Here is a 68,170-nt window from a genome sequence, read left to right as displayed (position 1 = left end):
AGTCATGGCCGCTGAGCCTGCGCGTCTGGAGCCTGCGCTCCGCAACGGGAGAGGCCACAACAGTGAGAGGCCCGAGTACCACAAAAAAAAAAAAAAAAGGAACTTTGGGCCCTGAGCTCTCCCCCCAAGAACCATGAAACTCAGGGGCCAGGAGTCACCTTGGCCACTATTGACACTTACTCCCCAAGAAATCATAAGAACCAGGTCATGGGGAGTTCCCTGGCGGTCCAGTGGTTAGGACTCTGTGCTTTCACTGCCATGGCCAGGGTTCAGTCCCTTGTCCAGGAATTAAGATCCCACAAGCCGTGCAGCGTGGCAAAAACAAAACAAAACAAAACAAAAAACGCGTCATGAATTAAACACCAGCTCCATAAGGAGAGTCCCTGAGTGGGAAGAAACATGATGGTTAAGATAAGCATTTGAATTTCACCTCCACTACCTACTAGCTGTGTGGCCTTGGGCAAATCACTTACCCTCTCTGAAACTCGGCTTCTTCAAATAAAATACATCGATAACAGGATTAAATGTATGACATAAAGCACTTAGCACAGTACCTAACACACTCTAAGTGCTATGCAACCTCCTCCCATCTATGGCCCTCAGTGCTGCCATTCCAACTGCTAAAGCAAACTTCCAGAAAGCTGCGTGGCTCAGCCCTTCCCCTCCATCTCAAACCTCAAATGTCACCTTATCAGGGAGCCTTCCCTTACCCCTTAAATAAAATAAAATACCACTCCCCTCTCTCATACACACACCCTGCATCTCCGCTTCATTTTACTCCACAGCACAAAACACTACCTGACCTATTACACAAACACACACACACTCACACACACAGTTTGAACAACATGGGTTTGAGCTGTGCAGGTCCATTTATATGTGAATATTTTCAGGAAATATAGCACCTGTATTTTCGTTTTACAGATCTTTAAGTGTGGGGAAAAGTTTGTGTTCTATTAGAGATCACAATATATGGAATTCAAAGAACATGTTGAGCGTTTGAGTCTTGATTCTATCCAAACTCTTTCAGCTTCCTGCCCTTAGATGAGTCATTTATCGAATCCTTTGTTTTTGAGGCAGAGATAGTAGTATGTGGATTTTCAACTGAGCGGGGGTCGGATATCCTAACCCCTGGGTAAAGGGTCAAACATATATATATATATTTTTAATTTACATAAATAAATATATATGTATTTTTTGTTTCCGTCACCTAAAAGATAAACTCCAAGAAGGCAGAGCTTTTGTTTTGTTGACTGCTGTATCTCCAGCACCTACAACAGAGGCGCCTGGCATAGAGTGGGTATTTAATAAATGTTAGCTGAATGAATAAACAAACTATTTTTCTGATGACGATGACTAGAAGGGTCATCAGAGACCACAGAGGCCCGAGTTCTTCACAGGCTAGGAAACTGAAGCCGAGAGACATTAGATGACCTGCCTCTGGTTCCTGCTTGCCTAGAACTGCATGGCCATGGAGGCTGGGGACCCCTCACTCCTGGTGTCTTGCCCTGCCTCAAGGCAGCCGGCTCAGACCAACAACTCAGCATATTGGTACCCAGTGCTCCTCATCTGAGGACTGGAAACAATTAAGCAGATGGCTCTCCCTCCCAAGTGCTCCGGACCCGGATGCCTCAGTGACTGGCAATCTATAAAAGCAAAAAGGACAGGTGGAGATACCGCAGCCGCTCTGGAACTCCATCAACAAATGTGCTCAGTGCTGAGGAACTGCAGACAGCTGCAGCGCAAAGGAGCCAAAGGCCACTGCACTCCTCTCTCAAAATTCACCAGCATCGAGGACCCTCTTGGCTTTCCACACCGACTGAAGGGAAGCGCTGAAGCCCTGTTTCTGGGGTGCCTGGATGGCTCCCTCTTACACAGACACGGGGACCCTGTGGGGAAAGAATGGAAACCCCCACTCCACCATTCCTAAGGGCACAGCCTCCCTGGAAACCAACTTTTCATCTCTTAGGATCCTTCTTAGGATCAAATGAGAAAGCCCAGATACAGCACATGGCACAGCGCAGGGTACACAGCAGACATGCGATGCCACTGACTGTTCTACAGGATGCTGATGCTAGCCAGAGGCAACACAACCCCTCCCCACCCCCATCCACATCCACCTCACCAGCTCTGAGCTTAGAATCCAGGGTCTTGAAATGAAAGGGGCTATTTGGCCTTAGGAATTCAGCACCAAGTCAATGTTTTTCAAAGATCCTATTTTTCCCATTCAAATAGAGCAGAAAGAACTTATACTCCACACCAGGTGCCCCTCTTCCTCCAAGCCACTCAGGACCTCATACAGCCCCAAAAGGGAAGATTCTACCCTGAGAGTATCAGCCGCTCAGGTTCTTTTTTCCCAGAAAGTGGGATCTGGCCCAGAGCTCCCTGGAGGGTGGGGTGACAAAACACCCAACGAAAATTCCCTGCGTCCTTTTACTACCAGTCCCCCTAACCAAATAATCAGATTTAAAGTACCAAAGAGGGACACCACCAGTAACCAAAGAGTGGTGACTGAATGAGTCTCACCGCTGGCACCTTACTCTGTGTGAGCTGGTCAGGTTCCTCACCTCTCTGAACCTCAATTTCCTCATCTGTATAAACAGAATAGCAATGCCAACCTCATGAGACTATAGTAAGGATGGAATGAGAGAACGCACTAACCACCGCGCGTGGGACATTAGCTGGTGCTTTGAACATTCAAGCCAAGAAGCCCAGTGCAGCCAGTGCCGGAGTCACAAGCATTAATGCTCCCGAAGAACACTCTGTTCAGCAGAGGCAGCCCTTCCCTAGACCACAGACCAGACTCGACCACTCCACCATGGGCCGCCGGTTGGGAGCAAACTTGAACTCCACCAGAGGCTTCTAGAAATCTTATCAAGCAATTGGTGGGGGGGGGGTACAGGTCAGGGTGCAGAAAGTCACGGGTAACTGAGGCCCAAGCAGCTCCTGAAACGGGTGTCCGGCTGTAAATGGTGGGATGCGCCTCATGAAATAACCTGGTCTGATGTAACTATTACATTGGACTTCCCACTGGAAACTGCTACCTTTGATGGTTTGGGACTTCTGGGATGTTCCGGGAGCTGTGTGGCTGCGGGGTTACAAACATAAGCTTGGGGTGTCCCAAACCTAGGTGGGGTGTCCCAAGAGTCCCCAGGGGGTTCCAGGAGCTGATGACTTTCAGCTATCACTTAACTTCCCCGGGCCTTAGTTCCTCCCCGCCTCCCGGCCCTGGGGAGCTATTGACCACTGCCTGTGCAAGGAGTTGTGAGGCTCAACGGGGCGCGGGAGCGCTCAGGCCCTTCCTGGGCAGGGCCCGGGGCTACAGCGCGGGTCTCCTCCGTTCAAGAAGGAAAATGCGGAGGAGGGAAGGGCGGCGCGCGCGGCTGCACACGAGCTGAGGCCCTTTCTCTGCGGCAGCTGCTGAAAAAATAATCAAAAGAAAGCAACTGGAACGCGAGCAGGGGCCGCGGGGGGGCGGGGGCTCCTCCCGCAGGCGCCCCGGAGCCGGCCCGGGCCTGTGGCCTGGCCTGGGAGGCCGGGAGGCCAGGGCGCGGGTGCCCCGCTGGAGCGCCGAGGCCCCGCTGCGCTCGGCCGGGCGGGGGCGGCGGAGGCGGAAGCGGGGGCGGCCGGAGCGCGGTGGGGATGTTTAAAGGAAATTTACAATCATTTCCTCTCTGTGGTTTGGTGACAAATCAACAACATCCTGTTCTTTTGTGAGGCTCCGGGCGCCTGCGAGGCGGGGGCAGCGCTCGGGCTCTTAAAGGGACACACACGGGCCCCCCTCCCTCCCACCCACCGCTCCCCTGCGGCTCCAAAAAAAAAAAAAAATTACAGCCTCCCCAAGGCGCCACCTCCCGGGGCGCGCGCTCAGCCGGAATGCGGGGGCTGCTGCCCGAGCAGCCCCCGGGCCACATACCCTCCCCCGCCGCGGCGGCGTTCTCCCCCCCCCCACGCCATCCCGGGGCTGTAGGAGAAGTTTGCAGCTGCGCACCCCTCTGATAGATGTCGCAGCCCGGGGACACCCGCCGAGGCGACACAGAGGGGGCGGAGGGGCGCCCGCCCGACGGTTCCCCTCTTCTCCCCCAACCCTGGGGCAGCGCCGCCCCTGCTTCAGACCTCCGGGTAGTTTTTATCCACCTCCTCCAATCCCCTGGCCTCGAATTTTTCCACCCCTAAACTCTGGATTTATGGTTAAAATGTCGACGTACACACACGAGGTTTATAAACGCCAAAGCACAGAGAGGTTTCCCAAGCTGTAGGAGTAATGAGAATCAGATGGCTAGGACTAGAAAAATAAAATATACTCAACTGCCCTCCTGGGATTTCTTTCGTTAAGTCATTTAATGAGTATTTTTCACTAAGCGCTGGTCACCATTCTAGGCTCTGTTCAGCAGGAACAAGACAGAATCAGCCCCTGCCCCCAGGGGGCTTAGATTTTTGAATGAATGAATGAACGAACGAACAAATGACTGAACAGGATTATTTCACACGCTCTAAGTGCTATGATTAAAGCGTCATATTCTTGAACAGCAGCTTTTAATCCAGAGAACTCTTTGAGCAGGTGACCATCAGACTGGGACCACAGGGTGAAAAAGCACCATTCCTGGGAAGAATTAGTTGAGGGATCCATACAGTATTCTCAGGAAAGAGACTGAAAGTTGGGGCAGCACCTGAAGGGCACCCAGAGGACAGGTTTCCTGCATAAGGACAAGTCTTGGAGGTTGGCATCCAGGATAAGAGAGACCTGGTCCTTCTGGTCAGGGCTCTATAACCAGGGCAAGTCCTTCCCCACTCTAGGCCTCACCGTTTCCTCATCTGGAAAATGAGATCACTGGACTAGACTCAGTAGTTCTCAACCATGGTACAAATTAGAATTCCCCAGGGAGATTTTCAAAAACACTGACCCCTCTCCCTGATCCCACCTCAGACCAGGCTGGGCACTGGGCACTGGCTTTTTTTTAAAGCTCCCCAGGTAAATTTAGTGTGCAGCCAGGGTTAAGAACCAGTGATCAAGATGATCTCTAAAGTCTGGGTTTAAAGCACAGTGAGAACTATTCGGACTCAGGGTATAATCATTCCCATCATTGAGTGCTTAGCATCTACTATATAATACACCAAATATGCTATGTATATATCAATATTTAAGTTACCAAAAAAAAAAAAGCTGTACCAAATTAGATATCCCCATTCCACAGGTGAGGAAACTGAGATACAGGAACATATGAAATTTGATCAAGAGCACATAGCTAATAAGTGGTCTCACCTGAATCCTTTAAGCTAGAGTGCCTTTCCAGGGAAAAGGAGCAGCACATTTCTAACTAATGGAGTTGTTAATCACACAAAGTAGCTACCAAGAGATAAGCTTTAATCAAGGGGCCGCTCATCCATCTTGGACAGAGGCAGGAGACTGGCCTGGATGATCTCTGGTCATCCTGACAGCCCCAAGGTGTGCATGCCCAGAATGGGGGTCCCAAATGATAGAGTGTGACAGTCTAAGAAGACAGTCTTTTATGTTTCTCTGAAATGATCCTCTTGATCCTTTCAAAGATGATTCCCATAAAACGTGCAGCTTTGTCTTAGCCAGACAGAAGAACCATTTGGCAGGGCGAGGAAGAGAGAAGAACTTCCTGTGTACCCCAGCAGGGCAACGATAGACTACACTCATTCTACAGTCTCCCATATGGGGCCCACCACTGCCCCTTTTAACCTCTTGACCACCTTCCCATTGGTGCAGTTTCCTGAGGCAGAAGCCAGATGAGGGCATGGTAGGTGGAAGCTGAGAGAGGTTCCCAGGAGAGTAAAAGATCTGTTAGAGCAGAGATTAGAAAAAAAAAGGAAGTTGATCCATCCTTACAGTGGAATACTGTGCTGCCGTCAAAAAGGAGAAGAGAGCTGTATGGATAGACTAGAAATATGCCTGTGATGTACAAGGTACAGAATAGGATCTTCTCACTGATAATTATGTAAACACCACACACAGGAAACCAGCAGAACCTTCTGGAAGGACAGACATCAAACTGTCATTAGTGATGCCAGGGCAGATGCATGGTGGGGCGGGGGGCGGGGTCAGGGGAGGGCAGTGGGGGGGTGTGTCCTATTAATGGTATACTTGTACTTTCTCTGTATTAATCTCCACATTATTTAAATTGTTGACAACAATCATGTATTAATTTTTCTAAGATAAAGATACTTCTATTTACATATAATAAAGATAAATATTAAAGAGGGAGCGTAAAAGCCCACCCTGGGCCTTGGGAATTCCATCCAGGGTACACCCCCAGCAATGCCATCTTTGCAGAGCTTTCCAGCTGGTGTTAATGATACCATTGCTCTTCCACAGTTGCTTTGTCCTCAGTGTGTCATGTCAGTAGCAGTCTCTCACCTGGTCAGCTGCCTCCCCTCCAGTCAGGGAGGGTCCCACAGCATTTCTGGGTTACAGAAGATGGATTTGAGAGCTGCCAGCTCCAAGTGATGTAAGAGATGACAAAGCTCATTTGAGAGGGAAAAATTAGCACAGGTGCTACTTGGCAGTGGAGGTAGGGGAAGTGAGTGGCACTGGTGTTCAAAGGCTCTGATCTCTCTGTGTGTCTGTGTGTTGTTTTGGAAGCTGAGAAATGAAATCTGACAGACCAAGACCTGAGAAAGATTTGCAGTCAGAACCTTATTCCAGAAATCTGAAAGGCCAGGGACAGGGATCCGCTTATAACATTACATGCAGAACTGTCCCCTCCAGTGATAACTCAGCAAATTCAAGGCCTAGGTGACCAACTGTTATGCTCTAGGGAGGAACTGTACGGCCACTCGATGCTTCCTCTTATTTATGTTTTCTTAGATCTTTGTACTTTATAAACAGAAAAATGTCGAGGTTAAGAGCATGAGCTAGAAAGACAGAGAAACCAGGTGGGAGTCTCAGCTCTACCACCCTCACTAAGCCTCAGTTTCCTCTTCTTTAAAATGGAAATAATAATAGTACTTACCTCATAGAGTTATTCAGTGAGAATTAAATGAGATAATACAGGAAGTGTCCTCAGCCCTATACCTGGCACACACAGTCAATGATAATTATTGGTTTTATAACTGACAGTAACAAGATCCAAGGCAGTTATTAACTGTATCTTTAAATATGATACAATGAGAATAAGGAAGGTGACTGACCTTAGTGGCTCAATGATGTTCACACATTTACTAGCTTACACAGCTCAAATATAAGTCCGAATCTTGGCCTCCAGAATTAGAAGTCTTCCAGAAGACCTGTGTCCACTAAAATCCCACATGGTTAAGCTATTATTGCTGCATTCAAAAATTATCACCTTCATCCAAAGTTATTCAATAAGGCCCTATTTACGTATGCCCTTGTGTTGGCTGCTGTACAGATAGGTCAAGACAAATGAAATTCCTTCCTTCCATTCATCCGGGCCTGGCCATCTTTGAATCTTCCCAAAGCCCTTAAAAATAGGGATTCTTTTCCTTCTTTCCTCCTTTCTGCTTTTCCTTCCTTCCTTCCATCCTTCCTAATTCTGCTTCCTCCTTCCTCAGTCTAGTTATGAGAAAGAAGTTTCTGGGGGTAGGAGGTTTAAACTGATGGGCCATTAACAGCAGAACAAAGCAAAAGGAATTTTCCTGGTCACCAGCCAACAACTTTAGAGTGGTGTTTAAAATTCACTTGCTTAGGGGCAGGGAGAGAGGCTGACCAGGAGACGGTGGGAAAGGATTTCTCCCAGCTGATGGGGAACTGGGGAACACCCTTTGTTATGGCCAGTAAAACCAGCAAACACCATAGCATGCTGCTTGGTTTCTGCGCTAATCTTTTATCATCCAAACTTGAAATGCGGATATGAGAAAGAAAACAAACGTCTGTCTGCTGAATCCATAAATAAAATGTTCTCCTTGGCTTCAGATTTAGGGAACACCTGGATCCCTGCTCTGGCTTTGACCATGATTTGCTAAAATATAACATAGCCATAAATTTCTTCTGAGCCCGCAGACACACATGCATTCTCTCTCTCTCTCTGTCTCTCAACCATACCCTGCCTCAGTCCAGCTGTGGCAAAGTTCAGCAGGAAAGGAGCTTTGGTCATGCAGTGTTTCCCCTACCCCGTGTTTGCATTTTTTAATTTTATTTCTTGGCAGTCTGAAAGTCACTGGGGAACGCAGCTTCAGCACTGAATTTGTAAGCAGATCTGTTCTAGTAGAAATGTTCTTCTAGGGATCTCCTCTGCTGCAGAAGGCTGACCAGTGAAGGGTCCTATTGGAATTTGGAGGCTGGCCCTTATCACCTCCCTATACCACTCTCCCCTCTCCCACAATGCACTGCTCCAGGAACTTTCATAGCCCTATGGCCACCTACCTAGGCCTTAAAATTTCTACAACCTCTTGGGGCTTCCCTGGTAGCACAGTGGTTAAGAGTCCACCTGCCAATGCAGGGGACATGGGTTCGAGCCCTGGTCCAGGAAGATCTCACATGCCGCAGAGCAACTAAGTCCACGCACCACAACTACTGAGCCTGCCCTCTAGAGCCCGCAAGCCACAACTAATGAGCCCGCGCTCCACAACCAGAGAAGCCACCCAATGAGAAGCCCGTGCACCACAAGGAAGAGTAGCCCTGCTCACTGCAACTAGAGAAAGCCCATGCGCGGCAATGAAGACCCAACGCAGCCAAAAATAAATAAATTTATAAAAAATAAATAAATAAAATAAAATAAAATTTCTACAACCTCTTGACCCTGGGAGTTTCTGGGGGCCCTGCCAAATTGCCCAAGACTGCTTAAGAAGTAGTTACACACATGTTTAGGTTTTCCTAGTACAATGACTTCCAAATTCTTTACAACTCAGCAGAATTCTTTTCAAAGGAACACAAAATATGAAAAACAGATTAAAACTATGGTTCCTGGTTGAAGCCAATCACAATGTTGCTTAAAATGGTCCCTAGAATTCAAAGTTTGGGGGAAGAAAAGCACTATTTTAGAATATCATTCTATTTTTTTTTTTTTTTTTTTTTTTTTTTTTAGTTTTTATTTTTTGGCCAGACCACGTGGCAAACAGGATCTTAGTTCCCTGACCAGGGATTGAACCCGCACCCCCTGCAATGGAAGTGCAGATTCTTAACCACTGGACTGCCAGGGAAGTCCCTCATTCTATTATTACTTTAAGTAATTTTGTCATTATAATGAAGTCCAAACTCCTCACTATGCCTATAGAACCCTTTTTATCCAGTCTCTGCCTACCTGAGCTCCATGCAGTTATTTCCATGGTGTCTACTCTCTTGATTTAAGCCTTGGTTTTGTTGGTGCAGGTCCTCCTCTAGCTTCCTGGGAAAAGACACACGGGAGATAAATTTTTTGACACCTTACATATCCGATCATGCCGTTCCTTTCATTCTTTCTTCACATTTTGATTGGTAGTTTTGCTAGGTATAAAATTCTAGGTTGTAAATCATTCCCCACCAAGTCTAGGCCTCTCCAGTGTCCAGGTCTTTGAACTAGACGTTACTTTTGCATGGAACACATACCCTCACCCTCACCCCATGCCCTTGTGTAGCTAACATCTCATTATTCTTGTCAGGGAAAATTCCCTGCCCAGGCAGCTGCCCCCCGCCAAGGCCACATAAATCCCCCTCCTAGGTGCTCCCACAACACCTGGCATTTACCCCCTCACTACACTTACTACACCATATTATAATTACCTGTTTACTTGTTTATGTCCTCCACTAGTTTGTGAGCATAAGGGCTAAAAATACAGAGCCACAGTGCCACTCAATAAGTATTTGTAGAGCAAAGGAATAAATGAATGGTTGCAATGTTTTTTCTTTATTATGAGATACAATCTATAATAAGGTGTTTAACAAATGCCCTTACCAGTTGATACATCCTCCAGATTTTGCGGGTATAGAACAGAATTGGTCTGGGGGAAGAAATGCCACCTTGATATTAGGAGCACAGAAAGAACCCTTATAATTTCTTGTTCAATATCTATCTTCCATGAGGACAGGGACCAGGTCTGCTCTGCTCACTGCTGTGTTCCCAACAACCAGATCATAACACAGCTTAATAAACAGCTGTTGAATGAATGAACCAGTCCAGACAAAGGAAGTCCTATGCATTATACCACCAAGAAAATGAAGCGAAAAAAAGTCTGTAAGCTGTCTTACAGTCTTGGGGGAAAAAAAGAGGTTTGGAATGAAAACACAATTCATCATCTCCTCCCACCACACCTCCAATAGCAAACCAAAACCCTCTCCCAATTCCTTTTTCCAGATATAGGTGTTCCCTTCCTTGGACATCTGGATTTGAAGCCCTGGAATTATTAGGCTCAGACTTGCTCCTTCATAGTCTGTTTCTTTTCAATCATCAAGTGCCGTTGCCTCCTCTCCCTTTACGAGCAGCTTTCACACCGGCCCTCCTGTTTCATTCCTCTTGCTGGTACCCCCTTCAAGGCCCCCATCACCCCACACCTAGGTTTTCACATGGCCCCCTCTTTCACTCTGTCACTTTGACATCTCTATGGGATTAACCTCTCTGAAGCATCACTTTTCATAGTGTCTCTTCACTGTCTAAAACGCCTTCGGAGGCTCTTAGTTTCTTTCCACATTAAGTCATGACTCCTCTCCCAGTTTCCAACCTTCAGAATGACTTCTAATGCTCTGTTTTCCCTCGCTACGCACACCAGCTCGCTTATCACACATATACAACTTTTACTCTGATTAGGCAAGATGCTTCACTGTCTCAGAAACAACAGAGCAGGCTTCTGCACAATTTGCACATTCTTTTCTCTGGAATGTTCTCCTTGCCCCTCTCTTAATTCCATCCATCCTTCCAGACCTGATGTACATCTTTCCTCCTCCAAGATGCCTTCATCGACAACTTCAGGTCTCACTGATCTCTCCAACTTTAAAATCCAAAAAGTGCTTATTGTCTTTGCAGCACAATTAAATCCGGATGGATGCCTTATATAAATCACTACACAGGGCTTCCCTGGTGGCGCAGTGGTTCAGAATCCGCCTGCCAATGCAGGGGACATGGGTTCAAGCCCTGGTCTGGGAAGATCCCACATGCCGCAGAGCAACTAAGCCCGTGCGCCACACTACTGAGCCTGCGAGCCACAACTACTGAGCCCACGTCCCACAACCACTGAAGCCTGCGCACCTAGAGCCCGTGGTCTGCAACAAGAGAACCCACCACAATGAGAAGCCTGCGCACCTCAACGAAGAGTAGCCCCCGCTCACCGCAACTAGAGGAAGCCCACATGCAGCAACGAATATCCAATGCAGCCAAAAATAAAAATAAATAAATAAATTTAAATAAATAAATAAATAAATCACTATAGTCTACATAGGTTAGTGCGGCCTTCTCCACCTAGCCCAGCTGCTCCTTGATGGCAAAGATGTAAGGATGTACCCAAGGGCCCCTTAGAGTTCAACACATAGTAGTATTCAGGAGGTGATAAGAGAGGTGCCCTCTGCAACAGACAGACCTGGGTTAATCCCAGCCTAACCAATTACTGACTCCGTGTATTTGGGCAAGTAATTTGGACCCTCTGAGCCTCAGTATCCTCATCTGTAAAATTGGGATAATAACAGTGCTAACTCATAGCATTGTTAGGAAGATAAATTAGATAACACTAAGTAAAGCAATTTGTACATTGCTTTGAAACATGGTAAATACTAAATATATGTTAACCAGGGTTATAAGAGACTCCAATCCCTGTTCTTGAAGTTGAACTTTGGCCTTGATTTTATTTTAGACTTTCTATCACTGAGTCAGCCTTGCAAACAGGGATTTCCTGCCAGTCCCTACCTCTGTATCCACCCTTGGCTGGTCAAAGCATATCCCTGCAGACGGTGGCTAGAGGCAAGTTCCATCATGCAAGGTCATCTCAGGCCCCACTTTGTTTTCCTTCCGGCCCTCAGCACTCCTGTAGTCAGAGCTGAAATTTTTTAGGTGTCTTTGGCTTGTGAACCTTCTTATGCCTTTCTTTATTCTACTTTTTTTCTCATTCTCATTGTATTATAAAAGCAATACATGCTCATTGTAAAAAAAAAAAAATCTTTTCAAAGTATATAAGAGTGTAAAGTGAAAAGCAAATGTCTTGCCTCCCATCCAAAGCTCCATTCCTACTCTTCGGAATTAACCAATTGGCAGTTTCTCACGAGTATTTCTAGAAATCATCCATGGCTATTGAAACATATACACACACATACACCGTTCTGTGGCTTCCTTTACTCACTTACGAGTCTATAGCCACACTTGATAGGTACAGCACACACTATTTTATGGTAACTTAGATTTCTTTTGTAGAGAGCAACCTTCATTGATTTCATGAGTCCTTTACAGATGGGCTGGTGGGTTGCTACTACTAAAACATTGTGATGAATATATATGTGTGTGTGTGTGTGTGTGTGTGTGTGTATATATATATATATACATAAATATAAAAAATATATATATACATATATATATTCTTTTGTAGAGAGCAACCTTCATTGATTTCATGAGTCCTTTACAGATGGGCTGGTGGGTTGCTACTACTAAAACATTGTGATGAATATATATGTGTGTGTGTGTGTGTGTGTATATATAAATACATAAATATATAAATTATATATATACACATACATATGTATATATTTTATACATATATATATAAAATCTGTGGACTCCTTACGTCTTTAAGGCCTCTGATTGCCAGATTAGAGCAGACTGGGGGTGATTCTTCACCTTTGGTCCTACCTCCTGAGTTCTCCACTCACACCTAGCATTCAGTCCCGAGACCCAAGGACTCACTGGTCAGCAGCAGGACCACCTTCCTCCCCACCTCAGAATAGAAGAAAGAGGTCATTAGACTGTTTCCTCAGGATCTCACGCAATACGAGTCACAGAACCCGTTTCTCCCTCTCTCTGGGACCACAGGGGAAATCCCTGGCAATGAGGAATAGGATTTCAGAATCTGGCTGCGTTCTCTGGTAGCTCTGAGGAAGTTCCAGAGAAGGAAGGAAACACGTTTTTGGTTCGTGAGACACAATCCCAGCTGTTGTCAGTGGGGCCGGGAGGGATGTGAGTGTGACAACAAAGACAGTGGCTGAGCCGGGCTTTAGGTTGTAGCTGGGAGGAGGGGAATACACAGGGCTTTCATCGGCAGTGACTCGGCATTATTATCCTAGCCCGCATCCGTCCCTTTCCGCCACCTCCTTTCTCAGGCCAAGGACAGGATAGAACGGCAGGAACTGGGACTGCTTATCCCCAGCTTGGCCTGATTCATGCAGGACCCTAAGCCAGCCACTCACTGTACCCTGATAGAAGCCCCAGGGGCCTGGGAGAAGTTAGGGCTGGAAAAAGTGCCCCTGGGCTGGGTCTAAGTTGCTTACTTGTATGTCTGTGACCCACACTGGGTTACCAAACCATCCTAAGCTTCAGTTAGGCCATTCCCCTACCTGTAAAAAAAGCCAAAGCAACATCAACAGTCCCTGTCTTATACCGCCCTTGAGAGCAGGAAGTACACCAAGCACTTAACACAGGGCCTGGCATTACATAAGCAGTCAATGAATCTCTGATACTTGCTTCTCTGATACTTGTCCCCCTTGCCTAGCACAGTGCCCAGTCCAGAGCAGGTGATTAAGACATTTTTTTTCAATCAATGAATGAATAACCTCTTCATTTCTGATGGGCAGATAAGAAAATTGCAAAGGGACTCCCAAGGTCTCTCCAACCTCTCACATCACTCCATTCTCACTTCTTTCTCTCCCTCTATTTCTAGGAGAAAAGATGTCCTATTCTCTCTGGCTTGACCACAAGACCCAGCCAAATAAAAAGAATGAGCTTAAGGCCAAGGTCCTGGAACGCAGCCTCATTTCAATTTCTAAAGAGAAACTGCATCCCAGGACCATGGAGTATCAGAGGAAGGAGGAAAGGAAATTCACTCATTCATTCAATAAATACATATAAGGCGCATCTACTGTATCTGGAAGTGAAACCAAAAGTGTCCTTCTTGGCCCTGCCTGCTCCACTCTCTTCCCATACTAGCATCCACCTCACCCCCTCAAAGCTGCCCCCACCTCTCTACTGAATGTCTTCCTTGTAGGTAGTCCTCAGGAGACCCCACTGTTAATCCAGGCACCCCTTCCTCCACTCTTTCTTTTTCTTAAATAAATTTATTTATTTATTTGTTTAGTTTTGGTTGTGTTGTCTTCGTTGCTGCACGCGGGCTTTCTCTGGTTGCGGCGAGATGGGGCTACTCTTTTCCGTTACGGTGCGTGGGCTTCTCGTTGCAGTGGCTTCTCTTGTTGCACAGCACGGCCTCTAGGCGCGTGGGCTTCAGTAGTTGTGGCGCGCGGGCTCAGTAGTTGTGGTGCACAGGCTTAGTTGCTCTGCGGCATGTGGGATCTTCCCAGACCAGGGCTCGAGCCCGTGTCCCCTGCATTGGCAGGCGGATTCTTAACAACTGCGCCACCAGGGAAGTCCCCCTTCCTCCACTCTTGCTCCTCACTACCTCTCTCTGAGCACCTTTCTCCTCCCTGGGTTTCTCTGGGAGAATATATTCTTCTGTTAACCTCCAGTCTCTCTTCTCAGTGCCTGATTCTTGCCTTCTGTCATGAGCTGAATTGTGTCCCCTCCCCCTTCCCCCCAATCCATATGTTGAAGTCCTAACCCCCTGTACCTCAGAATATGACGATATTTAGAGAAAGGATCTTTAAAAAGTAATTGATGAGGTCATTAGGATGGACCCTAATTCAATTTGACTGGTATCCTTATAAGAGGAAATTAGGACACAGGCAGAGGGCAGACCATATGAAGATAGGAAGATGATAGCCATCTATAAGTGACAAGAGAGAGGTCTCAGAAGAAACCAACCCTATTGACATTTTGCTCTCAAACTTCTCCAGAATTGTGAGAAAATTAATTTCTGTTGTGTAAGCCACCCAGTCTGTGGTCCTTTGTTATTGCAGCCCTAGCAAATACACTCCCTGTATTATAGGACGGTTATTACCCACAAAGATCCCATCCTCCTCTATTAATCCACCTCCATGGCTTCAGTTATCATCCCTACTCTCCCCGGTTTCCCACTCAAGTCAACACGTCCACACATGGAGACCTGGACTTCATTCCAGCTCTGAATTCCAACTGCCTGCCAGACAATTCCTCCTGATTTTTTTTCCCAATCCTTAAACTTCAAGAGGTCTAGAACTACAGAATCCTTAAAGGTCAGCCCAACCACCTTGCTTTACAGTTGAGGAAACTGAGGCACTAAAGAAAACAAACAAATGAAAAACGAACAGCTTTCTTCCTCACTTCCCTGTTCCCAAAAGCACCATCCATGTGGTGGTCATCACTCAAAAATGTCAAGTCATCTTTTATTCCTTCCTGTCTTTCATCTCATAGCCAAGCAAGGAACTTCCAGTGGATTCCAAAATCACGGTGTATTTTGTCCAGAGCTTTATTTAGTTTTATCTTGATTTCCCCTAACAGATTAAATATTTCAGTGAATTTATATTTAGATAAGTATTGAATGTTTAGGCCTCATTAGTCTATTCTGTTAGAAAGGTTGAGGGTAAGACCACAAGCTCTAGTTTTTCACATGGTTTTGGTTCCTTGTTTCATTGTATGGCCTTAGGCAGGTTTGTGACCTATAAACTGGAGATTACAATAGTACCTACATCATAGGGTTCTTACAGGAATTAAATGAGAATTTGAACCCAGTATAGTCTGATATCAAAACTCTTTGTACTACACCATATTACCTCTTTCTCTGGGAATGTAAAAAAAATTCATTCAGTTTCTTACAGTATCATGACCAAAGTACCCTGGGTGACCTTCTCAATAAAAACAATTCCAAACATTTAATAAAATGTATAATTTTTCCAAAAATTCACTGAATTGGCAAAAAAGTAAGAAATAGGCAAAGGCCAAAAAATAAATAAAAAGGGAACTCTGGAACCTAAGTGAGCGCCCGAGACAGATTTAGGCTAAAGGTATCTGCCAAAACCTGGTGACTTGAAGCTTCCATTTTGATGAATACAAGGGATGAGGAAGACAGGAGATAAAGCTTAAACCTGTGGGCAAGAAGTCTAATAGAACCCCTCAAAAGGGTACACAAAGAGTTACAACCTCTGTTTAGGGTCAGTGACAAATAAATCCATGGCACAGAAGGGACTGCAAGGAAATTTGTTTGACCAACATTGATATTGGATGACTGAAGAAAAAATCTCCCTGAAAATTCATAACTACAAACCAGCCTTCATATAGTTTATAAACTAAATTCATATTACCTGTACTCTATATCAAGGGTCTCCAACCCCCGGGCCAAGGACTGGTACAGGTCCGAGGCCTGTTAGGAACTGGGCTGCACAGCAGGAGGTGAGTGGTGGGCAAGTGAGCAAAGCTTCATCTGCCACTCCCCATCGCTCGCATTACCACCTGAACCATTCCCACCTCCAGGTCCGTGGAAAAACTGTCTTCCATGAAACCGGTCCCTGGTGCCGAAAAGGTTGAAGACCGCTGCCCTATATAATCTGAAAAACGTCAAGCATAAAATTTAATTTAAGGAGCTTTCAGGTGGGAACTGAATCCTAGTAACAGGTAAGAGCAAATACAAATCCTCTCTGAAGGACTACAATTTCAACTCATGCCTCAAAGAATGCCCACGAAATTCTAATAAATTGTGCCTAAAGTTAAAACTCACAAAACATACAAGGAAACAAGGTCCCATAAAGAAAACCAGCAGAAACAAAAAACAACTAATTAGACTCACTAAAATTTGAGATATAGAAATTATCGAGTACAATAAATGTGAGCCTTAAATATATGAGCCAGGAACAAAAGACTAAAAGACTATAAAAAGTAATGAAGCCGGGCTTCCCTGGTGGCGCAGTGGTTGAGAATCCGCCTGCCGACGCAGGGGACACGGGTTCGTGCCCCGGTCCGGGAAGATCCCACGTGCCGTGAAAGAGATAAAGAATAAAAGAACTACATATGTGACATCGGACGACAGAATAAGATGGTCTAATATATATTTAATTGTCTTTACAGAAGAAAATAAGAAGAAAGAATAAGGAAGAAGAGGTACTTGTAGAGTCAACACCAGGACTAGTGTGAGGTGAGTGAGGGGCCTAGGGCCTAAAATTTATTTTAGACAATCACTCTCAGAGCCAATCCTGCATTCGCACAAACTCAAGAATGAGCATCTTTTTAAATCTGATGTCCTCACTGGCTATACACTAGTGCTGGCCCTGCTGAGAATTTTTCCAAATTGTTGTAAGACACCAAACTCTGGATTCAGAAATCCCAAGAAGAATAAAGAAAAATATATTCATGTGTACTTACATCATAGTGAAAGTGCAGAGGGCTTGGGACAAATACAAATCAATAACAAGGAAACTACAATTAGACAGACCACAGACTTCTCAGCAGCCACAGTGGAAGTCAGGACAGTATCTTCAATGTGCTAAGATAAAATAACTGGTGATTGAGAATTTCATCCAAGAATTTAAATATGATAGTGAAAGAAAGTCATTTTTAAACTCACAAAAACCAAGAGAATTTACTACCAACAGACTGTCACTGAAGGAAATACTACAGGATGAATTTCAGGCAGAGAGAAGCCAATCTCAGATGGATAGTCTCATAAAAAGGAACCGTGAACAGAGAGATTGGTAATTCTGTAAGCCACCAATGAACAACATCTAATTGTGTAAAGAAACAATGATGTCTCATCTGTCCTGAAAAAAAAAAAAGAGTGAAAAAACTGGACTACAACAGGAAATAAATGGTGGGGGGAGTTTAAGTTAAAGTAGTTTAAAGTCACTTATTGTTTTGTTTAAGAGGGTAAAAATTGTGATTAAATTTTACTTATTTTTAAAAAAATATTAATTTATTTGGCTGTGCCAGGTCTTAGTAGCAGCACACAGGATCTTCCTTGCGGCATGCGGGATCTTTTTTAGTTGCAACATGTGGGATCTAGTTCCCTGACCAGGGATTGAACCCGGGCCCCCTGCATTTGGAATGCAGAGTCTTAGCTACTGGACCACCAGGGAAGTCCCTGTGATTAAATTTTAAATATCCAGAGGACCCACTAAAAGAATAAATAGACAGAGAGACTGTACCTTCCAAGGCAATCAATGGGGAAAAAATGGGGTGATTAAAAAATTCAATCCATAAGAAGATAAAGTGGAAGGAAAAAATTAAAAAAACCAGGACATAGGGGAAGTTATGTGTGGGTGCAGGGGGTACATGGGAACTCTCTGTACCTTCCTTTCCATTTTGTTATAAACCTAACACTGCTCTAAAAAAATTATGTCTTAAAAACAAACAAACAAAAAAACACACCCAGGACAAACAGCACAAAATAAGATAAAGAGAAACCTGACTAATTCAGTAATTTCTAGCTCTTATGTAAATACACTCTAACTGAAATGTTTTGCTCTGCATTGAGAAGACAAAGCTTGTCAGAATGGCTAGAAAACAAAATCCAGTAATAGGGGCTTATTACAAGTAAAGTAAAAGAGCTAGGTTAAGGAGCTGCTAAAGTTTTCTCCTGCTTTGTCCGTATGTGACTTTTCCATAAAGTCAACCAGAACAAATTTGGTCATGTGACGAGAGTCTGATAAAGGAACCATTTGCAAACATGTGGGCAGAGTGTAAGGAAACCACAGGGAAAGCACAACACCGTGGAACTGGGAAAAACAGGCCTCTGTTACCACCCCTAGCACTGAAAGGCCAAGGAGGGCTGGGCAGTTACGAGAACCCATTCTGGCTCCTTCCAATCCATTTTCCACACTGTGGCTAGAATGACACACTCCCTAACACACACACTCACTCATACACATCTACAGCTTCAAGTCTTTTAAGAGCATCCCATAGTCCTGAGATGGCTAAAAGTGCCTCAACATAGCCTCCAAAGCCTTTTGTGACCTGTCTTTGCCATATCGCCAGCTTTTACTGGGACCAGAGTCCACCTCATTTTCAGCCTTTTAGTCACTGTGGCCTTCTCTTATATTCTTGGATTCACCATGCATGTTCCTTCCCACCTCAGGACCTTGGCATATGCTGTTCTCTGGCTAGACTACTTCTCACTCTACCCTCTAAACCCTCTTATCCCCACTCATCTTTGTGGGCTGAGCTCAAGTGTCACTTACTAGAGGAACTTTCCCAAAGCCCCACCTTCATTATATACCTTCAGGACATTAATACATCTCCTGCAGAGCACTTACCACTATTGTCATTCTCTATTCATATTTGTACAATTATTTGATGAAGGTGTGTCCCACTAGACTGGAAGCTCCATGAGGGCAAGAATGGCACCCTTTTTGCTCACTGCTGTACACTGCCTGGCACCTGGCATCTACCAAAGGCTCAATACATATTGATGAATGAAGGAATGAAAACATCCTTACTAAGAGAAGGACACTTTGCCCAGAAACGAGTGTTATATACCCTAAGAAGCTCTGCCCAGTTTCGTTACACAATTTGCATTCATTCATTCACAGATTATTTACTTGCCATTTCTCTGTGTCAGAGATAACAAAGGGCAGCTTCCTTCAAAAGCCTTTTATGAACATATGGCAAGAACGTGGTGGGAGAGCCTCCAAGCCAGGGCAGTGGATGGCATCTCAGTAAACCTGGTGGGCACTCAAGGTGGAGAACAGGGAGTGCCTCCCCATTCTTGGCCCATCAGACCCAGAGCAAAGGCAGATGGATTGAACAATCAACCGTGAGCCTTTCCCAGGGCCCTAACTGGTGGCCAGGACCACAGTCAATGGCACTCAAGTGATGGAACTCTGGCCATTTTGGCAAAGTGGAGCTGAAGGAGCTGCATTTGGTTGGCTCCAGATAATTGCTAACCACAGCGAAAAATCCTCTGCCTCAAAATTCCCATTTGGGAAAGGGACCAAAAGCATTTCCTTTGATTATTAAAATCTACATCCTGTTCTCTGATTTGACTGACTTTACACATGGATGGTAATGGGTCTATGCCTTGGCTTCCTCATCCTCAATAAGGATGAAAGTTTTCAGGTTGTTTAAGAGCATCAATAAATAATAATAGCAGTAGCAGTAACTAACATTTACTGAACATCACTCTATGCCCGACTCTGAGCTAAGTTCTTTATACATACATAAATACATACATATATATAGTATCTCAATCTTCATGTCAATTAGCTCATGTTGGTCCCCTGCTTAAAATTCTCCAATGACTCCCCTTGATATTAAAATAAAATGTAAACTCCTTACCTCCGCAGTCAAGGCCCTACAGGAATATGATTTCTGCTGTCTTATCTAAAACGGCCTTTCCCCTCAGTCAGCTCCAGCAGCATCAACCTTCTTTCTGCAACTCACTGACACCAAGCTTGTTCCTACCTCATGGCCTTTGTACGAGCTAGCCCTTCTGCCTGAAGTGCTCATCCCTCAGATCCACACATGGCTGCCTCCTGCTGGTCACGTGGGTCTCAGCTCAGTCACTACCTCCCTGACTCCCCTACCCCGCTCACCCTATTACTCCATCACCGCACCCTGTTTTACTGCTGCCATAGCATGTATCGCTATCTTAAATTATCTTAATTTTTTGTTAGCTCCACTATTATCTGTCTCCCTTAACTAGAACATACATTCCATGAGAGCAAAGTCCCATCTATCCTGTTCACTCTTGAATTCTCAGTGCCCAGAACAGAGCCCAGTACACTTCAGGCTTTCCCAAACATTTCTCAAGTTAAAAAAATGGGTGACAGACCCTGTGCAATAAGAGCTACTATACTTACGCCACTTTGTAGATGAAGGACCTGAGGTCTAGTGACATTGGGTGACATGCCCAAGGTCACAGAGGCAGAGGGTAAATAGAGGAGAAGAGTAACAATCGTAACCAGGGCTACCTGCTCCAGGACTTGTGCTCTTAATCACTACACAAACTGAGATTCAGCCCATGACTCCTGTCATGTATCCTCCCCACTACTACCCCCATATTCATTCTTTTTTTTTTTTCAAAGAAATGCTAAATTAAAAAATTTTTTTAATTAATTAATTTATTTATTAAAAAATTTTTTTTTTTTGCGGTACGCGGGCCTCTCACTGTTGTGGCCTCTCCCGTTGCGGAGCACAGGCTCCAGATGCGCAGGCTCAGCGGCCATGGCTCACGGGCCCGGCTACTCCGCGGCATGTGGGATCCTCCCAGACCGGGGCACGAACCCGTGTCCCCTGCATCGGCGGGCGGAGTCTCAACCACCGCGCCACCAGGGAAGTCCTAATTTATTTATTTTTGGCTGTGTTGGGCCTTCCATGCTGCGCGCGGGCTTTCTCTAGTTGCGGCGAGCGGGGGCTACTCTTCGTTGCGGTGCACTGGCCTTTCATTGCGGTGGCCTCTCCTGTTGCAGAACACGGGCTCTAGGCACGTGGGCTTCAGTAGTTGTAGCACGCGGGCCTCAGCAGTTGCGGCTTGCAGGTTCTAGAGTGCAGGCTCAGTAGTTGCGGCGCATGGGCCTAGTTGCTCCACGGCATGTGGGATCTTCCCGGACCAGGGCTCGAACCCGTGTCCTCTGCATTGGCAGGTGGACTCTTAACCACTCACTGTGCCACCAGGGAAGCCCCCCATATTCATTCTTTACATTGAACCTGGCCCAAGAGCTAGGCAGCAAGGAGGCATTGAATAAAGCAGTGCAGCGAGTATGAACTGGTACAACCGCTTTGGATAACTGTTTGGAAATACTAACACTGACCCAGTCTTCAGTTTATATCCACAGATATATTAATATGTGTTCAACCAAAAGCCATGTACAAGAATGTTCACAGAAGCAGCATTCTTCAAACCAAATGCTTGGAACAATCTAAATGTCCATCGAGCAGAATGAATAAGCACATTGTAGGGACTTCCCTGGTGGTCCAGTGGTTAAGACTCCACACTTCCAATGCAGGGGGCGTAGGTTTGATCCCTGGTTGGGGAACTAAGATTCCACATGTTGGATGGCACGGCCAAAACATTTTAAAAAATTAAAAAATAAACACATTGTAGTATAGTCATAAAATGGAATATTATACAGCAACAAAAAAGAAAGTACAACTACATGCAACAACATGGCTGAATCTCACCAGGAGAAAAAGTATCTACTGTATAATTCCCTTTAAAGAAAGATTTTTTTAAAATAGACTATGTTAATCTATGTTGCTAAAAGTCAAAATAGTGACTACCCTTGTGGGTGGAGGTGGGGCATGGTGGTGGTATGGGATGACAAGAGCATGAGTGGGGCTTCCCGAATTGGGTAATGTTTTGTTTCTTGACCTGGACACTAGTTCTACAGTTGTGTTCAGTTCATGAAAATTCATTCAGTTATACACTTCTAATTTGTATACTTTTATGTTATAAAACAATATATTTATGTTGAATCATATGAAATGCCACTTTGTCCATGAAAAGTCACTGCATATTAGCAACTTCACATGGCCCAACTGTTATACTTCAATGAAAGGATTACTTAAGAAAAAAATAAATCCTGCCCAGTTGAATTGCTTCGTATTATACGTGGCTCTGAAAAACCTAGTTATGAGAAAGAGCCTGTGCCTTCCAAGCGCTCTTTGGCAGGTGGTAAACCGGCCCAGGATGGTTGTAAATTCTTCCCCAGGGCCTGAGGCTGGTGCACTTGGTCGTGTACCCCAGAGTCTGGAGTCCAGCCAGCCCTGGTGTAGTGCAAGTCAGCTAGAGGAGGCCCGAATGTCCTCGAGCAGAGTTGAGCCTCTCCAGCCTCAGGCCCAAGGTGTCAGTGGTCCTGGAACACACCAGGTCACACCTGCCCTGCTCTTTGCACTCACTGTGGCCTCCTTCCTGGACATTTGCAAGGTTCCCATTCCTCAGCCTTCAGACTTCCTAGAGAGGCTTTTCCTGACCTCCCTAAAGATCATTCCCCAATCACTGTCACATCCCTTTACTATCCCCTTCATGGATTTGACCAACTTCTGAATTTGTGTTATCATTTGGGTGTTTACTTTTTATTATTTGCTTCCCTCATTGGACTAAGGTATAGGAGAGCAGGAGATTCCTATAACTTGCTCACTGTTGTACCCTCGGGGCCTGGGATGGTGCCTAGTACCTAGAAGCTGCTTAAATATTGGCTGAATGAATCAACAAATGAATGACTGACCAAATGAAATGGCATGAATGGAGGCCAGGGGAGGGGTGGCCCAAATCACAAGTCAAGTCAGAAAGAAGCGCGCAACCCCCATCCCTCTCATGGAACGTGAAAGCCAAGTTCAGCCTCCAGAAAACTGCTGACCCCTCCAGAATCCACATATCCCTTCCTTATCCCTGTGCTTCTCTCAGGGTCCCCATTCTGTTGTATGAAGGACACAGACACTTGTGAGGTATTTACTGAACCACCCTATGGAGTAGAATTATCATGCCCATTAAATATATAATATCGAGAGTCTAAAGGATCAGTAACCCACCTGAGATCCATCAACAATTAAGTGGCAGTCTTTGGGCAAAGTCTAAATACGTCCATTCCCAAAGTCATAGCTCACCCATCACTGCATCAGCTGAGTTTTCAAGATTACCAGGGAATTTCTGTGATTTGCAAGCAAGGGCCAAAAGAGCTCCTCTTGATCTTTGTTTTTTTTCTCCTTCTTCTCTTCCTACTGCTCTCAGTGGTTGCTCTGGATTTAGCTCCCACATCTGAAATAAGCAGTGTGCTTCATTTTATGTGAACTAGTGCACACTTGAACTGTGCCATGTAAATATATTCATTAAAATCTTGATTCAGTAGCCAAAACTGAAACAATGCAAATCTGACTTTATAGTCACACCTATGAGGAAACCACTCTGGACTATGTGAGGTCTTCAGGAAAGCTTCTTTTACATAACATTCCACGGCCCTGTTCAGCAAAGAGTGAAAACCAAGGGTCTTGGAGGAAGAATGGGGAAGAGGAAGCTAGTGACCTGTATTATTGTAACCAAACTAAAATCTTCAAAATTTCCCTATTACACAGAGCAATTAGAGGGACCTCAAAACTAGCTGTGCACTTGGCTCTGAGCTAGATTACTTGAAAATATATCTTGCCCTTTAGGGCTCATGATAATCCCCTGAAGCAGATACTATGACTATCCCCCTTTTTACAATAGAGATCTGAAGAGATTAAGAATTAGGTAAAGTCACCAAGTGTTTAACAACCGCCCCTCCCAATACTGATACAAGAGAATCACCATTCCCAGCTTTATATCACACTATCTGCTACCACTGAAATCCAAGCATCTAAAATCAACTCTTTGGTGAACTATTTAAGATACCCAGCCACACCGTTAAAAAATATAACTTTTGTCCTGCAAAAACTGTACTAGTTAAAGCATCAATGACAGCACAGTATGATTATCTGAACTATTTCCTGATAAAGAAAACTTTGGTTCCATTTGAGAGTGTTTTTCATTTTTCACTTTCTGAAGTTTTGACGCACACAGATAAATAGGCTTCTCTTAAAATTCTATCTTATTCCCATTCATCAAAATGGCTGGGTACGTTGAATCATCATCGAAACGTGTATTCAGCACCTAGACGCTGTTCCAAGGGCTTTATGTGCATTATTCCATTCAAGGTCCACTCAGCCCTTTTTGGTAAGTACTACTATTCGTTTTCATATGACAGAGAAGGAAACTGAGGCACATTAAGTTTGGATAACTTGTCCAAGGCTGTGGAGCTTGTAAAGGTGAGATTGAACCCCAGCAGTCTGTGGTCAGTGTTTGTACATCTGTCTTTCAAGTTCTCCAGGCTCCAAAGCTGAAACACCTGAACACAATGAGCCAGAAAGCCTAGGGGCTACTGCCAGAACAGAGCTCTAACCTCGGGTCTGACACATGGCCCTGGCTATCTTCGCTTGCACTAGCACTCCCCAAGGTTCCTTCTGCCACCCCGTGCCTGGCTGAGTCTGCATTCTGCAGATACGGAATGCAGGGAAACTTCTGCAGGGCCCCCAGGCTGTGGCCCCTCCTTTGCTCTCCTGTACTCTCTAACGCACCACTGATGTTAACTGTAATTAAATCATTCTTTGAAACAAATAAATCATTATTTGTTTAACATCTCTCTCCCCTCCTGACTATATAAACAGTAGCAGTTCCAGAGTTTCCATATAGGTAGGGGCAGGTCATCTACTTGTATTGGGGGGGCTTGGTTCCAGTGCTTCCTATTTGATAGAAGGGTGAGAAAGGTCAATTGAATACAGAAATAAATGAGGTTGCTAATGACGATTATACGTGACACCATGGTGTCACCGCTGACTGTAAGCTCTATACGGACAAAAATAGCATCTATCACCGTAAAGCCAGTACCTGGCACTGTGCCTGATGCATAGGAGGTGTATAATAATGTTTTGTGGAATTAGTAAATAATTAAAACAGAGCCTGTGACTTCTTATCTGAAAAGGAGGGAAGATAAGACCCAGAGCACAGCTTTTTAAAGCTACATGACGTATGAAAACAGGCCGAGCACAGGAATGGCACACAGTAAGTGCTCCATAAATGTCTGCCATTGAATTAGAATTCCTACCTCTCCTCACTCCCACTGCACTCAGCTCCCAGCTTGATAAGAGGGCAAGTCCCAGAATTGAAGCCACTGGACTCCCCTTGTACACGATCTGGTAGGGGTGAAGATGGGGTTAGGGTGAAACGACTATAATTAGCATGGGCAGGAATTCAGGGCTGTTAGGGTCCACCTCCAGCAGAAGAGTTATACCTGGGGAAGAGACAGGGCAGCTTTGGAATGAACAAAGTCACAGGAAGTAGAAAAAAAAAAAAAATGCAGCACAGGCCTACCAGCCACTCAATCCAAAGAATGAAGGTGGTACCGTTAAACTGTGAGGGCACAAATGCTTTGCATTCCCCACCATCTTTCACTCTGTCCCCTCTCCCCCAACCTCTGGCCCCTGGGCTGCAGAAAGGGTTAAAACACAAAAGGGAGTGTGTCGGCCACAGAGTGGCCTCCCCACAGGCACCTTCACATCAGTCTTTCCTCATGCAGACACCTCCCCACCTGTCTCCTCATCCTCCCTCAGGTCACGCCTTCCCAGTCTCCAAGTCTCAACTCATAACCACAGCCCCCCGTCAGAAAGAGACCCCCTGATGCCCAAATTAAAATCAGGTCCTTCGCAGCTCTCCCCATACCCTCAGATCCTGCTTACATCTCCCTCCTAGCACTTATCAAATTGCATAGTCTCTCTTCCCCCCAAATTGTGAGCTTCACTAGGGCAGGGAGGGCTGTCTGTCTCTCACCACCAAGGCCTCAGAGTCAGGGCAGGCCCCACGGCAGAATATATGAATGACTGACTGGATGGATGGATGGATTTCTCCTAACAGTTACCCCCAAACCTCTCCTCTCTTTAGGTTCCAAGGAAGAGTGGAATATGGTCCCCAGTGCCCTCCCAGACACCAAGTCACAGTCTGCTCAGGCATCAGAGACTCCTCCCAGCTCAGGACTGGGGGCTCCTTCATGGTCCCACCATCCCACCAGAGCTGGGGTCTCCTCACTTCTCCTTCAGGAAAGCTGAGAACAGACCAGGAATGGAAGGAACACTGTCTCTTGGCTAATTCCTCTAATGAAGGACACAGGACAGCCACCCCCTACCTCATCTTGACTTTCTTCCATAGTTTAGAAAGGATTTCCTTATTCCCATCCTTTTACTAGTTCCAGCAAGGCCCGTGAGCAACCACTGGCTGGAAAATCACTGCTCCAACTTTCCTTGTTTAACATGCTTAAGTGACTTGCAAGAAACAGGTTTTTAGGCTTGTGATATGAAGATGGGGTGGTAGCAAAGTAGAAAGACCCGGGTTGCAAAGATCTAGAAAATCAGCACCACCATTTATTAGATCTTTCATTTATCAGGTGCAGGACCCTTGGCCTCAATTTCTACATCTGACAAATAGGAATAATGATATTGAGCTGGGATGCCTCTAAAGGGAAGACCTGAACAACTGTAAAATACTCTATTGTCCTAGTAAAGAGTTTTTCTCTTGGCATTAAGTAACATCTTGGCCGTGAAAGGAAGACTGAGCTTTCGTAGGGGCAGAGCCTGCTCTGCCCCCAGGAGCTGAGTAAGGAAATCACACTGCAAAGGTGCGTTTGAGTAGCGAGAAGCCATTTTAGCCTGGACTCGGTGACCTTGGGTTCTGGTCTGGATTTGCAAAATGTCTCTCCCTCTGGCCGTCTCTAGAGCCCCAGCCCCAGCCCCAGATCCAGCCCAAGGCCAGACCTCTGGCCTGGGCTGGAACCTTTCATCGGCTACCTTGACAACAGCCAAGCGCAGATCTGTGGTGGCGTAGGAAGAAAAAACCTGCCTCACAACCTCCCCGTGAAGCGAAAACACCATCAAGACAAACCTTACAGGGGATTCAGACCCTGGCCCGGCTCTTATCCCCGCATCAAAGCCACCCCCTACCCCGGACTCCCCGGAGGCTACAGCCTCCTCCGTTCCTGGGCGGAGCTGGGCCTGCTGCGAGGGCTCCCCGCCTTCCCGGAGTCAGGCCTAATGGCGGGGGCTTTTCTTTTCACCGCCCAGGGCTGAGGCGCTCCCCCCCGCCCCCGCCGCCCCATCATTAACTGCAAAGAAAAGATCCCGGCCATTTCCATTTCCTCTGCGGCTCAAGAGCTCTGTTGTTATTTAATCCCGTGGCCACCCCGGCAGCATCCTCGGCGCGGACGGCTCCACCCATCCACCTGGCCAATTCTCGGCCGCTCCCGCTTCCCCGGAGGGGCGCAAGTAGGGGTGGCTGGGGAGAGGCGCCTACAGCAGCAAAAGGCTGTGGCCTTCGGAGGACACAGGGTCCTCAGGCCCGTGTCCCGTGAGGGCTGGGAAACGCACGGAGAGGGGAGCACTAGCCAGGGCAGCTAAGGGCGGGCGGACGCCGGGGCACTGCGGACGTTACCCTGGAGTTGGGGGGGAAGGGGGGCGCTGCCAGGCGAGAGCCAGGTCTCTAGCTGAGTAGCCAGTATCACCCTGGGGGGTACTAGAGCCGGAAGAGGCCTCGGCCCAGTCGCTGTCCACACCCAAGAAATGGGGGGAGGGGTGGTCCGCGCTTACTCAAGGGAGACTCAACCTCAGGAAAGGAACCAGATTCACTCAGCAATCCCCACTCCGCGCTTCTTTGATATGGACGTTTGACATTTTCTTAATTTTTGGTAAACACAGCTTCAAGACCCCTCGCCTCCCGACGCCCCTAGTCTAGAGAAAGAGAAGGCCCTCAGCAGGGGTCTTCCCGTTCCCCGGCCCTCCCGACTGCCTGCGGCGGGTAGAAATCCCTAGATCTAGGTGTGTCCTCCCCAACCCAGCTCTCAGCCCAGGATCCTGAGGCCGCAGTGCCCCCCCGCCCCCCAGCAACACTGACGGTTCCAGCCCAGGCCCGCAGTGGCGTGAAGGTGGCCTTTACCTCCTCTCGCAGGCTGGGAGGGGGTACAGCCCGCGCAGCTGAGCCAGCTGCAGCAGTCGCCGCCGCCCTCCATTCATAAAGGAAAAAAAAAAAAAAAAGGCAACAACAACCTCCACCCCTCTTTGTAAAAGAACGACGGCCCCTGGAGGAGCGAGAGCCAGCCCCAGCAATCACGGGTTAAGTTCTTTTCCGGCCCCCCATTCATAAAAAAAGGAGCGCGGCGCATGCGCGCGCGGGGTCTCTTGTGCCCACCCATTCATAGAATCGCGAACTGCGCGCGTGCGCACAGGATCTCCCTTCCCTCCCATTCATAAAAAAGCCATTTTCCCAGGCAGTGGTTGCAACATCGCCGCGGAGGCAGCGAGAGGGGCTGACAGCGCGGTGCTGGCGCTGAGGAGCGCAGGGAGCAGTGCCGGTTTCTCCGGCCGGCGTCTGCGAGGACAGCGGCGTCCGACCCACTCGGGTTCGGGAATTCACACAGACGTGGAGCAATGCTTGTGACTCTGCGGCTCCTCAAAGTAAGTCCCCGACCGGCTTCGGGATGTGAAGCTGCCCCTCTCTGAGTCGCGACGCGACTCCCCCTCGGGCTGGGGCAAATGGTGCGCTATTTCTAGGCGCGCCTCAGTGTTCCTTCCCTCTCTCTGCGCCTCCTGGAGCCGCTGCGGTGCGCCGCAGCTCCCTGACGCCCTCGGCTGGGCCGGCAAGGCGCCGGGGGTGTTCACAGCTTGGCACCGGCGTTCCCGACCCCCGGGCACTGCCAAGCACGGCTTCCCCACTCTCTACGACTCGGAAGCTCCGTGCGTGTCCCGGGAGTTTGCTTCTGGCCTGGCCTTTTTTCTCCTGCCACCGGCCTCGGGTGCTGGAACAGGCGGCTCTAGGCTCCGTCAGGAGCCACCTCTTGGGTCCGGCGGGCGCCCTCGCCCTGGGCGGCTCGCCCACCCCGGGCTCGCTGCCCACGGTGCCAGCTCTGCCGTAGATCTCCCCAGCCCGCCGCAGCGGCCTATGTTCGACGTAGGTTTTTCTTTCTCCTTCGGAGCCGTGAGGGACTGGGTTTTCTTCCCTTCTGCCTCCCCCTCGATGGTCAGCGCGGGGCTGGCCGGGACTGGGCATTTCTGCTCTCTCTCTCTTTGGCGAGGCGGTTCTTCACCGTCTGACCTTTGCTCTGCTGCCGCATTTTATGCTGTGCAGCTGCCTTGCAGTTGCCTTTTCCTTCCCCGGCCTCTGCAGGGCCCGAGGCTCCTCGGCCTCCTCGTGCCTCCCTATCCCCGGGCCTCCCTATCCCCGGGCACCGAGCTGTGCCAGGCCCCGGGGCCCCCGGGCCGCGCTGGGGCTGTGGTAGGGGCTGAAGGTGCGTTTCCATAACGCCGGGCGTGTGGGAGCTGGAGGAAGAGGCTGCGTGCGTAGAAGAGATAAGGCTCTCGCTTTCTCTCCTTCCTTCTTGGTGGTACCAGGCTTGACATCACCAAGAAGAGAGGAGGATAGAGACGGTACGTTCTGAAAATTCTGAATCGCCAAGCCTACGGGGGCAATGAAGGGGGGTGAGGGCAAATTTGGCCAGCCAGGACAGCTGGAGCTTGGCTCCATCACTGGGACCAGGGCTTTGCCCAGTTTCCCCTCCATACAGACGATCAAAAAGCATTTAGACAGTAGCTGCTCTTGTGCAAGAAGACGGTTTCTCAATTTTCTTTGATTGGGTGCTGGGGGTTGTGGGCAGAGGAGGCAGGAGAGGCGGAAAATGGTTGCATGGCTTGATGGGCTGAGCGATGGACTGAAGAAGCGAACTGGGCTGGAGGGGCTGGATGGGGTCAGAAGGAAGAGCTGCTGGCTGCCTCATGCACCAGCTGCTGGGTGGGTATCCATATTGCCAGGCCTGGGTGAGGGCAGAAGGCTGCCTTCTGGCCCATCGAGGCTCAGAGACCACTTCCCCCCCCCCCCAACCCCAGCATGATTCGCGATGAAAGGAAGGTTGTGGGTTCGGTGGGGTGCCCAGACGCAGTGTGAACCCCCTCTTTCCTGCTTCCAAACCAGTGGCCTGATTCTCTCCAGTTTGGGAAGGGGTGAGAGCAAGTGCATGTCTGTCTGGTTAGCTGACCAAGGCTCTCCAGTCTCTCTGAGCCTCTTGGGGGATACAAAGCTGGCAGGTGAAGGCCCAGAGCATTTAGGAAATGTGGGTTTATCAATCTTTTAATAAGCTCGGTCAGGCCTGAGGCCCTACCCAATATTACACTGGTGATTTCACAATGTTTAGAGTTCCCCCGGATCTTCATACGAATGGAGCATAAACATCTGAAAGTTTCAGTTTTTCCCTTAGTGTGTGGGTGTGGGGAAGACTAGGAAAGGGAGGGCAGCCATTGACAATGCCCCCCACACCTACCTCTCTACCCGCTACCGCAGCCCTCTCTCTCTCTCTCTCTCTCTCCCTCTCCCTCTCTCTCCCTCTCTCTTTCTCTGTCTCCTTCTCTCTCAGCAGAAGGGTGGGAAAGAAGTTGTAGTTGTGTCCAGTGTGAAATCAAATTTTCTCTCTTTCCTAGCCCTTGGGAGGGTCCTCACCTGCCAGAAGGCTCCAGACGAATTCTAATATGAGCAGTGCACATCCTGACCAACTGAGCTGCGTGGCCAGTACTGGGTAGGGGGCATTTTGGTGGCAGATTTCTAAAATCTCCTTGATGGACAAATGTTGGTCAGCTTGATGAGGAAGACTTTAAAGACGTCTCTGGGTTATCTTCCTTTTTAGGTTCTGAACTCTGGAGTAAGTGCTCTCCTGCTCATTGCCATGACTTTTACCAAATTATCCTCTGAAATGGCAACATCTCCTTAAAGCTTTGGTAGGGTGAGGTGGAAAGAGACTGATCACATGGAATAGTATGTTTCCTGGTTAAAGCAGGGTAGAGGCTGGGGGCATTTGGAGCTCGCAGATGTCATTTTTGTTTTCATCCTTCCAGAATAGGTGGAGAGAGGGGCTCTTTGGAACTCCACCTCCCCACTCTGGTAAACCTGACACTGCCTCTGCCCAGAGGTTTGGCTGACTTGAAAAACAAATGAAGGCAGCCTTTCATTGCAGAGTTTGAAAGTCAGTGATTTTAAAACTAAGGGAGGAAAAAACACTCATAAACACCTCCAGAAATGACCGTTGAGGTGTGTTGCTCTGGGGTTTAATACTTTGGGATCACCAAAGTACAAATACTTTGGGTGGGATTCTCTTCCAATTTCTGATGTTACTAGTCCCTTCATGTGACATCTTCCGGCCCCCACGAGCATTTTTCTTTCCCCGGGCCATCATCCTCTTGGGTAGGGCCTGGGTGATGGTACCAGGAGGCTTAGAAAGGAGTCCCTTCTCTTCAGAGAAGAAGGTCAGTGTTCTTAGAAAGTTACGGCATTCAATGTGGTTCTGCATCCAGAGTTGTCTGTCATCTAGGCCCTACTGAGGTGGAAGTTTCCTTGTGAGGAAAACCTCTGGATCTAGGGATAGAATGAAAAATTTTGGATTTAGGATGTCAGCATGGCAAGAGTGGAGAAGGTTCCGTCTCATGGTCAACTTGGATCTACCTGACAGAAGGGAAAGCAATGACTCATTGGAATATATTTTTACTCTCTCAAAAGAGCCAAAGGAAGAAGGTGATGAAGGGCAACATAACCGAAGACTGTATTACCTCTTCCAGACCAAGGTAGGGGCTGGGTCAAAGCAGATGAGGGGCTAGGAAATGTGCTAAGCTTGGGCCTTAGTCTCCCCATCTGCAGAGTGGGACAAAGAAACTCCTCCCGAGGGGCCAGGGCCAGCTGAGCAGCTAGCAAGTGTGCAGGGCTGGGGCTGTGCCCCTTGTTACTACTGGGTGCCTAGTAAGGAGGTCTTGGTTGTAAGGGAGCCCCTTCCTCCACAGGAGCTGTGGGGTGCTGTGTGATGTAAGAGGCGGAGGATGCTTAGCTCTCGAGGGGGCCTGGGGCCACCCTGCAGATCCGGACAGCTGACGAGGCTGGGGATGTATCCGGGACATGTGGCTGGGTTTAAGAGGCTCCACCGTTCAGCTGTGATCACGATTGTTCTTTCCAAGGACAGTTGGTGGAGGAAGCAAGGGCACCGGGGAGGGAGCACAGATGTGCTGGATCTCACGGAGGAGGGAAGGGGCCCTTCTGGGGCAGGTGGTCATTTGCAGAAAAGTGGTTTCCCTTGTCTCTTTCTGGTTGGCGGGGGGAAGGGGGAGTCATTTCCTGCCCCATCCCAGGAGTAAGCTAACATCTATTATTGGAAGTCCAATTCTTAGTGGAGGGTGGTGAGACGAATAAAATGATCTTGGTGTCAGTGAGAGAGGGGGGGTCCTCCCCTGGGGTTTAGATTTCTGGTCCCCCACCCCCAAACTTTGATGTGGGCCAGTGGTTCCCCGACTGTACCAGTAGTTAACAGACTTCTTCTAGCCCCATTCTTTTCTCACTCTTGACTTCTAATCCCTCTTTAAGGGGATCTGAGCAGACAACAATTCTGAGGGGAATACATCGAAGCCAAAATTTGTAGCCGGTTAGAATATCCCAGAGCCAAAGTACCTCTCCCACTCACCCTGGCACTGGGGCTTTGGAGCTCAGCTGGTTGTGGAAAAAGAAGAGAAAAGGGTTGGGAACTGATAAATGGGGATGGGACAAAGTGAGGAAAAGCAGCTGCTTTTTTTGTGATCTCTGACAGGTTATGACCAGAGGTCAGCTCCTTAGTGCTAGTGGTGGGTGGCGGGGAGGAGCAAGGTTTCTCAGGCAAATCCAGCTGCCTAAATGCTTTATTTGCCGCAGAGATTGTCTCCCTCGGTGGGGTGTAGGGAAGGCAAGTCCCTGGCTTCCCTCATCCCCCTTGCCCCCTTTTAAAAAGTCTTTTTGAAGCAATAGTCATTATTTAGTTGGAGCTTAATGAACTAAACTGGAGTGTTGTCCCAAAGAACCCAAGCGAGAGTGGTAGATAGTGGTGGGCGGGCTCTCATGAAGCCTAGAGACCTTTTTCTCTGAGCTGTTAAAGGCTTAAACAGCCTTCCCTGAAGGCACCTGCTGGGACTGAATGGGGCAGTGCAGAAACTGCCCTTTCATTCAGAGCCCCTTGCCAGTTTGGCATTAGCTGACCTGTAGTTTTCAAAGTACAACTGTCAGGTTTTCCTAATATTTTTCAACTCCTCTCCCTGGGATAAGTCCAGGGGAAGGGGGTGGATGGGTGGAACAGACATTTAACACGCCTCTTGATTCTTTCCAGCCAGCCTGCATTGAGCTGTCTGCCGCCTTGATGCTCAGCCCCTCCCCACAGGTACACATGCAGTGTCAGGCTCACAGAGGAAGCCGCAAATACAGGGCAGTGTGCTCTGGGCTTTTCGATATCCTGCTGGTTCAGTATTCTAGGACTCTCTTCTTCTGCCTTCCTTTTACCCTAGCTCCTCCTTCCCTTCCCCACAGACCTGGACCAGGAAGCCGCATCCATGAACGTGCCCTAGGGACCCTTAAGTTCAGCTTTATAGGTGGGAGGAGACGGGATTCCCACCCGCTCTAGGCTTTCCTTTTAGGGACTGCTTTGTGGTGAGATCTTACCAATGAGACCCATTCAACCTTAAGAAAACTAAAAATGAAAACACTTAGAAAAATGGGGGTGTGTGAGGTGACAAAAGGGATGCCAAAGAAAATGGAAGTGTGAAGATGTCTTGCGCTCTGACCCTTCCTTTAATGACAGATCTCAAACCCCCAGCCTCTGCTTTCCACACTGAAAATTCCCCTAACTGGGGGCCAGTCTGATGTCAGCCCTGTCTGGCTTCATTTCCAGGCTGGTTGGGTTAAGAGCCCGAAGATGGCCCGATGAGGTTCCCTGTGGGCTGGTGGCAGACCTGGGAGACTGGTGGAGTTCATGGCTATAAGAGAGAAGGGTGCTTCCGTGCCCTTCCATGAATACCCAGAAGTTATTGCAAGTCAGGGTGGCAGGGCTGAAGTTGCAGCCTCTAGAGCCTCTGCTACCTGGGTTCGAATCCTGCCCTGACCACTTGCCTGCTCTATGACCTTTTGTTCTTCCATTTCTTCCTCTGCAAAATGGGTATCATCCTCCAAGGTGATGGTGAGGATTGAAGGAGAAAAATCATTGAGGATTTAGCACAGAGCTTGGCACCAAAAAATGTTTCATAAATGCTTGCTGCTCCCCTAATTATTAATTATTATTATTAGAAGGTTGGAATGGAGGTAAAAGTTTCCCTTCCTCATGCTAATCCCATAAGGCTGCCACCTAAAATTCGATAGAGGTGCTTCTGTGGCTAAGTGGACTGCTGGCTTTGTTTCTCTGTCCGCAGTCTTCCAAATTGGCCATCAGTCTCCTAAACAGCCTAAATGAGGCAAAGCCTCCTCTCTCCTATTTGTATTATAAATTTCTTCCTTCCTTGCAGGCGAAGCAGAGTTCATATTAAACTGCACTTAAGTTTGGCAGCGTTGCTCCGACTGGAGGGTGGGTGTGTCCCAGTGAGTAGAGATCAATCTTCGAAGCCGAGGACTTGCGGGGGGTTTGAGACACCATTTAGCTGTGTTGAGGGGTTATCAAACAGGCTATCGGGGAAGTTGTTTTTCTTGTCAGCCAAATGAATACCACCCTCCTGCGGAGGGTCCCGGCTAATTGGGAGGTGAGGCCTTCATGAAGCCTGAGAAGGTTGGAGTGGTACAACTCTGAGCCCCTGGTGGCCGGAAGGCATCTTCCATCAGGGTTATGATAGGGAAGATGCATTTTAGAATATGCCTGCTGGAGCCATCTTGGATGCAGCATGTCCCAAGAGAGCTGAGTCATCGTGGACTGAGCTCCCACCCCCATGTCTGGCCCTGAGTGCAGGCCCAGATGTTGACAGCTGCCTCTGGAGGGTGATGGGAGCCTGCTAATGCCAATATCCCCATCGCCTGCAGACGCTGCTCCCACCCTGGCTTCCTGGTGGGACTTTTCCTTGGGACTTTTTCCATGAATCTGCCTTGTGATTCCAGGGCCTATTAAAATTCCCAAGCATTGCCCATGCTTTTTGCTTCCTCCATAGAAAGTGTGCCCGTTCTTATAGAACCCCAGGAATAGAATCAGGGGAAGGAGAGTGGATAAACTGTATAGGGGAGGGAGTACCCACAGCATGGCCAGTCCCAGTCCTAGTCCTAAGAGGCAAAAAGCCTAACTACATAGGGCAATACAACCTTCAAACTACCATTGACATTTTGTTGGCAGGACCCTGCGTATTTGTGACCTGAGCTTCTGGAATAAGGGAATCGCGTTGTCTTTGTCCTGGTTGGGGGTTCTGGCTGAGGCACCTCTTGGCTGGCGCCAGAGTTGTCTCCTGTGCCTCTGTCAGCATTTTCTATTCTTCTGCCTAGTCACACCTTTTCCTCCAGGCAAAGGTCTAGGACCCGGGACTCCTAACCTTCTTCTCTTGACCCCAAACCCACTTATTCTAGAAGCAAGGCTTTGGAGTGCCTGCAAAGAATAAAGTGGGCTGAGGTAGCATCCCCTGAAGTTCTGCCCCGTGGCCATCTTGATCCTTGGAAAAACTCCTCTCTTGAATGCTTAACTAACATCCACCCATCCAGCCCTGACCCCAGGCTCCCCAAAGGAGACTGCCTTGGCAGATGACTATTTCTTGGTGGCAAGACCTGCCAGCCACTTAAGTCTAACTCTGCCATGGGGAAGTCTCCTTTTTGAAGACCATGCTCTCCTGACATGTGGAGGGAACACAGAGGCAGGAGGCAGGCTACCTCTAGGCAGACATCCTCTGAGATGGGAGAAACTGCACAGAAATCTCTCTGAAGTAGATAGGACTGTGGGAGCAAAGCCCTTGTTCATGAGCCCGTGGTTCATGCCTTTGCGAAGGGGAAATATCAGTTGACTGAGCAATGAACCTTGCAGAAAAGACTTAATGCTTTTTTTTTTTGCAGTATACAGATGAGAACCTTGTGGATAAGCTCCCTTTCGTCCACTTCATGAACTTCGCATCTAGATCTAGTTCTTTATTTCAGACAGGCTGGAAAGCATCTAAGGAGGCCCTTCCCCAATTTAACCATTTCTGATCAAACTGTTGTTTCCAAGCAGGGGAAGTATAATACAGAGTTGCCCTGAATACCTTTTTTTTCTCTTTTCAATCTTTACTATAGACATTGATAAGTATGGATGTGTCACTAGGGGCAGGTGTTATTCTCCTGTGATGGGAATACTGGGATGACCAGCTGTGTCCCAAGTCTGGGAGGGATACAGGGTTACAACTGGAAGTGGAAACCTATCCACATCCCCTTCTTAGGCATCACCTTTGAGGCAAGGTGAACCTAATAACGGAGGTACAGTGTCAGCTCTCCAAATTAGAACATCATTAACATCTTGAAAAATCATTTATGAAACCCCATCCCATAGCATATTAATCCAATGGTCTTTTTTTGTCTTTTTTTTTCCCCCCCAAAGGTGGTTATCTTCCCCTTTTATCCGAACCCTGGCTATCTGTTCTGTCCCCCACTCCCAAGCCTGGTGGAATCTTCCCAGAGTCTAATCTTTCTCTGGGATTCCAAATCGTGCCCCTTGGGCAGAGGTCTTGGCCTCTGTTGCTATTTCTTTAAATTGATCTCCAGCCGAATTCTGAATGTAAAGGTCAGCAGGCGAGGAAATGGCACTTCTAATAGAAAACAATGTGCACTTTCTAAATTTGAACCAAGCCGTTTCCGCTCTTTGATTTAAGTGACTTCCTGGGGTTCCGTGTCAGGCACTGCAGTTGAATCTCTGGCCGGATTCCAACTTAAAATTGCACTCTCTCGGTGAAATTAGAAACTGATCCAGGGTTGGCTTAGCTATTCTAGTAAATAGCATTTAGGCTGAACGTTCAGCTCAGCACTTGACAATGGGTGATGTGAGTGCCCCTTGGGAGGATTTCCCATCCAAGTTGTCAGAGGTGCCACCTACCCAGGGGTTATTAGCCACTAGATGTTGCTGCTCTTAGAAGCAGTGGTAATAAGTTAATATCCTGGATGTGCAGGCATCAGATACAGCTCTTCGTTCTCTTGTGACTATCTGAAATAAAGGCTTTTGTTTATCCAGCTGATAAACTACATGGGAGCATACAGGGACTGTCTGTCATGGTCACCACATCCTCAGCACAACGCCTGGTACTTATTAGTCGTGCTTATTAGTGCTCAGGAAATCTAAACGGTTGCTCCCTGGGATGGTGATAAATTAGAGTATGTGCTGTGTGTCGGGCAAAATGCTAGGTCCTAGATAGCATTTTCTCATTTAGTCCTCACAAGAACCCATTTTACAGATGAAAATACTAAGGCATAGAGGTTAAAGAACCTCATTCACAGTAACACTGCTAGGCGGAGGTGAGAATTTGGACTTGGATCTGATTCCAGAGCCTGTGTTTATAACTGCTAAGCTGTATCTGTCTTAAAATCAGGAGCATGTTTCATGGGGGTTATAAGAATGAACTCGGACGGCACAGGTTTGAGCCCTAGTTCTGCTGCTGGTGGTTTTGTGTGACTGTGGACAAGTTACTCTGAACATGAGTTTCCTGTAACTAGAAAAGGGATAATAATAGCTACATTTTAGGTTTATTGTGAAGAGTCAATGACGTAATAAATATGGTGCTTAGAAGAGTCCCTGGCACGTAGTAAGTACTAAATAAGTTATTTCTACCACTTATTATTGTTGTTGTTGCTGTCATTATTAATCATCTAAGCCATAATGCTGGAGAGTCCACCAAAGGAATGCCAGTTCCCATTTCATTTGGGCTCCCCAAGGACCTGACGGCGGGGTGGGTGTGCTAACAGGCCACATACTGATGCCTGGAATCCATTCTCTCTTCTGCCCCTGACTCCAGGGCCCCTAGAAGCCTGTTTCTCTGCACAGCCCAGGACCTCTGGCCCCATGGAGCCCCCGATCCCACAGAGCGTCCCCTTGACTCCTAGCTCAGTCATGGTCCAGCCTCTCCTGGACAGCCGTATGGCCCACGGCCGGCTCCAACACCCCCTCACCATTCTCCCCATCGACCAGATGAAGACCAGCCACGTGGAGAACGACTACATCGACAACCCCGGCCTGGCAGCCCCCACCGGCCCTAAGCGGACCCGGGGTGGAGCCCCCGAGCTGGCCCTGACACCCGCCCGCTGTGACCAGGACATCACCCACCACTGGATCTCCTTCAGCGGGCGCCCCAGCTCTGTGAGCAGCAGCAGCAGCGCGTCCTCCGACCAGCGCCTCTTAGACCACGTGGCTCCCCCGCCCGTGGCTGGCCAGGCCTCCCCGAGGGCCGTGCGTGTCCAGCCCAAGGCCATCCACTGCAAGCCGCTGGACCTCAAGGGCCCAGCCGCCCCCCCGGAGCTGGACAAGCACTTCTTGCTGTGCGAGGCCTGCGGGAAGTGTAAGTGCAAGGAGTGCGCGTCCCCCCGGACGTTGCCCTCCTGCTGGGTCTGCAACCAGGAGTGCCTGTGCTCCGCCCAGACGCTGGTCAACTACGGCACCTGCATGTGCCTGGTGCAGGGCGTCTTCTACCACTGCACCAACGAGGACGATGAGGGCTCCTGCGCCGACCACCCCTGCTCCTGTTCCCGCTCAAACTGCTGCGCCCGCTGGTCCTTCATGGGCGCCCTCTCCCTGGTGCTGCCCTGCCTGCTCTGCTACCTGCCCGCCACCGGCTGCGTGAAGCTGGCCCAGCGCGGCTATGACCGCCTGCGCCGCCCCGGATGCCGCTGCAAGCACACGAACAGCGTCATCTGCAAGGCAGCCGCCGGGGACGCCAAGGCCAGCAGACCCGACAAGCCTTTCTGACACCTGGGGTCACGTCCCGGCGCTTCCCCCTGGAAACTTGGTTCCCTTCTCACACCTGAGAAAGGGCCACCACAGCCAGGCCAGAGGTTTTAGCATCCTCAGGCTGACCCTGCCAGTCTGCCCACTCCCTACCGCCAGCTTCTGAAGAAACAAGAGACCACAATCACCCATCTTTCTCTTCCCCAAAAGGATGAAGAAGCACTTTGGGTTTTTTGTTTTGTTTTGTTTTGTTTTCCCAGGGTCCTGGAACTTTGTGTGAAACAGATAGTGGCAGGGGCGTGGTGTGGTTTGGGGACGATTTTTCGTTTTCAGAAGATGGAACACAGATGTGGACACATATCCGGAAGTTGCAGCTGCCTGAATGCCTTCCCAGCCCTCCTCCTCCCTCCCTCTCTCCCCACTCTTTTGCATTCTCTCTGGCTGCCTGGGAGGAATCGGTAACTGAGTGGCCAGGGGACCTTGGAAGAAGACCCTTGGAGTTTTGCCGTCTATACCTTCTTCTCCCAGCCTCTACCCCGGTTTGCCCCCACATGTTGGGCAAGGTGTAGACCCTGGCGATCCCTGTTGTATATACTTGGGAGCCCCCCTCGTTCCTCGCTCTGCCTGGAGCCACGGATGGATTTAGGAACCACTGCACAGTACCTTTTCTCCCTTCCAGCTTCCTCACTAACTCTTTGGGGGTGTTCCACTCATAAAAACACCGTCCTTCGGCTCTTACTGGGTCACAGACTCACCCGCCCGCTACGTGTCCCAAGTTCTCTCTACCCGGATCTTTTCCAGAAACTTTATGGGTAGAGAAGGCCAGGGTGGCAAATTCGAGACCAAATAGCATTTTGCCAATGAGTCTGAGGCTGTGGTCTCTGGATCCAGTCATTATGTTTTTATAGAATCATTAAACCAGATGCTAACGGTGTTTTAAGAAATAATAGTAAAACACTTGCTTCCTTTTGGGCCACCCCCAGGAAGGGCTGATTTCAAAATCTGGGGGGGCGAGCAACCTCAAGGAACACAATCCCCCTCCCCACCAAGAAGAGGATTTTAACAACAAAGGAGAGGCAGCACCTCCCATTGGCAGAGTGAGAGTTGAGGCGAGCTGGGTGTGGGTTTCTTCTCTCTCGATTCTGCTGCTTGCTGTCATAGCCTTTTGTGTACAGTGTCTGTATCTTTCATGTAAATAGATGATGAAAAAAGAGTCTATTTTAGTGTTAGGAAGCCCTGGCGGGGGAGTCAGAAGAATGCAGGTGGGGGAAAGATTCTCCGGGGGCTTCTTGGGATTGAGCCCTGCTTCTGTGCATGGCTACGTGAGCCCCTCCCAACAGCCCCCAAAGACGTAGCAACTCTTTCTCTCAAGGTGCTAAAGGACTCAGAAAGTGCAGCTCGTCCGGTGGGTAGGTACTTGTTGCATGCAAAAGCTGTAGTGTGTCCGGTCCTTCCTCCCTAGCTATTGTGCGGGGTTTTTGCTTAGTGTGGTATTTTGTGCCTCCCTCTCTTTCCCCCCATGAGAGAAAGTAGTCTGGGTCAGAAAAGCTACCCCAGGTGATATTGGAAGTGCACTAGGCACAGCATTTGTAGCATTTCCAGTTTGTTCTGTAGGAACAGAAGAGCCTCCAGGAAGGAGGCAAGGAGGCGGCAGGTAGCTGTGATGGTCATGCACCCAGTGCTTCTCAAGGACTTTTTTTTTTTTTTTCCTTCTTGAAGACTAGTAGTAACATCTTATGATTTAGAATAAGTTAATTGTAACCGTAGGTATTTATTGACTGGTGGAAAGGAGGGGAGGGTCTTATTATTTTAGGCTTTATTTATATAACATATGCTGGCTTGTAAAAGGCAAATATGAAATACTGCATCTGCGTTTTCTGAGGCTGATTCCTGTAGCTACCTTTGCCACAGTCGTGATGGATGTTCTTGCACAAATCAGAGGGAATGGTAGAAAAACACATTCAGCCAACCACTTATCCTAATTGAATGTATCAGATGTGTACTGAAGGGACTGGAGATGTTTTCCTCAGAACAGGTGTGCAGAGGTTACCCCAAAAAAGAGGGCACACGTCCTCTCTTGGTGAGACCTCAGAACTTTTCCCAAAGCCCCTCCCTCAAATGTCTCCATGGGAAACTTGACCCAGTGGCAAGTTGCACTTTGGTGATCTTTGGAATTCTACACGCATATTCTGTGGAGAATTGATTTACATAAGCTGTGCATACACACACACACACACACACACACATACATACATACATATACCCCGACCCCACCGTCTCTATCTACATAGACCCTGTTACCTGGCATACAGCCTCCTGAACCCTGACTTTTTGTGTATATAGTTATAAACATGGGTTTTTCTGGGTTTTGGCTTTCTTTTTTCCCTTCTCCCTGTTTTGGCTTGTTCTTTTTGGTTTGCATCTAGCCTGCTAGATGGATGTCTGCAGAACTCTCTGTGTCCTGTGTGCTCAGCTTTGGTTCACCCAGCTTTGTTGCATAGCTATCCCTCAGCATGTTTTCCTTGGCAAAAAGAAAAAATAAAACTGGCTTGCCCGTGGCCCCTGGGGGCCAATCAAGGGCCACTGAAGGACCAAGCTCTCAGAAACATGACACATTTCTGTGGCTGCTTCTGGCTGGTTGCATGTCCTGTCACCAATGGCTTGCTTGGCTGGATTATGCCTCGTGTTGACCTTTTTTTGAAGAGTGCCAGCTGCTTCCCACTTCTGTTCAACCTGGGCTGGCTGGTGGTTCTGCCTGGAACCAGGGGTGGGATCCACAAACCTGGGTCCAGGATGCTTGTCCTAAGGGGCCAAGGCTGCTTCCCCTCAAGGGTGGGTTTGTGAAGGCCCAACACTCCAGCCGGCACCCTGGGAACTGGGTCTAGGAGAGCCCAGCCCTCACAGGTGGATGATGGGATACAACCAAGGCTCCTGAAGGTCCCTGGCTGGGAGGAGTCAAGACCAGTCCCTGCTATTGATACAGGCCCTTCACAGCTGACCGAGATGGAAGACTATCACGTGATGTGCCTGGTTCTTTCCGCGTTCTGGAGTCTGCGTGCATCCCTGTTGGGCATCGAACGAGGCCCGGTTAGATTGTGATGAGTCCAAGTGTGGAAAGTGTGGGCTGGGACCAGCATCTAGATCCCGTCACCTTCATGGTCTCTGCTGCCCAAGGAGATGTCCGGTGGGGTGTAGGCAGCACAACTGGACACTGTGCAAGGCACTAGGGCATCCTGCGAACTTCACTGGCCTTCTGGTTCATGCCTTCGGTAAGCATTTTCATGCCCTCTGCTTACTGTGACAGGTAATGACAAATCTTACGCTGCCATTTTTTGCTGTGGGTAACTGTGTGGTGTCTTATCTTGCTTTCTCTTCTCACTGCCCCACGGTTTGGTTTCATGTTACAAACAGAAAAGCTGTTCAAGGGTCCCACCCTGGCACATTTTCCCTCTTCACTGTAACCCCTTCTCACCCCACATCAAAAGTTACCACAGAAGGTTTCCTTTGTATAGAATATTTATTTTGAAGCTCTATTTTAATAGTATTTATTTTAGAAAGTCTACTATTGTAAGAGTTCTTCTGTTTGTGAAGAAAAAGCAAGTTAAAAACTGAATGTACTGATCTAGAAAATATATATAAATATATATTGTTAAATATACACAGGACTGCCGTTTCTCTGTGTGTCTGTGTGTTCACACTCCCAACATCTTCACCCAGCAAGGTGCCACGTTTGTCAAAGAACAAATGGAAATGAGTAGCTGAGCTCTGGCAGACAGAGGCAGGGGGAGAAGGCTCCTGGCCCTTGTCCTGCCTCTAGGATGACCTGAGAGTCAGTGGAGGAAAGCTTCACTTTCTTATGAAGCTGAATCCTGCCAGGTGCTACATCCTCTGGCAAGCCTTCCCCTACGTGAGGGTGCATTGATAACAGCTGGACAGCAAAGCTGGGAAGTGGGAGAGGTTCATCTGATCTGCCCAGTTGACAAAAATTCTGCAACTCTCCTTTTAGCCTTGGTGCCCCCAAGCAGATTTTCATGTACCTAACACGTACAGGCTTACAGAAGGCGAATACAAAACCCCTTGGCAGTTCCCTTATTTTCACTAGATTGGTGCATATTGCACAAAACCTGTCCCCTCTGACCTCTAAAGACTTGCATCTATTAGATGACTTGCCTCTGCCTTTCCAGTGCACCTTCCATCTATCTATCCCTCTATCTCCCCACCACACAGCCACTTCTCAGACGATTCATATGCCAACCACAAGGAACGTTTGACTTTTATGTGAACACATACCTCTTGTTTGCTGAAAGAGGAATTGAGAAATAAAGATGTTTTTCTGTTACCAGTAAGTGGGGTCTGACAGCCAACAATGGTGGGGGGAAGGGGCTGGAGGGAGAGGTGAGATCAGAGGCCCTGGGTCCAGCTCTGGTTTTCTCTGGGGTCGCCGGTTATGGCGTCTTCCAAGTTGTTGTGGAAGCCTCGGGGGTCCTCTTTGAGACCTCCAAAGCCATTGCATTCTAAGGATTCCCTGGTCACTGTCTAAGAAGGCACAAAAGATGTCCTTCCTCATTGTGGTCTTGTCTGCTCTTTCTTGGCCCGACCTTGTGGCCTGTCCCACTCCTGCATGATGGTGTCTCCCTTCACTGACAAGGTAAGTAACTGACACTTGGAGGTGGTTTTTTTTTTTTCCCGTGGCTCAGTCCCAGATACTGTACCAGGCTTTAAGTCTTGGGTGTCCTGATAGGTGGGGACATAGGTCAGGCCTGCCCCTGGTTTTATTTTTTTTCTACTGCTTAGGCTCACCCAAATACTCTTGAGAAAATGGGAGCTAAACAAATGTGAGCTTGTTTTTTAAAATACAGTGTCCAGAGAAAAAGTTCCACATGTGCCTCCATTGTCTGTCTTTCTTTGACTGGCCCTGTTCCTCTTTGTTCCCACTTATGAAATGACAGGTGGCTTAGCATGTAGTGAATGGTTCCTTTTTGCCAGGCACTGAACACACTTGGCCGAAAACCATTGTTAGTTACCTCTTAGAGATGCAGAAATTGAGGGTCAGAGAAGGTGTTACATGCCTGCTAGTTACATGGTTGAATGGTAGACGGGAAAATGGAAAGTTGAAGGTTTAGCAACTTAATTTGGCGAAGAAGCACAGGATGGAATAAAAAGACTACCCGGTGATAGAATTTTTAAAAAAAGGGAAGAAGAAGAATTTCAACCTTCTCCACACCCATAACCACACACCTCCTATAAGGGCACCACAAGCCTGATGCTCATCCAACAAAGAGAGAATAGTGGGGGCAAGATGGGAGGAGGTCCCAGCTCTGATGGCAGACAACCAGAACCCCTTGGGCAACTTTGTCATAAGGCCAGGAGGCCCCCAGCCCCTCCTGCAGCTCCCCAGCTGGCCCCTGCATCCTGCTGAACCTGCACCTTGAAATGAGCTCAACTTCCCAAAGTTCGTTTGTGAGCTCATTGAATGCACCCCGGCAGACAGCTCCGTGATGGAGGTGTGTGCCAGATGAAAGCTGAGAGGACATTTTTAAGAGTCTTAAGTTTATTCATCGGAACTTTAATAAAACAATATGTCCATGGCCTGGGGCAGGTATAATTTTCATAATTTATGGGTCTCAGACAAGAAGAGAGCTCAGGGTTTTATTGTGTTTTGCACGATAGACGGCATTCCAATTGTCTACATGATGTTCCTTAAGGACTGTTGTCTGGCAGGAACACAGGCCTTCTGGAGCCCACCTGGGCCTCAAGGCCTGAGGCAAGGGATAATTATGAATACATCTGTATCTTTTAAGCAGGAGATGATTGAAAAACTCCCTAGTTTCCTTCTGTCATTAGAAGACACTTCCTATGCCGACACCTATATTAACATTTAACTGTTGCAAGGGTTGGAACCCTCCCTGCTCCCTTCCTCCCCCACCTTCTTCTTGGGTCTGGCCTCTTTCTTTCCTGTACCTGAAGACTACGTAACCAGTCTCCTGACTGGCTCCACTCCCATTGGGCGTGGTGAGGGAGGAAGTGGCTTCGGACTCTGAACAGAAAATCCACCAGTAACAAAGCAAGAGAAGAGCTTCAGGTGATTCTCTATTGGAGTCAGTAGTTGGAATACCTGCAGTATTCTAGAAAGCCTTCACAGAGTAACAGAGGTCAAGTGGCTTTAGGAAACCATTACAAAAGCTACTGCTTCTGAGCAAAGACACTGCATTACCATTTACAGTCTTGAAAACAATCAAATTAGGTTGATATAATCAGTCTCATTTTATAGAGGAGAAACCCCCCCCACCGAGGCTCAGAGAGGGTAAGTCACTCACCCAAGTCCACACAGCTGATAAGTGGTGGACCTTCCTCCACAGCCTGTGTACTGCATGCTAAAGTCCTATTCTAACTTTCAGACCCGATCCAAAGATCACCTCCCCTGGGATGCCTCCTAGTGCTTCTGTAGAAGTCAGTAGAGTAGGTGATCTTTAAACAAGAATACAGAGTGATTGGGATGGGACTGGAACCTGGGTAGAAGCACCGCTTCACAGCACCCCATATGAAATATTGCGGCCCCATCCTCAAACTGATCTCAGGAAGGATGCCGCGTTACCACATGACATTGCAACAACCCTCCCTACGTTGCTCTTGGCCAGCCTTCCTCATTTCCTCTGCGATTAAAAGAGGAATTGCTTCCCCAGACCTGTGGAATTATTTGGGCTGTGGTGGCCAGAGACAAGAATCTTAACAGTGGAGAGGGGGAGCTTAACCCAGCTAATTCAGAAGTGTAGTCTGCTGGCTTGTGGGTATGTGGGCGGCAGAGCTGCTCCGGGAGAGACGCACACACAGGGTTTAAGGGAGAAGGTCCCCCTCTGGGCTTCCAGGAGCAAAGTACAAAGAGGGCACAGACCAGGGCCACAGCAGCCCGGGTGGAGTGGAAGGCAGCAGGGCTAGCTAGGGTCTGGGGACCCCCATGTTTATAAGCTGAGTTCCTCCCAACCCCCCAGGGCTACTGCCTGACCAGTTTCCAGGCAATGCTCCAGCCAGCCCTGGATTACCAAGGCTCTCTGAGGTGCCGGATCTAATCGGATTAAAGAACTAGTGTCCATCCAGACGGAGGCGTTTCCCAGAGAGTGGGCACAGCCAGGGCCTTGGGCCTCACTGAGAAGTGACTGCCACTTCCGCAGGCCCCTCCTCTTAGGACCATGTGCTAGGAAGAGCAACTGAGCCTTATGGTCCCAATGCCGAGGGCCCTGCTCTGCCACCTTCTCTAGTGTGACCTCGGGAGGGTCACTGCCCTCCTAACAGCAGTTGGAGGATTCAACAGTGGCTGTGTGCAGCACTGATAAACGTTGTTACCAGTATCTTAGAGGTGAAAACATGTCTCATAGAACAGCGGAGAATAGAAGAACTCAGTCTCCTTTCCTCTTAGCCTCAGTTTCTCCGTCTTTAGCCTGGAAGTGTGGACCACGTAGGCAGGACACCACAGACTACAGCTCACAGTGTTTTCAAAAGCTGTTGGTTGTTCTTTGAAAATGAAGAGGTTTCCAAGCCCAGATCTAAAACTGCTCATGAAAAATAAAAAGCGCTGGCAGGGGACTTCCCTGGTGGCACAGTGGTTAAGAATCTGCCTGCCAATGCAGGGGACATGGGTTCAAGCCCTGGTCCGGGAAGATCCCACATGCCGCGGAGCAACTAAGCCCATGCGCCACAACTACTGAGCCTGTACTCTAGAGCTCTCGAGCCACAACTACTGAGCCCACGTGCCACAGCTACTGAAGCCCGCGCGCCTAGAGCCCGTGCTCCGCAACAAGAGAAGCCACCGCGTGAGAAGCCCATGCGCCACAACGAAGAGTTAGCCCCCGCTCGCCACAACTGGAGAAAGCCTGCGTGCAGCAACAAAGACCCAACACAGCTGAAAAAAAGTAAATAATTAATTAATAATTAATTAATTAATTAAAAAAAAAGCGCTGGCTGCTCTGGGCTCTCCATTGCAGCAAATGGTCAGAGCTGAAAGGCAACTAATGGCCTTTTGCTAACAGGGCACGGTCCCCTCACTCTCACATAGTATCCCCCCCCGCAACCCCAGTTCACTGCCCGAGTCCCCTGGGCTGAGCGCCGGCTAGCATTGATCATGGTGTTTGTACCTTGATGTCCCTTAGCCCAGTCTACTTCTCTTTTTTACATCATCTGCCTGCTCTCTGCTCCTGACACCAGTTGGTGTCAAGTCTGACTGGTCTCCTTGGGCAGTTGAACCCAAAACAAGATGTCCCAACCCCCATCTAGAGGGCTTCCTAAGGATGCCCACCCTGTAGGCATGTCAGTCAGGCACAGGTGCCAGAGTCATAATCCCAGAGAGGACATCTGAGGTCATGGAAGCCAGTGGTTCTTAGCCTAGGATTTTAGGGCAGGGTAGAGGGAGCCCTTTGACACTAGATAAATTTCTGTGTGTTTGTGCTTTTTGTCTGAGAGACACTTTCCAGATTCTCAGAGGGGTATGTGACCCGTCAAAATGTGAAGAATCACTGGTCCAATCCACCCACCTCCATCATATGGATGGGGAGGTGAGGCCCTGAAAGCAGCTTGTCCAAGTCACGCAATGGGTTGGCTGCAACGCCAAGAAGAGGAGCCAGGCTTTCTGTCTCTCTAGGAAACTGTGGTTTTCAAGCACTTGTAAGCCAATCTAGTGTCTCCTACCAAAAATTCCCCAAAAGTGACATCAACAGTAATGATGCTACCAGCAGCCCCTCCCCCCTCAGTCTCACCCCGGTTCTCTCTGATCTTTACTGGGCTCCTTCCTGCCCTCCTGCAACATGTTGTGATTACCTGTTCACACCTGTCTGTTCACAGCCTGTCTGTTCCCCCCTAGAGATGAGCCCTTGTTCTGAGGCTTCTTGTTCATGACTTCGGGGCTGCCTGGCCTTTGTCACGGCGCACATAGAAGCTTTCCACTGCGGTAAACCCGCAGGTCACTTGCCAGTGATGGGCAGCACGCCAGGGTCCGGGCCTCTGTCCTCTCCCAGCCACACGCACTGCCCTAAGCACGGGGATCAGTATTTCCATATACACCATGCCCCTTGGGAAGCTTCCAGCACAGCATCTGGCATGCGAGTGGCAGTCAATAAATATTTGTTAAACGTGTTAATTAATTAATGATATACCAAGAGGAGAGTCAAAGGGGAAGGGACAAGTGGCCTCAGGCTTTATTTCTGTCCTAAAGCTAGCCATGCGAGAGGATGTTGGATTTCCACCACGTAATCAGAATGATGTAAACAATAGGACCAGCTTCTACCTCGTGTGACTGGCACTTGAGTATTTAAAGCCTGGTGCCAACCGAGTGCTTTTGATACATTATTTCCTTTCATCCTCACTCTGTGGCTGTACTTTTACTGCCCCCATTTTACAGATGAAGAAACCGAGGCTCTAGAAGGTGAAGTCATATGCCCAAGGTCACACAAGCCTGACTACAGAGCCTCTGCTTTCCTACCTGTGCTCCCACCCCTGGACACTGGGAAGAGGCAAAGCAAGGTGTCTGGCCAGCCAATTATGGGGATGGCTGATGTGTGGGAAGAGGCCTGAGCCCTGGCTACAGAGGAGGAAGACCTGGCTGCATTGCTGTAGAAGCACTTGTGGAATGCAAAGATCTTGGGGGCCAGTAGTACGCAGAACTGAATCTGGCAAATTCCCAGCCCTCTGCCCCCTTCACCACTTGCCTGTGACAGAACATTCCCAAGGAGGAAAAAAGGAAGTCAGTTTAGGAACATGTTATTTGGTTCTCCTGGCCCTCCTAGAAGAGGTATGGTTACCAGAAGCATTAATTAAGGGTCAGTACTGAATATTCACCACTCAGACCAGGCCAGCATGAGAGCTTCAGGGAAAAAAATCAGGGTGGTATTTAATTTTTAAAAATAATTTAAAAAGTCAAATTACAACAGGAATGTTGCAAAAAAAGAAAACAACCGGGGAAAAAAAAACTCCCCACCATATTCCCAGCCTCAGTTTAACATTTTGCTATATACCATTCGTTCATTTAACAAATAGTGAGTGTCTACTGTGTGCTAGGGACTGTCCTTCCACCTTTAAAGCCATACATACATGGGATCACACTGCACAAAGCTGTTCCTGCAAAATGCTTTTTTCACTCAACAACACACCTGGACTTTCTTCCATACCTCCGTCACTCCACTTTCTCCTTTTTAATAGCTGGTGCTGCATGTTATTTTGTTTTATGCCTCATAGGCTCCTCTTCCCACCTCCCCTTTGATATGCTCTGCTCTCCACACGGAGCCACCAACCTCAGCTAAACCACACTAGACACACCCTCTGCTCACCCTGCCCAAGGAGGTCATTGGTCAAAAACAGGAGCCTCGCTGGGCCGTGACTGTGTGTGTGATGGGGCAAGGTGGGTGGCAGGGCTGCACACAGGGCAGCCCATTGGGGCCATCACTGGAGGACACAGGAAAGTCCTCTCTCCCCAGAACTGCCAAGTGGAACATCTCCGACATAGGGCAAAATCCTAGGTAGTGCAGCATTCACCTTAAAGATGACCATGAAAATAAACAGGAGGGGACAGGAGGGAAGGTGAAAGGCAATTGTCTTTAAGATACACAGCTTTCACTGGGCTGGCTGCTCCAGGTCTGCACTACTTAGAGATGTGTATTCCACAGTGACCATTGTTTATTTATCCAATCCTTTATTGTCACTGCCCTTAAAAGGCTCCAGCTCCTCCCTCCTCTTGAGTGTAAGCTGGATTCAGCGATTTGCTTCCAAAGAATAGAGCATGGAAGGGGAAAATTAGTAACTCTGCAGTGGAGAGATTTGGCAGATGCCATCTTGACCAAGTGATCCAGGTTAAACATCACCAGTAAAGTCACGTTGATATCATATACTCCCTGAAATCATGTGACGAGAAGGTATGTCACCTCTCCTATTCTTCCCCAAATTCATAGCCTCTGTTGAAGTATGAGAAAACAGCAGACAAACTCAAATTGAGGGAGATTCTACAAAATACCTGATCAGTACTCTTCAAAATGTCAAAGCCATGAAAAAGAAGGAAAGAGTGAGAAATTGTCACATACTAAGAAAGACAGAAGACATGCAACGTGGTGGAAAAACTCATGAAATCTGAGTAAAGTGTGTATAGTATTATACCAATGTTAATTTCTTAATTTTATGATTATATAAGATGTTAACATTAGGGGAAGCTGGGTGAAGAATATAGGGAATTCTCTGTACTATCTTTGTAACTCTTCTGTAAATCTAAAATTATTTCAAAATAAAAAGTTTTTTCTCAAAATAGAGTTGTCGTATATCCAGCAATCCCATTCCTGGGCATATATCCCGACAAAAACATAATTAAAAAAGATACATGCACTCCTATGTTCATAGCAGCATTATTCACAATAGCCAAGACATGGAAACAACCTGTCCATTGGCAGAAGAATGGATAAAGAAAATGTGGTATGTATATACCATGTAATACTCCTCAGCCGTAAAAGAGAATGAAATGATGCCATTTGCAGCAACACGGACGGACCTAGAGATTATCATACTAAGTGAAGTAAGCCAGAAAAAGACAAATACCATACGATATCACTTATGTATGGAATCTAAAATATGACACAAACGAACTTATCTACAAAACAGAAACAGACTCACAGACATAGAGAACAGACTTGTGGTTGCCAAGGGGGAAGGAGAGGAGCGGGGGGATGGATTGAGAGTTTGGGATTAGCGGATGCAAACTATTATATTTAGAATGGATAAACAACAAGGTCCTATTGTGTAGCACAGGGACCTGTATTCAATATTCTGTGATAAACTGTAATGGAAAGGAACATGAAAAAGAATATATATATGTGTAGCTGAATCACTTTGCTGTACAGCAGAAATTAACACATTGTAAATCAATTATACTTCAATAAAATAAATTTTTTAAATGTTTACAAAAGGTTTTTAAAATAAATATATTTTTTTTAAATCTTCAGTTTCTTGCCACTGAATTTAGAATGAAAATCAAGCTCCTTACCAAAGCCCACAAGACCCTGCCTAATCTGGCCTTCCCACCCTCATCTTGTTGACCCTCTGCCCCCAACCCCAAGAAGCCCTTTCCTGCTTCTGAGCCCTTGCACTGCCTCTTGCTCCTGCTAAAATATTCTTCCACTCCTTTATGCATGGCTCACTTCTCTCATCTCTCAGTTGAAATGTCACCTCCTCAGAGAGGACTTCCTGGGCTGTCTCTTGTCCTCCTGGTCTTTCCCTTCACTGCACTTATTTTAATTTGCCATGATATACATAGGTGTTCATTTACTTATTTGCTATCTGTCTCCCCCCATCAAGGGCAGTTTTATTCACTGCTATATCTGCAGGTCTAGACAGTACTTGGCATACTGATTATCAATAATTTTTTCCTTTTTATAAAGGAACCCATCCCCCATTGATGGACATTGAAGTTGCTTCCAAATTTTTGCTCTCATAGCTAATGTGGCAGACACCTTGGTTGATATCCATCCCCTGTTTTTGTTTGTGGCCCAAAATTTCTTCCAGGGTTCACCCCTTTGCCATGTGGTTCAGGTAAAAGTAACTATTCACAGCTGCAGGGATAAGCCCTAAGGAGTGGAATCAAATTATGTTGACGCCTGTCTCTTTGCTAGTGATTGGTTCATGTATGGACATGTGATACAGCAATGACAATAGAATGTGAGGGGAAATCTGCTGGAGGCTTCTGGGAAAAGTTTCTTCATTCTTAAAATGACAAACAAAGAAGAAAGGAACACATTGTAGTGTCTTATGACACTGGAACAGCAGTCTTCTTAGTACCATAAATGGAGGTGGTCTGAGGATAAAGGCCAGAAGTTGGATAGCAGGGAGAAAACAGGGAAATAACCTGGGTCCTTTTTGACATTACTGAGCTGCCTAGTTAGCCAATCCTGGAGTCATTCTACCTGGAGACTTCTTTTATCTATCTGAATAAATCTTTTGTATAATTTAAGCCAGTTTGAGGTTGCAGTCAAAGGCATCCTCACTGATAGAGCTGGTAGATTTTCTACTTCCTTTACAAGGCTGGTGTTTAGAAATATCATAGGCTTGGGAGGGGCTGTAAGACGTCATCTTGACTATAATCTCAACTGTGTAAGTACAAGAAGTCACCATTTTCAATCCTTTCTGAGATTTTCCTTGGAACAAATGCCACGAAGTCATGTCTTAAGTGGGCCAGTGACTGTTTTGTAGAGCTATTCAGAGTTTAGCTATTAGATTGCCCACAGGTAGTGGCTATTTCCACCCTCAGGTAAAGAAATGTAGGAGGAGTTCAAGGGTTTTTCAGAGTGTATCCTATTTGTTTCTTTAACATCCCCCCAAATCTTCCAAAGTCTATTACATGGATTGTTGTCTCTATAATCAAAATCATGTTTTCCTTGCAATTCCAGGAAGGAGGGGGGAAGTCAGATCTTAAATAAGTCCCGAATTAGAAACAGTCTTTTCTCCCTCCACCCCGCTAAAGCTACACAGCCGGACAAGTCTTTCTCCTGTGGACTTTCAGACTGGCGCACTGCCAAAAATGTGAGCAAGAATTTGGCCCATTGTTACTTTAAATATCCTGTGTCACAGGCCATCTAGGAACGTCTAAGTATGGGAATTTTCCTTCTGAGGTCTGGGATGTAGATATAAATAACTCGTTTGTTCGATTCTGTCTCCATCCTCCCTCTCCTAGCTTCAGTGGCCATGAATAAGCCAGCCTTGTAAATAACCATCACCAGCCCACTCAGTGGGTGAGGCCGGGAGCATAATGCATTAGGTGCATTTTTCCCCCTTACTCACTAACAATAATTTCTACTTGCCAGGCGAGCTGGGGAGTAGCTATTTCCAAGGCTGCCCCAAACTCCTCTTGAAAATGCAGCCTGGGAGATGGTGGTTTAGGTTGACCTATCCTGGCCTTTCAACCCTCCTGAAAGTTTGAAGAGCTCCTATTTCTGTTAGGTTGAATAAGAAGAGAGTTTTATTCCTGTCCTCACCACTTCCTTCCAAAAAAGGATCTGCTGGAGTTAGCCATTCACTTACATCTGTCACAGATGAGCTGGTAGAGGCAGTTTGTAGCTGCCTCTCCCCTTCCAGCTCTAACTTCCCCCAGTTGCTCTGGCCTTGGGGTTATAAAAAAACCAAACAGGCCTTCCGGCAGCACCTGGCCTGAGACCCAAGGGGCTCCCCGCTTCTTTCCTCGGGCAGGACTCAGAGAGGCAGAGTGTGCGTGGAGGGTGACCGCAGGGTGTGACCCCCAGCCCACGCATCCAGACACCCTCTCGGCCTGCCCCGCCTCATCTTCCTCACTCCTCCTGTTTCCCTGCTTAGAAGCCTGTTGGAGTGGTGGACCTGAGATCCCCATGTTCTCACGGAATAGCATTTGTTATCTGTCAGCACCATGTCGTAGCACAGAGTATAAACCTCAGAGGACCTGGGTTCTAATCCCTGCTGGACCACGTACTGGCTGTGGCAACAGACAAGTCACCAAGTCTCCTTGAGCCTACATTTCCCATCTAAAAACTGGGCACAATAATGTCTATCTCATGTGGACTCTCACAGCAAGCGGAGCTCCAACAGGGGGGTGGGGGGCGGTGCCTGCTGACTGGCCCTGCGCCAGGACTCTGCCGGCCCCGGCCGGGACCGAGGGCTGCACACGTGCAGACACAGGCCTGGGCTCCGGGGTTAGTCACCCACAACACCGTCACAGTGCTCACAGTGTACAGCGAAGGACAGACAAGGACCACGTCAGAGAGAGGTGGTCAAGGTCCTTTCAGAGAGTGGGAAGTGCTTCAGGGAAAAGAAATCGGGGGACCTAGTGGAGAATGACCCAGGGAGTGGTCAGGGAAGGCCTCTCTGAGGGAAGCATGTTTTGAGCAGTGAGAATTTGAGGTCTGAGCCTCAGGATAAAGAAATGGTCTTTCCCTCGCAGGCCTTCCCAGGACCCGGGTCCTTACACATACACACACACACACACACACACACACACACACACACACACACACCCCGGGTCCTTACACATACACATACACACACACACACACACACACACACGCGCGCGCGCACACACACACCCCATAAAGAGAAGTCAAAGAAAAATCTGCAGGAACTGCCCAAATGAAACAGGCCTGAGACGAACTGGTGGGCAGTTCTTCAGAACTCAGCCGCCCGCCCCTCCCAGGACATATGAACGGGAGGCTGACAGCCCCTAGGGACGCCCTCCATGGCGGGGAGGGGGCAGCAGACAAATGGCCCAGATAGAGATTTCCCCGCTGTGTGCTATTTTCCTTCCTAATGCTAACGCCTCAGCTCACTGGCATCACCAGGGCTTCTTCTGACAGCTGCAGGGGTGGGGGGACTTCACACTTCCCTGGTTTGCAGGCCCCCAACCCGCCTCCACCTTCCCTCAAGGCCACCAGGACTATAATCTACAGACAAAAAAATGCTTGGGGGTGGGGGGAGCCCAGGGGGAGCCGGGGAAAGAGTTCAAGGCAGGATGCCTCCCCTTGACCCCCAGCACAAGTTGAGTTGAAAATGCTCTCTTCAGGTCAAAGCTGCCAAAACAAAGTTAAAGGTGTAAAAACAAAGTGAGAAGGTCACAGAAGGATGGCCTCTCTCTGGAACCCTGGGTTGGTGGCAGGTTTGAAAAGGACTTGACTGAAAAGCACTTTTCAACCATTTTAACTACTACAGATGCCCCTCAACTATAATGAAAGAGTGTGGGAAGGGTGGATATGGGACATTTGGCAGCCAGTTTCCTCCATTCAGTAAACATTTTTACACATTTTAAGCAAGCCAAAGTCTTGACTTTCTCTCCGGACCTGCTCTTCCTGCAGCTTTCCCCATCTCAGTAAATATTTAATTTACCCAATAGCTCCAGCCAAAAATCTTGGGCTTGTTCTTGGCTTCTCTCTTGATTTCCCACCTCACATCTGATCCAGCAGCAAATCGTATAGGTTTACATTCAAATATATCCAGAATCTGATCTACTGTCACCACCTCCACTGCCGCGGCCACCATCCAAGCCACCCACCATCTCTCTCCTCTGGATTATTGCACTGGCTTCCTAACTGGTCTCCCAGCTGCCTCCTGTAGCCCCGACAGTTAACTGATTCTCCATGCAGTTGGCCAGAGCAAATTTACTGAGAACATTTACCAGCTAGGTGGCCTCGGGCAGGTGATTTCACTGTTCTGCACTTCAGTCTCTGCATCTAAACAAGAGAGAAAAAAATGTACCTGCCTTGTGAGACTGTTGTAAAGATTAAATGAAATAAAAGTGTCTGGCACATAGTAAGTCTTAGTTGTATGATGTGTCTGTCATTTCCCTCATCATGCTGTATGGTAACCAGTTTTCTAAGAGTCTTCTCTAACCACTAGATTGGGTGTTACCAGAAGTCATGGACCGTACCTACCACCCAGCACAACACCAGAAGTCAGTCCTCTGCTCAAACCCTCCCCAGTGGCTTCTCATTCATTTAAAACAGTATCTAAAGGCCCCACTGTGGCCCATAAGACTTCATGTGATCTGTCCCTGACTGTATCTCCTCCACCTCCCCTTCCTCTTACTCACTTCCTTCCTGCCACACGGCCTTCCTTCCAGAGGTTCTGCCATCACACCAAGCCTCTCCTGCCTCAGGGCCTTTGCATTTGCTGGTCCCTTGTCCAGAAAGCCCTTTGCCCAGGTATTTGCATGGCTCATTCCCTCACATCATTAAGGTCTTTGCCTAGTTGTCACCTCCTCAGAAAGGCCTTATTAGACCTTCCTGTCCCAAATAGTCCCCCCTTTAACCTCCTGCCTCCCCTTAGCCTGTTTTATATTTCACCGTTACCTGCTCTTATATTACATATGCATTTTTTGTTTACTTGTTTATCTTCTGTCTTGCCCACTAGATTGTAAGCTCTATGAGGACGAGAAGGTTGTTCTTTTCACCACTATACCCCCAATACCCAGGACAATGCCTGACTCATGGCAGGTACTTAATAAAAATATGTTGGATGGGGACTTCCCTGGCAGTCAAGTGGTTAAGACTTCACCTTCCAATGCAGGGCATGCAGGTTCAATCCCTGGTCAGGGAGCTAAGATCCCACATGCCTGGAGGCCAAAAAACCAAAACATAAAGCAGAAGCAATATTGTAACAAATTCAATAAAGACCCTTTAAAAAGGGTCCACATCACACACACACAAAAAATGTTGGCTGGATGAATGAATGAATGAATTGACTGAGCACTCATACACCCTGACACCGTGGCAGGCACTTTACATACTACACACTCTTTTGTTCAGTCCTCAAATCATTATACTACTAAGTGGGGCTCCCATTTTAAAGACAAAGGAAACCAGGCCAAGCCCTGAACCTTCCACAGCAGGGTGAGCCCCAAGCAGAAGGGGCCCCAGATGCTGTTCCCCTTGGCCCTGCTCACTCCTGCTCGGCCTTCCTGGCCTAATGGACCTTCCAGGTCAACTCAGACATCTCTTCTTCAATGCAGCCTCTCCTGCCCAGGCAGGCCAGGCACCCCTCTGGCACCCAGTAGAGTCTGCCTGGCTTCCCACTCCACTTCCAACAGTTGGATGGCCTTGGGTGGGTGACTTCATTCCTCTGCACTTCAGTTCCTACATCCAAAAAGTGCAGAAAATAATAGTACCGGCCTCATGAGACTGTTGTGAAGATTAAACAAGTAATGACCTCCAAAAATTGCCTGGCATTTAAGTCCTAATAGCATGTTTCATCTGTCATTTCACTCACAATTCTGCGTTGTAATTGGCTGTTTAACGGGCCATCTCCTCCTGCTAGTTGGGTGTTACTGGAAGGCACGGACCCTATCTAACCCCCAGCACAATGCATGGCACATGGTAGGCTAATAATCACTGTCTGCTAAGTCAACAACAGTAATAGTGAAAGCTTACATTCAGTATGTCCTTTTTATGTGCCAGGCCAGGTGCCAAACACTTAAAATGGATTAACTCATCTGAGCCTCACAACAAACTCGCGAGGTACTATAAATTTTGCCATTTTACAGATAAGGAAACTGAGGCTTTCAATGTTTAAGCAAATTGCCACCCAAATAAGTGGTAAAACCAGCTACTTCTATTCAAAGAGGAAGGAAGGAAGGAAGGAAGGAAATCAACTTGATCTTACTATTGGCTTAGCCAACTCAGAGCTCAAGGGGATTAGTATACACTTGTGTGTGAAACGGAAGGAGAGAGCTAATAAACTTGCAAATCTCCCACCCAGTCCCTAACCTGGCTCTGGCTCCAGCCTAAATAATACAATGGCAGCTAACTGTTTCCTGCTGCCCAGATGCTATCTCTTTAGCAATCAAGCACCCGGCTTCAGATGCAGAGCCAGAGAATTGTCATTCTTCACTTCTGGGTGAGGGTTGAGGGGCGGGGGGTCACAAAGCCCCTGGGTTTCCTTGTATCTCCACTTCCCTCTACAGCAAATTCCTGTGGGGGAATGTACGTACCAAAGCCACCCGATGAATAAATCATCCAGCCCCGGAGGAGCCCAGGCCAGAATGCAGCCCTGATCCCTGACTGTTTCAAAATTGGGAAAGAGAGAAAAAAAAAAAAAATTCCATCTCTGAACACCACATTGGGGGAAGTTTCCACTTGCCCTGAGTTTCAACCCCCTTCGGGGACTGTCGGACGCACGCAGCTGAGCGCTGCCTGCACCCAGCACACAGAGTAGTATGGGCTTGTCCGAAGCTGGGAACAAACTCTGATGGGTTGGTCTTGTCTTTCAAAAGTGGTCCTGCTAGCTTGGGAAATGGGTGCCAAGAAAACAAGTGATAGACATACAGTTTGAAAGCCACAGCAGTCTAACCTGGCCGATGCAGGAAGGATGGGGTAGTCAGTCAGAGAACATGGGTTTGGGGGTCTGGCCTTGGGTTCAGATCGCAACTCTACCACCCACTGATTGGGAAATCTGGATGGGTTGTTTGTCCTTTCTTTGCCTTGGTTTTCTCATCTGTAAAAATGGGGATCATAATTCTCACCTTGCACAGTTGTTGTTGGGCTTAAGAGGGACGAGGGCTATAAAATGCCAAGGACAGAGGACATAGTAGGTGCACTGTCACATGTTAGTTCATTTCCCCAGAGGGAGGGGGACCCCAAGGCAGGAGGGCCAGGGCCAAGCGGAGGATAGCCACCCACATAAGGGGATCCCCTTCCATATTGCAAACACAGTATCCAGGGCCCGTGGCCATAAGGTACCTGCTGATTCTAATTCACTCGCATACTCTTAGGAGCATGCGTTTTCTTTCAGAGGCCTTTGAGATTCATAGCACGTGTTTCAAACATGCCTTCTGGACACTGAGCACAGCGCTCAGGGCTTCTCTTCAAAAATTAATTCATCCAATAAATATTTACTGAGCGCTGACTGCTTGTCAGGCCAGGATCTGGGATGAGCAAGACAGGCCTGGGGCCCACCCTGGGGAAGCCGGGCCGTCTGGCTGGGGAGACAAACCAGGCATGGGGGCGTGGTGTGGGTTCTGCTGGTGAGCCCCTTGATTATGGGTAAAAGCAGAGATGGTGTGACGTGAACAGGCTATTTGTTGAAAAGAAGGAAAGGAAACACATTGAAGGAGCGCCCACAATACTCCAGAGATGAAGTACCTCGTGGTCCTGGGCTCTCAGATCTGCCAGTGGAAGCGAGGGCTCCCTCCGTATAGGCAAGGCTGCTGGACTCTGGGAGGCCAGGTGCCCCTTACACGGGGACCACTGGAAGAGCCAGGATTTGAACACTGGCTTTCCTTGACACTCAAGCTAGCGTTCCTTCCGCTGTGTCACAGGGAATTAATACAGTATGTCCCCATCCCCTGAGGATTTCAGACCATCTGCCGATGGTCCAGCTGTGGGGGGAGTTTAGGATCAGACTTCAGGGGGCCCAGAGTGCCAAAGTAGCATATCCAGTCTTGGTTTTTTGAGCAGAGCAAATGATAAGTTAGGAGCTGTATTTGAGAAAGAGAAGCTCTGACGGGGGGACAACAACCCCAGAAAGGATATAATGTCAGCTCTCATTGCTGAGCCCTGGGCTCAGCCCAGCCCTACTGTTATCAAGCTGTGCTAGAGATCAGAGAAGTGCAGCCACCCACCCAAAGTCCCATGGCTGGTGAGAAGGGTTTGAACTCACAGCCCGTGCTCCTGACCACTGCCTCGCTCTTCTGGGTGAGAGGTCAGCAACTAGAGAAAAAGCTGTGGGAAAGGAGAGGCCGGCGGTCAATGGAAGAGACTTGCAGAGAAATCTCTGGAGCTCTGTGCCTCCCCAGGCCCTGCTCCAGCCCAGTGTCTCTGTCCCATGACAGGCTTCACCTTTTCTTATGCTGCGTCCCCTCCTAGAACACCCGGCCCCTTCTCACGGTCTCTTGAAAGTTGACCTCTCTGTCCCAAAGTTCACTCCCTCTCCTGACCTCCCACTGCTCTCGGCGTCACTGACCCCCAACCCTACACTGGAAGCCAAGATCAGAATCTGGACCTGTCACCTCTTGGCTGTGCAACCAGGGCTAGTCTCTGCCTCAGTTTCCTTGTCTGTCATAAGGATGTCACAGATCTACTTCACCCAAGCCCTGTAAGAACTAAATCAAAGGCAACAAGGAATATGCCGGTGCCCTAAAAGGGAAAGAGTGGTGTTTCTTGGTGACAAGAGACTCCTCATTACTTTTGCCATGTTGTCCCACCAGATTGTGATATTTGAACCGAGGTTATTTTTGCCTCTTGTCTGTTCCGCTGGGGCAGACTCCACACTGGACCAGTCACAGTGAGGCTTCTGCTCTGGGTGTCTTGCTGGGGAAAGACCCTGGGAACCCGAGGAGCCAGCGTGGACAAGGGGCCTAGCTGCCTGGGCCTCCCCACCCCTGCCAGTCCTTTCCTGAGTCTGCCTTGGCCCTCTGGCTTCCGAGGCAGCTGCAGGCCTACACAATTCACCTCCTTCCCGTGTAACCCATTTCAGGATTAGCCAGCCAGGAGGTCATAAAATGCAAAGGGGAAGGGGGAGCATCCCACAATTGTAGGAACCCGGACTCCAAGGGAAGTAACCTGTCTGTTGGTCTGTCTGCCTCTGGGGAAGTGGGCCGTAAATCCAAGTCTTAAGGGCTGGTGAAAGGATACGAGCTATTTATAAAGAAGTCTGGGGCTTTTGAACTCTTTAAAGAGGCAATAACCTTCTCTCAGGTAATTGGGGTTTGGTAGCAAGGGCTCAGATGCTTCAGCAAACAAAGCTGCCAGCGCCCAGCTGGGAGAGTGAGTTGGGGAGTGGGTGCTGGGAAGAGACAGGCCTTGCCCGGCTGCCTGTTCTCCTTTGCATCCTTGACGCCGTGCTGGTCACTGAGCACACACAGGTTAACTCGCGACTAGGGACTCTTCTCTTCCTGTGAAGAGTATGGGAGGTCGCTCTGTGAGCTATCATAGGTGTTCCTCCAGGTTTGCATCAAAATGCTATTTCTTCCACATTGAATATTCTCCCCTCTGGTCCCTAAATGTCACTACATCCGAGAGTCCTTCCCTGACCATGCTGGCATCTTTCATCGCATTAGTTGGTTTTATTTTCTTCAAGGAACTTTCGGCCATCTGTGAGCTGGGCCTTATTCCAGATCCTTAGCACCAGTGCCCTGCTTGGCATGTGGAAGGCACTCCCTAAGTATCTGTTGCATGAATGAATAAATTAACATAAGAATCACACAGAAGAGGGGACCTTGACTCTGCTGTGGGAGCCGGGAGGTGAGACTGGACCATGAAAGGCTTCATAGAGAAGGTGGCATGCGAGTGTACCCCGCGGGAATAGCAGCCCCTAGGAGTGTGGGCCAGGGGACTCAGTATGTTTCAGTGCCTGGTGTGTTTCAGCAAGCAGGAGCAATGCTGGGCTGCCAGAGTACAGAGGCAGGAGATGAGGCTGGAAAGGAGGGTTGCAAGTAAGTTATAAAGGCTCTGAAAGCTGAACTCCAAATAACGTTGATTGGAAAAAACTACATTTCACCAGGTGTTTTCAGGGAGGATGGGAGGGGTGAAGGGTTAGAACACAGGGGACTTTTAGGGAAGTGAAACTGTCCTGTGTGATACTGTAATAGTGGCTACATGTCATTATACATTTGTCCAAACCCACAGAATGGATAACAAACACAGAGTGAACCCTAATGTAAATTATGAACTTTTAAGTCAATAACAGTGTATCAATATTGGCTCATCAATTGTAACAAATGTACCACATTAATATAAAGTGTTAATAAAAGGAAAAATTGAGGGAGGAAGGGGTAACGTGTGAACTCTGTAGTTTCTGCTCATTTTTCTGTATCCCTAAAACTGCTTTAAAAAATAAAGTCTTTTAAGTGTAAAAAAGAAAACAACAGACAAAGTGTCCACCAATTGTGATAGAACAAATCAGCCATAAAAATTATGTACTGGGTTAGAACAATCTCCAACAGAAAGGTAAGTGCTAACCAGTGAGGATGGCATGACCCCACTTTTGTGATTCCTCAGGGCTGGATTATGGCTGGATGTCTGGGATGATACCCAAGGCACTGTGGCATCCTCACCTCTGGGAGGGGATGCATGGAGACTTTTCACTATACACCCTTTGGCCCTTTTAAATTTTTGGACCACGTGCAAGTAATAGCTATCCAAAAAAGGCATAAACTTTTTTTTTTTTTTTTGTGGTATGCGGGCCTCTCACTGTTGTGGCCTCTCCCGTTGCAGAGCGCAGGCTCAGCGGCCATGGCTCACGCGCCCAGCTGCTCCGCGGCACGTGGGATCTTCCCGGACCGGGGCACGAACCCGTGTCCCCTGCATCGGCAGGCGGACTCTCAACCACTGCGCCACCAGTGAAGCCCAAAGCATAAACTTTAAAATTTATCTGTAAACTTAAAAACTTTTCTCCTTCCGGTCTAGCTTATATAAGCACAGTGGAAAAGAAAAATCCTGTGCACAGTTCCTATCTTCCAGGAGTTGATGGTCCCCCAGCATCTCTGCCTAACACTCTTTACACTTGTGATGATGAGTTATTCTTAAATATTTGCTATGATTTGTCTTCCCTGTTAAAGTGTCAACTCCTTGAAGCCACGGGTATTGTCTGTAACATGTATTGCTATATCTCTGGTGCCTGCTAAAAAGATCTTTTAATACTATGTTGACATACTGACAGCTTAAATTCAGCCTCTTCCATGAAGCTTGCCTGACTGCCCCATGGAAATCTCCCCTAAATTTTCATGTCTTTCTAGTTTTCTTTCTTTGATTTATTCAACAAATGCCTATTGTGCGCCTACCCTGTCAGACACTTCACTCTCGCGGTACAATCTTTCGCTCATGTTTCTTTCCCTCTCCATGTAACCGCTCTGTGCAGGGATTGTATACTATCTTTGTATCTCCTTGTACAATCTAGAACATTACTGTGCACATAGTACATGCCCAGTGAGTGAATTCACTCAATTCATGTTCTAACCAAGTGAGTTAGTATAAATAACCAACATGGGAGCAGCCATTGATTTTTCACTTAATCCTCACAGCAAGCCATCAGCATCAGCACCATTTTGCAAAGGAGGAAACTGAGGCTAGAGGCGTGCAATGATTTGCTCAGGGTTCCACAACCAGTAGAAAGTGGAGGCCAGGTTCTAGCCCAGACTGGCTTACCTTTGGGTAAGCCAGTATACTGGAGGGGAGGAACCATGTCACCTTTTCGTACGGGAGTCAGACCACATTTCTGAGATGGCCTTGAGGTCACACAGTGGGAAATGGCTCTGCTAGTCTCACAGGCAACAGTCTGACTGTAGGTGGTGGAAGGGATGGATTTTAAAGGGGTCATTTTAATGACAATGGTCACTGAATGACAGTGGTTCAGTCTAAGCACCAGAGAAGAGCACCATCAACTGTACCACACAGGTGGGTGCCACAGGGCATCAAAGGTGGGCTGTCAGTGCCCAAGCGGCAGTGTTCCCACTAGAGGGGCAGCAGAGAGGGGGACAGGGAGGAAGGGGAGAGGGAGAGCCAGGAAGGGCCAGGCCAAGGCGCCCTAGCATTCAAGTGATAATACCACCAGATAATCCAGAACCCATCCTGACCTGGTCAGAGAAGGGGCAGGAGTGGACAGGGCTGCAGTCAGAGCGGCAGGACTCCATGAGTCAGGGCCACGGAACCCCTCACAGTCTGGTCGGGAGCAGCAAAACAGAGGGTGATGGAAGAAAACGCCACAGAGGAATACAAGCAGGGCATGGGCTTGGCGGTTAGGACTATGGAATAAAGCTAACTCCCTCACCCCCATGTCTAATAACATGAAAACCAGTTAAAAAGAAGCCAACAAACAGTAATTCACCAAGAACATCCAGAAAGCCTGTATGGTGTGCAGGGTCTGCTTGCTGAGTAACACAGGGGATTCTTGGTCTCCATGTGCGAGTACTGCATGAAGCACCAAGCATCTTTCATCCCAGGCTACCCAACAGCCTGATGAGCAAGATACTGTCCCCATTTATAGATGAGAAACCAGGCTGTCACCCGGGTCTCACACGTGCAAAGTTGCAGAGCGCTGTTCCAACAGCTCCATCTCACCCCAACCACTGGCCTCAGACTCCTAGACTCTACAAGTCACTCCCTGGCCAGATGCCGTGCCAGTCACCATGTGTTAGCTCACTCACTGAATCCTTGCAGCCACCCAATGCCTAGTGCTGTTATCAGGACCAGAACCAGGGTAAGCTGAGTGCCTTTATCTTAACTAAAACCAGGATCAGTGTTACTGATTTTTTCTTTTGCCTTAGGCTCCAATATGGCTCTGTGTGGTCCTTCTTTGTTTACATTTTTGACAATGTGTTCATCATGGATTTTTACCATTGATTTTGACTCTCGAAAAATATTGCATGAAATTATTATTTGTCTTTAAAAAAATATAAATTTATTTATGTATTTATTTTTGGCTGCGTTGGGTCTTCGTTGCTGTGCGCGGGCTTCTCATCGCGCTGGCCTCTCTTGTTGTGGAGCACAGGCTCTAGGCGTGCGGGCTTCAGTAGTTGTGCCACGTGGGCTCAGTAGTTGTGGCTTGCGGGCTCAGTTGCTCCGCGGCATATGGGATCTTCCCGGACCAGGGCTTGAAACCGTGTCCCCTGTACTGGCAGGTGGATTCTTAACCACTGCACCACCAGGGAAGCCCCTATTATTTGTCTTGATCTCTGAACTTTTGGCAGGGATGGGGTAGAGAAGGTGGAGCACCTCTTAAATTCTGTTCTCAAGTCTAGTGCCTCACCCACCTCACCTTGGTCCTGGCCCTGAATTATACCCACTTTCCAGATGAGGAAACTGGTACATGGGGGAGGGTTTATTTGTCTTGATTACAGAGCTGGGAAGTAAGTGCTAGAGCAGAAATTAGAATCCAAGGAGTGCACTGTCTTCAACTACCACGCTCACTTCTCAGGGATCTGTGTCTTGTAATCAGGAAGCTTTTACCTAGGCTCTGATTCTCTCACCCTTTATTCTGCAGTTTTCAGGCATCAGACCACCCTCCTCCACTCCAGTTTGGCCCTTCCTCACCCCCAGCACCATGCCACAAACCCCATCTGTCTTTCCAAACCATCCCCCACCGGCAGCCTCCCTGAAACTCTTGCTGACTTCCTGAGTCTCCCAAACGGATGTGGTTTCTCCGTCCTCTGTACCAAAGGCCCTCTGTGGCACGTACTCTTCCCTCTCCTGCTGTAGGTCATGTCTGGACTTGCCTTACTCATCTTCCCAGATGATCTTTGTTATCATCACCTCCCCGAGGTAGGAGCTGCAGGAGGAAGCGTGTTTCGTCTACTACTCCTGTTTAAGTGCCCTCAGGACCTCCGCTAGGGTTTTCTTCATAATAAACACTTAGGAAAATTTTTTTTTTTTGCGGTACGCGGGCCTCTCACTGCTGTGGCCTCTCCCGCTGCGGAGCACAGGCTCCGGACGCGCAGGCTCAGCGGCCATGGCTCACGGGCCCAGCCGCTCCGCGGCGTGTAGGATCTGCCTGGACCAGGGCACGAACCCGCGTCCCCTGCATCGGCAGGCGGACTCTCAACCACTGCGCCACGAGGGAAACCCAGGAAAAATATTTTAAATGCTGTGTTAATGATGGTTAGGAGGGCAGGCTCTGCATCCAGGCTCACTGCGTTCGAATCCTGGCTCTGCCACTCACGAGCTGTGTGACTTGGTCTGTTTCCTCAAGTGCAAAGTGGAGGTAATATGGGGCAGCTTTATGTGAGTTTCTAGTACACTTCTTGACTCATGGGACATTGTCACAGGATGTTAGCTGCAATTAGTAAGGGCTCCATAGAGGTAGCAATTGTGATTAGGTAAACGGATGTGCTGGCCAGTTACAGGATAGCTTAGAGATGCAGGAGACAGTTCGGAGATTAGCCAAGTAGGTGCTCAGTTAGAGTGTGGCTATGAGAATGGAAAAAGGAGGGAAGGATACAAGATGCAAGTTGGGGGGTAAATGGACCCAAAGAAGGCAGGGTGATAGGTCAGGGTGAGCTGAAGGTATTGTTGGGGGATGTATGTTTGGGGGTAACCAGTGGTTCCTGGGACCTGCTGACACCATTTCTGCATTATGTAAACTGCAGGCCAACCTGTGCTGGCTAAATGATGGTGGAGTTTAAAACATACAGCATGGGGAAGCCGTGAACTGACAGACAACCAAACAAGAAAGAGAAAGGCATGGAGGCCATCTCCTTAGGGCTGGGGAGACAGGGAATCTTCCAATTCCTTCTGACAAAAGGGCCCGTGGGAAAGCAGGCTGCATCCTCCTCTTCCAGCCCCCGAGGTGCTAGTTTCTTCACAGGGTGAGGCTGGGGGGAGGGGTCCTTGGGGAAACCAGGGAGAGCTACGGGCCGCCCCCTCCCGGGCAGGCAGGGGCATTTGGTCAAGTGGCCGGAAGGAAGGTCCATTAGAAGGCCATAAAGGGGGTGAGCCTCCTGACCCAAGGGCCTCTGGTCATGTCGCGGCCGAAGGGCCAGGCTCAGAGCGAACAAAGGGACCTTCCTTGGCAGGAAGCCGCTGAGAAGCTCAATTGCCTTGTCTTCCCGCCTCTCACTGGTCCAATGGCCTCTCTGCTCACTGAGCTGCAGGCCCCTTCCTCTCAGCAAAACAAGGGCTGGGGGTCGGGGGGCTCCCGACGGATGAAGAGAAATATCCCAACCACGGAAGCCTCCGGAAATAAAAGGGGTCATCTCCCAGGGATGTCGGGGTGACTTGAGGGGGACCAAAAGGCCGGCTCCATTTGGTGCCTGAAATTCCCACCCTTAACTACCGCCCGGGTCCCAGGCCCTGGGAGGTGTCATTATCACCTATTAGCATCTTAAGTAAGTTTTAATGTTCTGGGAGGGGCCGTGGAGGCCAGGCTGGGAGCCGAGGCTGTAAGGGAGGCCCAAGGAAGGGGCTCCAGACCAAATCTCCCTGGGGGGTGGTGAGAAAGGAAGGAGGTCTTAGACCAAAGGGGACTCAGGAGTTGTGAGGACAAATGCTGCCTATTTCAGACTCCTGAGCACATCCTGTTTCCATGAGACTTCCTCAGGCCCCTTTGTGCCTCGGCTTCTCGGCCAAGACGATCCCAGCGAAACTTCTGAAAATCTGCTCACTGTAAACCACCACCTCCTTGTCTTGCTTCCACAGCCCAAGACTTCTGACAAACAAAACAAAAAAAGGCAGAGTTTCTCTTGCGCTCTGCAGAGCCCGGGAATGGACGTGACCATGGGATGCAGTGCGTCCAGGCCAGGCACTGTACACACCCGGCTATGACATCAGAACTGCTGACAGTTTACTCCCATCAGACTGGTTTTGTGTGCCCGACTGGTGTCAGGCTGGTTCTCCCCAGAGAAAAGCCCCAACTAGAAGGCCCTTTCCAAACAGCCTGTGGGAAGGATGAGGCTGGTGGGTCTTGCAGTGGTCATCACTGCCATCAGTCACTCAGTTGTTAGGGGTCCCGGCCACGTTGGGCAAAAATGACATTTCTGGCTGTGCTGTCAACTAGCTGTGTGACCCCAGGCAAGTGACTCAATCACTCTGGGCCTCAGTTTCCTCTGTTGGAAAATGGGGCTGATCATAGCAGCTACCTCATAAGATTTCTGAAAGGACAAAAATGCTTCCCACTCTCAAAGGGACCAAAATAACCCAACCCAGCCTAGGAAGCCCAGCAGGCCCTGGGCTACGTGCCTGCCCATCATGACAACCTCTCTGTCCTTCCTGCTTGGACCTCGGGCTCTCCGGTCTTATCTAGGTCATCAGCACTCTGAGCCGTTCCACTCAGCACCCATTGTACCAGCTTCCTGGAAAATCTTCTCTTTGGATAACTCTTTCCAGTTTTAAATTTTAACTTGACCGCAACCCTCTCTAAATCAGGCCCCTGTTTTAACCTCCTGCAACACCCTCTTCTTTCCCTTCACAGCACTTGGCCCCATCCATCACTGGACCCCGATTTGGGTGATCTCGTGTTTAAGGCCAGCTCCGCTCAGTATGCTGCAGGCTCGCAGAAGACCGAGACTCATTCATTGTGTGGCGCCAGTGCCTAGCACATAGCTAGCGCTCAAATAAATCTTGGTTGAACGGAAAAAATAAAATGAGATGATGCAGGTAAAATATCAGGCACAGTTCCGGGACATTAACAGCATCAGCCACTTTGGCTGCTGCTCTGTGCTGGCTGATTCAAGACCCTTCAGAGAAGAAAATGCAGGAGACAGGACACTCCCTGCAAGACGATTATAGAGGAGACAGGAAGACATGACTGCCATCAACGGGGAACAGTAAGGGACAGTATTGAATTAAATGTTCCATGGTGGGGTGTAACTACCTTGGCAGCTCAGAGAAAAAGAGCTAATGAGGGCAGAGGAAAAGCATATTGGGGAAAAAAAAAAAAAAAGAACCAAAACTGAGGAGAAAGTGGTATTGGAATAGCAAAGGAGAGTGGGGTAGAACTCCAGGTGGGAGGAAAATCATCCTTCCACTAGCTACCATTTTCCGTTAGCAAAATCAGCAATAACAAGTATCACCACCGTAGAGCTGATATTCAATGCAACATTTCCAAGGACCAGGTACTATACCAAACCTTTTACAGAATTATTTTATT

General features: G+C 48.2%; 1 protein-coding gene and 1 non-coding gene across 5 annotated transcripts; one reads left to right on the top strand and one right to left on the bottom strand.

The window, feature by feature from the left end:
• Positions 1-17,949: 17,949 nt before the first annotated feature.
• Positions 17,950-18,022, bottom strand: TRNAW-CCA (transfer RNA tryptophan (anticodon CCA)). The gene has a single exon. It is a non-coding gene; the product is annotated as a tRNA-Trp (tRNA).
• A 10,693-nt stretch (positions 18,023-28,715) lies between these two features.
• SPRY4 (sprouty RTK signaling antagonist 4) lies at positions 28,716-40,097 on the top strand. Of its 4 annotated transcripts, XM_007114650.4 has the most exons (4): positions 28,716-28,892; positions 30,906-31,000; positions 31,975-32,039; positions 38,196-40,097. In XM_007114650.4, the coding sequence occupies exon 4, from the start codon at positions 38,243-38,245 to the stop codon at positions 39,140-39,142; it is 900 nt and encodes a 299-aa protein (XP_007114712.2). In that variant the 5' UTR covers positions 28,716-28,892; positions 30,906-31,000; positions 31,975-32,039; positions 38,196-38,242; the 3' UTR covers positions 39,143-40,097. The 4 variants fall into 4 exon arrangements, with proteins under 4 accessions (XP_007114712.2, XP_007114713.2, XP_007114715.2 ...); XM_007114651.4 differs by lacking the exon at positions 30,906-31,000; XM_007114652.4 differs by lacking the exons at positions 28,716-28,892; positions 30,906-31,000 and adding an exon at positions 29,722-29,861.
• Positions 40,098-68,170: the final 28,073 nt, after the last annotated feature.

This window comes from Physeter macrocephalus, chromosome 8, assembly GCF_002837175.3.
Source record: "Physeter macrocephalus isolate SW-GA chromosome 8, ASM283717v5, whole genome shotgun sequence".
NCBI lineage: Eukaryota > Metazoa > Chordata > Mammalia > Artiodactyla > Physeteridae > Physeter > Physeter macrocephalus.
Note: the sequence above shows the minus strand (reverse complement) of the source record. Positions and strands in the feature narration are given on the sequence as shown.

What these genes read in the sequence shown, in the direction of transcription:
- SPRY4 (XM_007114653.4), top strand. Translation starts at nt 38,243, where the DNA reads ATGGAGCCCCCGATCCCACAGAGCGTCCCCTTGACTCCTAGCTCAGTC.